General features: G+C 46.0%; 1 protein-coding gene across 1 annotated transcript; it reads left to right on the top strand.

The window, feature by feature from the left end:
- Positions 1–39504: 39504 nt before the first annotated feature.
- On the top strand, positions 39505–67617 carry SLF2 (SMC5-SMC6 complex localization factor 2; the record flags this gene model as incomplete). The annotated part of the gene is made up of 20 exons (XM_082002157.1): positions 39505–39921; positions 44182–44225; positions 44675–45387; positions 46431–46497; positions 47756–48915; positions 51136–51218; positions 52119–52235; positions 52470–52637; positions 54458–54560; positions 56033–56108; positions 57923–58064; positions 58524–58632; positions 59782–59958; positions 60747–60844; positions 61529–61616; positions 62127–62249; positions 63078–63155; positions 64896–64982; positions 66376–66444; positions 67582–67617. The coding sequence occupies exons 1-20, from the start codon at positions 39818–39820 to the stop codon at positions 67615–67617; spliced, it is 3642 nt and encodes a 1213-aa protein (XP_081858283.1). The 5' UTR covers positions 39505–39817.
- Between the last annotated feature and the right edge of the window lie 3659 nt (positions 67618–71276).

The raw sequence follows: 71276 nt of genomic DNA, 5'->3' as shown, positions 1-71276 counted from the left end.
TAGTACCCAGCATTGCTTGTGGCAGGCAGGTTTTTATGGGACTGCCAAATTTCCTGTTAGGCTGGAGGAAAGCACTGAACTGAGGGACGAGTTTCATCTTACCTACTAGGTCAGCACCTGTGTGAGGCAACTCTGTAGTTAAGGCTGAAGCAAAAAGAGCCTACAGGATCTGAACTCCATGGGGAGGGAAAAAAAACCCAAACACAAAAACCTTGCTGCCTTTAGTTCTGTGCATGGTCTTTTCCTGTCTCTGGTACCAAACCTTTTAAAAACCCTGTGCTATGTACAGCTTCCCTCCCTGCCCTTGTGGAGAGGATCATGAGTCATGGGAGGACATTGCTTAATGCCCTGGAGGGTACTTGGATGGTCTGGTGAGGGCAGGCTAGGAACAAATTCAGCTGTGGGTCATTGTTGCTTGAGGTAAATGCATACTTAAATGTGAATGATAACTAGTGAGACCAAAACAAGATGCCTTTATGTGAGAACTTGTCAGAGGAAATGTAGATGCACCTGGATTTTTGCTCTAGAAACAAATGGTAGGCATAGCTCTTGTTTGGTTATCAGAATAGAAGCAGGGCTTTGGGAGAGTGGGGAGAGAGTCAAGGAAAGTTGAAGACTTTTAAGATTTTAAGACCTCCTTGTCTGGGCAGGATGGCAGCTGAAACAATTGCAGCAGGGCTGGGCTGTGTCCTCGTTCTTCTCTCTACCTGCTTTTCCTTAATTTTGGATTTCTTTAATTTGTGCTTGCCTTCCCCATCTTTTTATGCCTGCTCAAGGGTCCCTAGCTTCTTGCAGTCTGTCTTGCTGCCTCCCAGCAGTGCAGAGCCATTTTGTGAGGATGTGAGGCCACCTTTTCTGCCTTCAGTGGTTTGTATGCCAGCTTGTTCCCATCCTTGTGACTCCGAGATCTGGGTGGGTTTAATGAGTCTTGCTGAGCAGCTAACAGGTAGTTGCTGGCATATGTGGTTCTGCTTGTTCTTTGGCATGTTACTGCCTCTGCAAGCTGCAAATGTGGGGGGCTTCTTTGATTAATTAGTTGGTATCTTACAGTGCTAGGTGTATCTCCTTTTTCAGCCTGGCTCTGGAACATATATAACAGATGTAAGTTGTTTCTATTCCCCTCTGGTCCTTACAGCTTTTGAGACTCTGCAACTGCTCTGGAGAAATGTCCTCTGTGTAAGACTCCAGTTCCTGTACCATGTACCAGTCTGGCTTTGTGCCGCAGGAGTATTATCCAACCATGATCCCACCTTCTGCCTATGCTTACCCACTGCTGCGGACTGGGAGAGCAGAAGATACAACCAGCTCTGTGATGTTCCCTCCCATCCACATGCACAACTTCTACAGCCGACCTATCGCCTTTGTGGTGGACCGGAACAGCTACCCTGACTATGCAGGAGGTCAAGTGGAGTATCATCATCTCTATAGTGCCCCCAATCCCTACTTCTGTCCATGCTACACTTGGCACTTCCCTCCCATGGTCCCCATCCCTGTCTACAATCCCTATGCCAACTACAATCCCTATGCTGCCTACCAGAGGTCAGATCGGTATCGAGACACGTGGCCAGAAGGCTTCACGATGAGAGGGGAGCTTCAATGGGGGAAGCTTGGAAAGGTGTTTGGACCAAGGAAAGACCTCCCAGAATTTGTGAAGGATGATCTCCGGAGGGTTTATGGCACCTACCCACGGACCAGTGTCTCCATAACCTACCGGAAAGGGGAGTTCTTGGTCAAGGGAGACCCCAAGGTAGGAGAGCAGGAATATGCAGTGGAAAGAAAAGTCATCCAGCAGACTGTGACCCCCAGTGCCAGTGAGGCAGACGACAGCAGTGAGGACCGAAACCGTAAGAAGAAAAAGAAACTGAGATGTTGATGTAGTTGGTCACCTGATGGATGGAGGCTGCAGAGCCCTTGTGGAAGCCAGCTGGCAGCTGTTCTTAGTGCAGCTGGCAAGTAGCACGAGCAATGGATGCCACCATTCCCCTTAGCTTTTAACTGTTCCCCATCCTCCACAAGCTCAAGGCAACTTTACCCTGCTTGATGCATGATGCCCATCCTGTGAAGAAACCACGTGGCATTTGACTGTCTGTCGGATCAGCTCTCTGGTCCTGGTTTTGAAATGAACATTTGCTTTACGCTGGTTTGCTTGAGTGGTCACAGTCTGGTGGGGGGGGTTCCAGACAGCAGCCCTTGATTAGAAGACAGGCTTCTTCCTACCTTGTCCAAGGCAAGGTCCTGGAAGCTGGCTCCCTTCCTGGCACTCAAGACCAAAGTGGTATTTCCTCCAGGCTGGGGGCAGTGGGGGTCCCAAAGGAGGGAGGGGCTCTTGAACACTGTAAAAAGCAATTGTCTGCATATCTTGTCACTGCTGTTTATGACCATACCATTGTGCTTAATCACTGTGTGATGCCTGTACACAGCACTTCCCTACATGCTGGTGGAAGATCCTGGTGTCCCCATCCTCCCATGCTTTGTAACCTGGCGCTCTGTTCTCCTGGCCATGTGCCCTTGTTGAAATCACTGCCCTGTTCTGGGTCTGGCTTGTCTCTGGCTGGAGGTGCTGGCTCTCCAGTGAGGTTACTGGGGTTGTCTGAACCACAGCACTTCCACAGCTTGGTCTCTTGGGAGGGTGCACTTCAGAGTTGTGTTGGAAACCTGGAGGGCTGTGAGGGGCTGGGTCTGACTTGCTTGCAAACTTCTGTACCTTTTTAAATGGTTATAAATAATAAAAACCAAATGTAAATGCTTATATTTCTGGGTTTTAGCTATCTGACAGCACTCCTGTGAACTACTTACAACCTGATCTGACATCTTTTTACAAAGCTGGAAATGACTTCTGACTCCTTGCTCTTGCCCAGCTGTGGTGGGTGGTTCAGTTCTCTGCTTGGCAGCACCCTGCCTTGCCCCAGTTTGTTGCCTGACAGCTTTCTCCTTGAGGACCAGCAGGGACTTCCTGAGCATGCAGGAGAAATAGGGGACCTGTGCTGTCCCCCTGTAGCCTCCCCCTTGACATGGCATGTGGGAGATAAGAGCTCCTTAATGCAGGAGGGAACGGGGTGTTCCCCATCTGTGTAGTGAAGGAGAGAGCCTCTGAGGGTGAACTTGGAGACCCTTGGTGGCTCTGAATTTCTATGAAGTCAGAGCAAGTGCTTTTTTTTTTAAATTAATGCAACAATTTCTGTTTGCTTAAGCAATTGCCAGAATGTCTTGGCAACAATCTGGATTTCCCCTTCCCCACTCAGCTTCTTGGAAATGGGTTAACCCTGCTGCCAGATAAAGCTGCAACAAGGCTGAACCAGAAAAACTGCTGCAGAAACCCCTGACCAAGCTGATACTCCTTGGCTGTGTTGCAAGTGGTTGCAGCAGGACTTGCTGAATGGGCCAGAAAAGGCCCCCACTAGTGACTAGTGGCTCTTGGTTAATCCAGTATAGGAAAAAAGCTGCAATTTCTGTCTGGTTTTTTTTCTACTCTTCCTTGGCTAAGCAGGGTATCCTGCCCAGGTAGAGGTGTGTAGCTAATGTCCACTGTCCCAGTCTGCAGCAGCCTTGCTGCAGTGTGGACATTGTGCTCCCTGTCCTTCTGCTGCAGCTTAAGCAGTGAACCCAAAGTTTGTGTGTTGGATCCTTATGCGTGCAGTGCTCTGATGGGGTGCTGGAAGGAGTTTCTTCCCCATCCCCTGTAGCTGGGGCTGTCAGACCTGGATGCTGCCTGCCATGAGAAGGAGCTGGTTTAGGTGACATCCTGGAGCGAGTGCAAACCAGCTCTTCTAGGCAAGGTGAGGGAGAGTGTGAGGTTTTCCTTATGGTGATGATTGGATGCTACATAAATTACCAGGACTTTCATAACTTATCCTAAATGCCACTCCTCCAGCCAATAAATTCCTGGTGGCATCTTTGCACAGTGTTGCAGCAGAAAATGTCACCAAAACTCAAGGCGGGGGACCAAGGTCTCCCAGAGGTATATGATGGATGAGTAGAAAGAGGCTGTTGCCTCCACAAAAAACTTTCTCTGAATACCTGTCCCTGCTGGGGACATCTCCAGGACTGGCAAGGAGGGAGTGGGCACAGCCTTTAACTTTACCTGGCCTGTCATGTTTATTGTCTCCAAAGTTTTGTTTGGTTTTTGCTGCCTGGACTCTGAACAGGAGATTGTTGGGCACACCCAGGCTGTTGTTCTGACTGTGTATTTTTAGCAGAGGTTTACAATTGCATGCAGTACATCAGGAGACAGCAATGTATTTATTTTCCCAAGTGCCATTTCACTCTCAAACAGATTAAAACATTTTGTAGTTGGGCTTGTTTTCCCTTGAGGGAAAGCCTGTGATAAATTGTCACTGCCTTGAGCAGCGCTCTCAACACAGGGTTTCTCCTGGTGGCCGTAACTCACCTCCATCCCTACTCTGGTCTTTGTGTGGGAGCAGGTTTGTATGTTCCTTGGAGAAACAGCTCTCAGTTGCTCTCTTTTCTTGAAGGTTTGAGGCTTATTTGCTGCCCAGCTGCAGAACTGAATCCATAGGGCATTTTTGGAGGTTTTAACGCCTATGGAATTCAGTTCTCAGAGCCAAGCAGCCAGTATGAGTCGGCTTCCCCTGGCTCCAGCTGGCTGGGTGTCCCATCTGCAAGGGGGGAAAAATAGCGAAGAGCTCATCATGTCACTGACACAGTGCAGGCACTGAGCTAACACAGATTTTTTTTTTTTCAACTGGAAGCTGCTCCGAGGAGAGGACCCTGGCACCTCTTGCTCTGGCCCCAGAAGAGGCACGCGCAACCACGGCTTTTTTGGAAAATTTGGTGCTATTTTTTTCCACTGCTTCTACATGTCGTCCTGTTGTTTGGAGCTGCTGCAAAGCTTCAGGTCAGCCCTGAGCTCTCTAAACCTGCTGGAGCTGTAAGAGAAATACCATTTCTTCCAGATGGGGCTGGTATTCGCAGGTGTGTTGGGAAGCCTCAGTCTCAACTGTTCTTCTGCGTATGCGTTTGAGAAAGGGGCGCAGGCACGGCGGGGGGATGCTCAGCGCTGCTGGAGCAGCCTGGCGTTCCCGGGCACCAGCCCTCTGCTCCGCTCGTACCAAAACCGGAATTTGCAGGAACCCCTGGTCCTGGGACGTGCCAGCTGATGGATGGAAATGGTTTGTGCAGCAGGTGGTACCGTGCGTGGACCATGAGGAGCAGGGGAGCCTGCCTGTTTGGGATGGGGAAGGGATGGAGGGTAATTGGGTAATTCTGCAGCTTAAAATGAAGTAGTGAAAGGCCTTTTCCAGGCACCTCAGAGCAGATCCGGGGAGGGATCGGTCTTGGTCTGGGGCAAGCTGGGATGTGCTGGTGCATCCCACAACATTCACATGCCCTTTGCTGCTTGCTACCCCCACCCTCCAGTTTGGGCTGCGAAGCTCAGGCACATGGAGGAGACTCGGGGGACACGTGGGGACCCCTGCAAGCAGCTGGCAGAGGTGCTGATGCTGCTGGCGGATTTGGGCAGCCTCAGTCCTCAGAAGGAGATGTTCATTTTGAAACCTAGGGACTGAGCTGGTAGCTGAAAGGCAAGGAGAGGCTTTTTTTTTTTTGGCTCGGCAGTAGTTTAGCACAGTTGAGACGACAGTGGCTCAGGGTGGCTTGGGCAGGAGTAACCGCTGGGCGGGGGTTTCAGCCCTTCGCCTGTACACCGGCAGCGCAGGAGGGGAGCCCTCGGGTCTGATGGATCAGCGGGAGGGATGGGAAATGACACACATGCTTTGGAGCATGGGCACAGATTTCAATTGGGGAAGCACCAGGCAACTGTAGGCGCAAGGAGCTAACTCCGCAATTGCTCAACGGCTGGCCTGGGGCTCTATTTTAATCCATCTGTGGGGAATGAGAGTTCAGCTGGGGCAGCGTGAACCGGATGTCCTGCTTGCCAGGTGCCTCTGTGCGGTGACGCTCCTGCTCCCAGGAGGTTTTGTCATGTGCCTGCCATGGGACAAGGGGACAGCATGGGGAGCCCAAAGGAGCTCAGCCAGTTCCTGCTGCCCAGAGGATAAATGTCCCGAAGGAGCCAAGCCCCACTGCAAAAGCCATGGGCTGGGTCTGGAGGGGCGGGAGTGGAAGGAGATGGGGTAAAGCAGAGCCTTACAGCAGGGTCCCCCCCCGCTGCCGGGGGTGGTCGGGGTCAAAGAGGCGGCTCAGGGACCCGGCTGTTTTTCAGACTGCTGTGGCGTGGCAGAGAGGTTTCAGCAGCCCTGAGCCCCACAAGCTCAGAAAAGTGGGGTGATCTCCCCCCTCCTCCTTCCCCCCTGCAGGCAGGCACCTGCGTGAGGAAGCGGGGCAGGAAGGCAGCCTGCCGGAGACGCTATGGCCGGGCGAGAGGACCTGCCAGCCTGCGGTGGCTGGTAGAGATGGGGGGCTTTGGAGCTGCTCCTTGGCCAGCCCGGGCCATGGGGTGGATGCCCTGTGGTCCCTGGCTACTTAAAAACATGGAAAGCCTTTGTGCTGACTTTTTTAGTCTGTAAAACTCCTCTTCAAGGCATTTCCCCAAAACAGGTTGAAGGATCGCTGCTGTTCAAAGTCTGACCACCTTCAGCCCTCGGCCGCTCTGAGCAACCACCGCTTTCAGGAACCAAAAGGTGGAGGGGAGGGAGAAGCCTTCCTCCTCATCTTCCTCCATGTGGTGGGTTTTCAAAGAAAAGGGAAGGGGAGCAGGAGTAGGGTAACCCCGACAAGCCCTCCCTGATGGTGCTGTGGGAGTTGTCACCTTCCCTCACTCTGTGGCCCCAGGGGAGGTGACATGGGTGCCAGGGCCATGTGGGACAGCTCAGCAGCTGCCTGGCGTGTGTCCCGCCATGCCCTGTGCCCCTGCGCTCCCCGGGGTGGGGATGGGACAGCTCCAGCAAGCTACTTTCAGTGCCCTGCCCAGGGGTGCTGGGGCTGGGGTGCCTCACCTCCAAAAGGCACCAGAGGCAGTTTGATCTGGTGCGATGGGAAGCCCACAGGGGCCGAGCTGGGAAAGGAGGGGTCAAAATGCAAACTCAGACAAGCTCCAACTCTTTTCATTCCCTCCTGGCTGTTCCTGTGAGCAATGTCACCACGACACAGCATCCACAGCACCCCTGGGACCAAGGGGCCCTGGCAGCGGGGAGCCATGTGGGTTGTCCCTGGGGCATGGCAGCTGCGGGGCGCAGGAGGCTGTGACCCCCCTCCAGCCGTGCTCCTGCACTGCGGGCAAAGGGAGGGCACTGCCCAACCTCCTGCTTCCAGACCCATCCCTTCTCGCGAGAGCTTCCGTGGCGTTTTTGGGATGCTCATGCAGGTTCCCAGGTGCTGCGTGTGCCAGGTGCATCTCCTCCTCCGGGCTCCGCCTTTGCTCCTTGGTGTTCCCGTCTCCCATCTTTGCCCTGCGTTCCTGCACCCTGCAGGGGCAGGGCTGGGTTTGGCCCTGTGTCTCGGGGGGTCCCCCTGGCCCCTGGTCTGCACTGGAGCGGGGTGCTGGGGAACACGAGGGAGGGCAGGGATGAACAGAGATGCAGGAGCCATCTGGGTGCTGGGTATTTTGTGGGTGTGGAGGTGCCCTGCCCTGGCTCGACCTTGTGTTTTCTTGAGGACGTGTCAGGATGCGGCACTGAGGTTCAGGGTGACCAGCACGTGCCGAGCCCGTTGCCCCAGCTCAGCCCTGGGCAGGATTGCGTCAGCCCAGCTGCCTGCCGTGCAGGTGCGGGTTTCACGGCCGCGCTGCGATCTGCCTCCCCTGACTCCGGGGCAGGGGCCCTTGGCACCCTGCACTGCTCAAATCCTCCTCTCCGCCTGGCTTGTGCGGGTTCCCCACGCCGGCTCTGGTACACGTCCCCTTCTCGTGCTGGCTGCCCCGGGCTTGTCCTGCCTCTGGGAGAGGTCTGAGTTTGAGACCCTGACATTGATCCCAGCAGCCGGGTGACAGCTCGTTGGAGCCGACAGACATGCCTGGGAAAAGATGGGCTCCAGTGCTGGAGCCAAAAAGTCAAATGCTCCTCCTCAAGGCTCCTGACCTCAGCCTGAAAATGCTGGTGAGTCGAGAAACACCCCAGGCAAGCGAGTGCCCAGCAGGACGCTGCTGCTGCAGCTGCTGCTGCTGCGAGGTTTTCGGTGTTGCACTGAGTTAACCTGCAGCCCCTCACAGCCCCTGCTCCTGGGGCAGGAGGTTCCAAGGCCCCACGGCAGCGGCGATTGGGAACGGCCAGCCGGGAGCCGGCGCAGCCCGGCCCGCGGAGCACAGCAGAGATGGCCGCTGGAGCACGCTTCCCCACGGCAAGCTGTGTCGGAGGCGACGGGAGGATGCGGGAAGCAGGCGCTCACGCACGGCCAGCCCTGCTGCCCGGAGATCAGTGCCGCCCCAGTTCAGCCCCGGGCTGCCGGTCGCATTTCGCCCTTTCTGGCTGTCGGCCGCCCTCCCTCCCGTGGGGGACACGGGGCAGGCTGGGGGGTCCCCTCCCCCTTGCTCCTGGGGAAGATGAAGCACAAGCAGCTGTGCCGGGAGGGGACGTGGCTGCCTTGCTGGGACACCCCAGGTACCGCCACCGCTCGGCAGTTAACGATTTATTGCTTTACGTGTTAAAAAAACCAGCAGCCCTCCTTTTGGTGTTGCCCGCTAATTAGCCCAGGAGTTACTCATTAGCCAGGACATGCCCAGGGCCAAGCGGCAGAGTCGTTTGGGTGCTGCGCAGCCACCGGCTCCACGCTGACATGGTGGCTGGGGCATTAATCCAGGGAGTTTCACTTTGTCTTCCCGGGAAGTTTGCAGGAACAGTTACGTGCCTCCCGCCCCCGCCCTTTAACATATTAGCAGAACGGGTCCGGTTTTGCAGATTATCAAAAAAGCTAGGGATAGAAGTCAAGATGCTTGTGCCCCACGCGTGGGGTCTGGCACCTCCTCTCCCGCTTCCCGCAGCCGGGAGTGAACGCGTCGTCATCGGCTGCAAAACATCACCGCGTCCCCACTGCTCGGCGCGGGGAGAGCTGCCTTCCGCAGCGCCTGGGCTGTGGCTCCTCGGGGAGAGCAGCAGCAAAGAAATCACCCCACACGCCGGCGCACCGGACCCCCTGCTCCAATACAGACCCTCCCACGGCAGCAGCGTGACCCCGGCACTCACCCGCCAGCTCTGGCTCCCGTCGAGGCAGGTCTGCGAGTGGTGGGGCTGGAGGCACTATTAAATATTGCAGCCGACTTACTCACTTCTCTTCCTGGACGGCAGCGTGCAGAGTTTCCACCCACTTCTTTCACCTTTGGTTTCCAGGCTTTCTGAGAAAAGGGGAAGCCGTGGGAGGGAGCGACCGGCATCCCCGTGCCAGGGCCGCGGCCCCCAGCAGCCTCTGCTTCCCGGGAAGGGGCGGATGCTGGAGAGGGGGCTGCTTTCCCGGGAAACTGCAGCATGGCCAGGGAGCTCCCTCTGCTCATGCCAGGCTACGCAGCACCCCACGACCTTCCTGGATTGGGGGGATTTTCCTCCTTGGCTGAGTGGAGGGGATGCCTGGGCACTGCCATCCTGGCACGGGCTTGAGGGCAGCTGCCCAAGCAGCCCAGCCTCCCCCTTTGGGAGTCAAAATGCCCCCCAGGGACTCAGACACATCCTGGCCTCAGCCAACCAAAGCCCATCCACCTCCTCCTTTAATGTAGCACCTCTGCAAGCGGTGCCAGCACCGGGGTTGAGGTCACCAACACATCGCCGACACCTGTGGTGAGCAGTGTCTGTTCTCAGCCCGCAGAGCCCTGCCAGCAGCAGGCGCTGCCACGGGCCTGGCAACGCACGGGCCAGCGTTCAATCCAGCAGTATGTCCGTCAGCACTGCGGGGGGCTGGTTGCCCTCCCCTGGGACAATATGGTCAGGCAGGTAGCCCCCGACGGTTACCTGCGGCTCTGGCAGGGCGAGATGTGCCCTGTGGGATTCCTTTTCCATAAGGTCCCGTTGGCCAGGTTCCTCTTCCCATCCATTCTCCACCGGTGCTGCCGAATGCCCGACCATTGTTTTTGCTCAGAAATGACGTCAGGTCCCCGGGGGTTCCTCTCTGCTGGCAATTTCAAAACGAGAGTCTGGGGCCCTGGCGCACGCTGCGGCACGGAGCTGCTGGCAGGGCGAGCACCGCTGCTCCTCCTGCGCTGCGGCAAGCAAATGGATAAATAAATTGGCAAATAAATTGATAAGGGGATGGCAAGATGCCTCAGCACGCCTGTCTGCCTGCGCTGCCTCTGCCCGGGCTCGAGAGCTTCCATGTGGGCTTAGATATAACATGTGCAGAGTGGTTTTGTCTTTTAGGGGCTGCTGTGCGTTTCTGGGGCGGGAAGCACCTGGAAGGCTGTGCCTTAGAGATGACCAAGCCGGAGCCACAGATTTATCCATGCAAGTCCCTAAAAACAGCTGGCATCATCAACCCAGGGGCCTCGAGGTGTATTTTTGGGTGGCCAGACATGGGCTTGGCTACGTGCCCCAGCTTTGTGTGGCCGCTGCTCCCTGCTACACATCTCCATCACGGCGTGGCCTGACGGGAACTTTGGCACGTGAATCAAGCCTGAAATTTCTCCTATTTCTCAAGGTTGGGCTGCCCTCCGCCCGCAGCAAGTCCCACCCCGGTGTGACACAGCTCACAAGCTCCCACCGCTGCCTCCCCACAGCCGCTGCCCAGCAGCTCCCGGCCGCGAGCCGGCGGGCTGGGTGTCTCCCCGCTCCTTCCTCGCCAGCCGCTGCCCTGGCTGCCCGCTCAGCCCTTCCCACCAGCATCGCTGCAGCATTGGGGCCGTGTCTGGCCGCATCCCTGCCCTCTCCAGCGCTGGCTGCGTTACTCCTCCTTGCTGGGACTGGATGCACATTACGGTAACGGCCTCAGACATCGCCCCTGACCACTGCTCCTGACACCTTCCCCAGGACACGGCTTGCCCCCAGAAGGGTTTTCCCCCTTCCCAGTACCATGGCTGGCCCCAGCTGCTGCTTTGCACCATCCCCCTTGGCACACGGGTCCCCCACCCAGCCGCACGCCGGGGCCAGCACAGCTCCACTGGGAAGGGTCCGGTGCACTCCTGAGTCAGAAAGCTGCCGGGGAATGGGGGGAGAAGCAGGCAGGAGAGAGGCACAAGTGGGGCAAAGAGGGAAGCCACTGCAGGTCTGACGCCAGGGGGATGGGCTGTGAGCAAGGCAGCAGGGCAGCTCTGACCCTGCATGGGTGGGAGGAAGGGCATGCACAGCCTCACTGGCTCCCCAGCTTGAGGAAGAGGAGAAGGAGGAAGAGGAGGATGAATGTGCTTAGAGTTGGGGTGACCACCTGGATCCCAGTTTTTGTGGTTCTTCTGAGCAGAGGTGGGCAAGCAGGAGCAGACCCTGCGACTCACCCAGCAGCACACGGCAGAGAGCAGCCGAGACTCGATGCTGTCCCCCGACCGTATTTCTCCAGGTTCCCCCTGGTTTCCCCCTCGGCTGAGGGCAGTGGGCGCGAGCGAGGAGCAGCCTGGCCCTGCGCCCTGCGGAAGCGTGGCGGCTCAGCGTTTATCGCGGGGAAGCGGGAGCTTCCTGCAGCCTCCCTGGGACGGGAACAGGGGTGGATGCGGGGGGTTCACCCTCGGGGGGTCCCATGGCAGGGAAGACGGGGGCACAGCCTAACACAGGGCTGGGGCTTCACCCTGGGGGAAGAAAATCCACCTCCCTGCTCTGGGGAAGGGGCAAGGGAAGAGATGGCAGATGGATTTTCCTGCCCATCCAAAGCAAGCCAGTTAAAAAAACGCGCATTTGAGCTCCTGCGACTGCAGAGAAAGCTAGCCGGCAGGACCAAGGTGCATTTTAGGGCTCAGAAGTCAGCTGGCAGTTAAAACACCTCACAGTGATACTGCTCAAAGCAGCAAGTGGCCTTAAGGGAAGTGCTGACGCATAGTTTCCGAGTGCCGGAGCCCTGCAGTACTGCGGGGTTTGGGATGAAAGCTGATGCAGCACCCCAGTGCCCCGGGGAGGATGCCTGGAAAGGGGACCAGTGAAATGGCTGCGGCATGCGAGACCGTCCCAGTGGCCAGCCACAGCCCCCGGGGCTGGAGGGGGACGAGGGCTTCCCCAGCCCCACTGCCGGCTGACATGTGGTTCCTCCCCGGGGAGATGCAGTCCCTTCCCGGGAGGCTGCTCAGGGATGCAGCCCCAGGGTGTGCACAGCGGGGAGGCTGCGGCTGGAAGCACTGCAGGGCAATAGTTGCTGCTCAGCCCTTTAGTAGACATCAGAGAAGCCCAAAGGAGAGCCCAGATTCAGGCTCATGACTAGCCAGCACCAGCCACCCCTCCCCAAGGAAAGTTTCTCTTCAGCGCAGACTCGCAGGTGTCTAATAGAGCACTAATCCCATCTTTAGCCTTAGATGAGGCTCAGCCTATCTCCGGACCTAAACCTATGGACATTGGGCTTTGTGTGATTCAGTGTCTGGCTCTTGTGCTTCTTGCCTTTTCTCTCTCCTCTAAGCCAGCAAACCGCCTGCATGCCTCCGTTCGTCTGCTGAAAAAATGTAGTATGCAGGGGAAACCACATCTTTCAGCCTTGGGATAAAAGCTGTGGTAAGTGTTCGGGGCAGTTTGGGCTCAGCATGTGCTTTTCCCACTGCGAAATGGTGACAGCACGAGGCCAGAGACACCCTCACTGAAAGAGCTGAGCAGCCCTGGCTCGTCTGCGGAGCCTGATCCCTCAAAACCGGGTTCGAGAGGCCGCACCAGTGGCCTCAGAGCCGGGGTGGCAGGCGAGGTGGCAGCTCCGGGGATGCTGGTGCGAAGGACTCCTGCCCATCGCGCCCTGTGCCGAGTGTTTGCACAGCTGCAGAGGAGCTCGGCCGTGGTTACAACCGTCAGTGATGTCTCACAAGAAACCTCCCCGCGCAAAGACACGGCCAGCAGTGGGTATGCTCCTGCCGTGGGTATGCTCCTGCCGTGGGTATGCTCCTGCCGTGGGTATGCTCCTGCCGCAGGGACTCGCTCTGCCCCGCAGCCCTGCGGAGCTTTCTGTTTCGCTCAGGCTGCGTCTCTCAGAGCTCGGGCTCCCCCTCCACCTGCCTGGCTATTTTTAACCCATGTCAGATTTTCGCATCCTTTGAGACCTTCTGCCCTCTGGCCAGATGGATAGAAATTGGGTGAGATTTCCTCGATTACCAGGAAGGGGGAGAAAAGGAAATGAATGGGGGACATGCACAGGAGTTCAGCTGGTGCGACCACCAGAGACGGCATGTACCCCTCTGGAGCGACTCCTCCTGCCCCCAAAGAGATGCTGAAGGCAGCAGGTACCCCACAACGTGCTCCGGCAGGACAAACCGGTCCCCTTTGCACTGGCAGCCCCAGAGGAAGCGTGGCCGGCAGGGAAGGGAGTTTCTCGGGCTGTTTTTCCCCTCAAGGTTCCTGTTTCCCCTCCAGCCCTGGTCCACGGATGCCAGCAGCCCTCCCCATCCCCACGTAGCTTTGCAGAGGGAGGAAAATGGACGGCTGGGGCTGAAGGAGCCCAGGAGATGGAGGAGGGCTGGGGAGGGGGGGCACGGGGAGGCAGGGGTGCCCCCTCGCCCCGCTGCCAGCACAGCCCCGCCTGCCAGCAGCCCTGAAACTCTTTGGGAGCCAAATCTGCTGGTGTGGAGGAGAGGGAAACCGCAGGGCTGAGTCACTCCGAAAGCATTTGCATCTGGGCAAGTTCCAGTCGAGCCCCCCTCCTGCTACCTCTGCGCGGGGCGTCACGGGCGGCTTACAGGAATGGCCGCATCCTTTCCCCCGCAGGACGGAGCCTCCCCGGCCGGTCACGCTCGGGCAGCGGCCGGGCAGCATCCGCCACCGGCTCCGGCGGGTTTCCATCGGAAGGCAGGAAGGCTTCCCAGCAGGGAAAGCTGCGCTGGTGAAGCAGAAGCGAGAGCGAAGGCCAGCAGGGCTGCGGGGAAGCCAATCCTCTTACCAGAAGCAGCAAAGCGGGGTGCTGGCCAGGCAGCGCTGCCTTTCAGCACCTCCCAAAAGCGGGCAGGCTGGGGGTGGTCCCCCTCCGAGCTTTGCATTAGCAAAGAGGGCAAGATTTGGGGTGATGATGTGCAGGTGGTGGCCGCAGCCCAGCGGATGCTGCTCCAAGGATTTAGGGTAGCAGAAGAGCGACTTCCGAGGAGGGCGGGGGTCTGGGAGCACCCCAAATGCCACCCCAGCACCAGCAGAAGCCCATGTTTTTGGCAGGAGCGGCAGAGGGGTTGGAGGAAAGGTGGCAGGGCTGGAGCTTCCCACCGGTGGTGGGGCTGGCAACGGCGGAGGAGCCGCCCCAAAGTCACAGAGTGGAAACAACTTCTCTGGGAATGAAAGCACTTCAGAAGGGCGTCTAAGGGCTTGGCTTTATTCCCCCTCAGAAACGTCTTGGCGGGGGTTCTCCCTACACTCTGCACCCAGGGCTGACATTTCCCCAACATTTAAATCCCTCTGATGGGCAAAACCAACTCCCTGCTTGAAAAGAGCCTGGCCAGGGTCAGCGATGTGCGTGGCTGGAGCAGGATGGGTCCCGGGATGGGTCCAAGCCTGGGGTTAGGCTCAGGCATCATCCCACCGGCATGAGAGATCAGTGCCCGTGTCTGAATCTGGGAGCTCTGTGCACCATCTCAGCAGCGTCTGACCTCCCGCTCCTCCCTCTAGCAGCTAAAATCCCGGCATCGCCCGGGGCTGGGGCACAGGGGTGTAGAGGGACCCTTCCCCCCGACTGCCCCATGCTGGGATGCTCGGTGGGTGACCCCAGCCCTCCTGGCAGGGATGCTCCTGCCTGCTCCAGGTCTCATCTGAGAGTCGATGGAGCTTTGCAGAGTGATTTTGGATTAGGGACTGTGTTTACACATGATGGAAAGCTTTTGCCTGATGCAAGGCAGGCATCATGCTGGTTCCCACACTGCTCCATGTCCACAAATTCCCAATGAGGAACGGCAGGGAAATGTCAGCTCATGTCTAAGTAATTCCTTGCAGCTAGCCTTGCAATTAGTCCCTTGGAAAAAAAATCAAGATTTCGGGCTTAGCCAGCTTCTCTTTGCCAACGGTGCCCTCCCTCATCTTGTACCCAGGGCACAGCGGGAGGTGAGGGCCGGTTAGCTGTCAGCTAGCATCAAGCTTTTCGCAGAGAGTGCGAGGCGGGTGCGAGGAGGCTGCTGAGCCCGTGGTGCCGGGCTGCTCTCCCACCGGGTGGGGAAAGGACCCTGCAGAGGCTGGGTGAGTGGTGCAGGGTACATAGCAGCGCGGGGTGCACGGCAGCTCGCCTGCATCCCACAACCTGGCTTGGGGTGTGCTGGGGGCTTTTTTCCCCCCTATAAGCATTGTGCAGGTGTGCATGGACCACGGGTTCCCTCCTGCACTTGTGCTTTGCTACAGGACAGGTCGGGAGGATGAGGAGAAGGAGATGCAGAGCCGCAGCTCCCCAAGCTGGGAATTGGTGCTGTGCTGCTCCCGGAAATCCAGCTGGGATCCACCCACTGTTTACAGAGGAAAGCGCAGTGAATCATCTGCGTGGGGAAGAAAAACACATAACTTGGGCCTTTTTAAGCTTTCCGGGCAACTGAAAGCTGCCCAGAGAACACCTGACAGGCATCAGACCTGGCTCAGCAGCCTGGGCGCCCTGGGAATGGGTGCGAGGGCTGGCATGGCTTGGAGGGGTCTGTGGCTTGGGACAGGGCACATGTTTGTACCCCAGCCCAATAAGCATGGGTGGCTAAACCCATCGCAACCGGCAGCAGCGGTGCTCTGCTCCCCGTAGGCCAGCCTCAGGGAGCACCCAAAGTGCTGTTTGCCAGGCAGATGTCCTGGCTGGTGGGGAAGGGGTGACACTTGGAAATAAATGCTTTTCTTTAGACATTGGAGAAGGAGAAGATCAGGCTGGATATGGGTTTGCTATAGTAGGAACTGGGCTGCTATAGCTGCCCGAGCACAGGGGCACAGAGCCCTTGGAGGTGGCCTGGGGTGTTCCACCTGGCCTCCAGAGGGACACGGGTCTGCTGGGGTCCTCTTGGTGCCTCTGCCAGCCCCATGAGCTGTCTCAGATGCCCTCTGGTGCTAGGCAGAGATCAGGCAGCTAAACTCAGCCCTCAGCATCTCAGCACAATGCATGAGAAAAGGTTACTTCCATCTGCAGTAAAAGACAGATGAGAAAAGGTTTTGTGTCCATAAAGAGCTGTGTTACCTTCCAGCTGCGGAGGCCAGAGCAACCACTCTCCCCATGGATGTGGCCTTAAACCAAGCTGCCCAGCGCTGGGACCTGCGTGCTGTGCCCTCAGGGCTGCAGCAGCAGAGAAGGGTGACACTGGCTTCATTTAGCACCTGGGGAGCATTTGGGGTGGGCTCTGGGCCTCATTAGGATCCACCAGTGGAACACAGGAATGGGGAGACTGCAGGCTCCTGTGGCTGGCAAATAAAGGTCATGGCAGGCAAGCCCAGCAGCTTGCTGCTGGATCCCTGACATGGATCCAGAAAAGCTGGGTCCCTCCCAGAGCTGTGCTCTGGGGTCTCTACAAAGTCACCAGATAGCAGAAACCAGTGGTAAGTAGAGATACAAGGGGAGAAGACCACCCCCACCCTCCCAAGAGCTAGCTGGGACCCTAGGCAGGGATGGTGACAGCCGCTGTATGTTCTGAGTGGGTGGTAAAGGGCTGACCTTGCCCAGGGGCTGCAGCGCTGATGCCACCCTGGCTGCTGGCCCAGCTTTGGGCCCCTTTGGTGTTAGTGGGGTTACACCCCCTGAGAGCGCAGCAGCTGGACCGCCGGCAGGGTGTTGAAGTGCGGCAGCTGTGAAGCTGGAGCAGGGACCCTGAGGAAGCCTGGGCTGCTTTGCATCCCAAGCCAGAGCTGATGCCCTAGGCAAAGGGGAAATGTTCAGCACGCGTGGATAAATTAGAGGAATCAGAAGAAATTGTGGGCAGTTGGGGATGTTACCCTTCGATACTAGTGCAGGTGTATCGGCCCTGCACGCTGGGGGAAGGTTTGTGGCTGGATGGAGCTGGAACAGCAGAAGGTGCAGAAGAAGAGAGCTCCTGGGCAGACCCTGCATGTGAAGGGTGCAACCGAAACCCGCAAAGTTAAAATGAAAGAAAAAAAAAAAAGGTGCTGTGGGCCTCGGGGTGCAAAGCCAGTGACCTGCTGCCCGTCAGGAGTGGTTTCAGGAGTGACACGTCTTCCTCGTGGCAGAGCGGCAGAAAGCCGCGGCAGCTCTGTTGGGACACGGCCGCTGGTGTCGGCAACGTGGCCATGCGGGAGCGTGTCTGGGAGTGGGCACTAGAGGGCTGCACACCCACGTTACTGCTGGCAGCGGTGCCGCGAACGGCGCAGCCTGGCCGGGAAATGCCGATGAACTCCTGCGGGCCTCCGTGACCCTACAGAGGGAAGAGAACAACGTGGCCAAGATGGTGATTTTTTTTTTTTTTTTCCCTTCATTATAATTGCACTTCTCCCAAGCTCTGCTGCTGCCTAAGCAAACTTGTAAGGTGAAAAGAAGCAAGTTGTGTGTGGGCTTGATGCTGAGGTGTGTGTGCTGAGCTTGCCCAGTTCCCCGAGCCTTCGGAAGCTGCTCCAGCATAGCACTCGCCCCCAGGAAAGCTGCCCCTCAGTGGGCTTCTTGGGTTGACTATCATAGGTAAGCAGTGGCTGGGGATGGTGCAGGCATGGCTGACCCTGCCTCAGGTCTGGGTGATCCACTGGGTTCCCTCATAACCTGGAGTTTTAGGAAACCTGGTAGCACTGAAAAGGGGGAAAATTAAGGTGTGCTTACTCGGAGTTATCTATCTCAAGGAATTTTGGAGCAATGTTCACATGACAATTTATGTCCAGTGCTTTATTTTTTTTTTACCTGTTTCTGGCCTTTCTGTTCCCCTGTGGGAAGCCCCCACTGCTTTGAGGCCAGCTGTGCCCCCCTCCAACCCATTTGCAAGCTCCCATGTGGTTATTTCCTATACTGAGACCTTCTGGGAGCTCCCACCTTGGTGCAGTTCTCCTGCATTTTACTTCCAATAACCTTTCAGTGTGCCCACACTCTTGTAGGACCCGCCCTGGCATCCAGGGTGTCTTCTACGCAAGCCAAAAGCTTGGCTGCAGTTTGAGCAGCCTGTGAGAAGTTATCTCCAGATCCTGCATGAAATATCCTCGCCCACATTAGCAAACTTGAGGCCATGCAGCCTCCCCCCATCTTTAGGGGAACCCTGTGCCCCCATCAAGTGCTGTCGCTGGCCAGGAGCAGATTGTGGAAAACCTGATGTTTTCATTAACGCACCTCAAGGTATGCGAGATGCTTGCATACCATCCGTCTCTGGATCATTTTCCTGCTCTGCACTGCCGAGAGCAGAGGATGAAAACGCCTGCCTTGGTGCCTGCTCTTGCCCTCAGCTGCGTGATAAGTACTGAAAGCATCTCATAGTCTTCCCTCCTCTAAGCAGGGCCGTTCAAGGTCTTGCTTCTTGTCTCTGGGCCAGGGTACCGTATCGTACGGCAAGAACAGCAGCAGATTTACCCTGGTTTCCTTTCCTCCCGTTGCCTTGCTGTAATGAACCGGCTCATTTTGAAGCTGAGGTCTGTGCTGTAAAACACTTCTGAGACCTCCTGGAGGCACCAAACCCAGGGAGAACAGCACTGCCTTTCTGACCAGATCCCCCTCGGCGGACGCTGTTTTGGGAGTATGGCTGGCTTCCTTCACATAGCACGTAGATAAATCTTCAGGTCCCTCGTGAGGGACGTGGGCTATCCTCAAGTATACAGCAGTGACAGTGTGAAGTGATGCGCTCTGCGCATGTTTGTACCCTGGAGGGAGAGGATGAAGTAAAACCTCTGTCCGCAAAGGTGTCAGCGGCGTGGGAGGAAGGCATTTGTCAGAGATGGTCTCCATATCAGCTCATCAGGCTTTGAGTCCTGCCTCGTCCTACCTTGTAATAACCTGGTTGGCCAGGGGGAAAAAAGGAAAATCAAGGGTTTTGTCCCCAGAAGCCTGATATAAATGGAGTGTGGGGAAAGAACCACAGGAATAGCTGGGATGAGGGAATGTCTGCAGATACTGCTCAGGGCACTGATAGAGCGTAAAGGTAAGGGAAGAAAAAGCCAGCGCTTGCTTGGGAGATTAGGTAAAAATCAACCTGCCCATGCTAGGCTCACGATGGCTTTGGGAGGATTCATTAATACTTTGGTGAGTTAAATCCTGATGTTTTCATAGCACTAGCAAGTGTTTGTGTTCCTCCAATAAAAGAGTATTTTCAATTTCATTGTACTGTCAGCACAGGCTCATTGATGAGTGCACAAGGAATCCCAAATCTGATTTGCTTAATATCATATCAGACTGGATAGTCATATTTATTGCCTCTTTGAAAACTGAAGCTTTCTGCTTCAGTCCAGATTAAGGACTTGTCATCTCTGATCTACACTTCAGTAAACAGTACCTGGGAAAAGCAGGCCAGTCACTTTAGAAACCACTTGTTGTGCATTGAATCCTTAGGATTAGCATCATTTTCCTCTCACATTAAAATAAAACTTGAGTGTTGCTATGTTTGCAAAGACTCTTCTGAGCTTAATTGCTTTCTCTTAGCAGGGTTTTACTCGTATCAATCTTCTGATGAGAATAAACTCATTCTTTTTGGTTGTTACTGAGCTTTCATGAAAGTGGAGTGATGAGGGAAGTATCCTGAGATACTTCTTAGATATCACTTCTTAGATATAAGAGGAAGTACCCTGAACCCCATGCAATCACGTGCTGGTGGGTCACTGCAGGTGGGACCACTTGAGTTGCTCATGCTGGGAGAGTCTAGCTGTGTCAGGTGGGAGCAGATGTTTAAGACTGGGTTTTTGTTTGTTTGTTTGTTTGTTTACTGCTTGGTAGATGAATTGTGATGTGGCTTTATAGAAGGTATTTCACCTCTGTTTTCCTGTGACATGGTGACCATATTTACTTGGCAATGCTGGTGTTGGTAGGCAGAAGGGAATCTGTGCACGCTCCCCAGGGCTAAACTGCCTGGGAGGTGGGCTTAGCTGATATAATAATAGTAATGGGAGTAGTACCGATGATTATCCTTTCATACAGAGGGCATTCTATTTTGCTAGGTAAAAACTCGGATTTGTTACCTAAATTTGTGCACAATATTTGAAGCAGATGGTGTTCTAACAATGTTTGTGACAAGAGTATTTTGCTAAGACATCTTGAAAGATCACTGTGATCCGGAAGAGGCTGTTAACAGTAATAATCAGCAGTGTATAACCGAGGCTTAACCGTTGGAATAGAGTACCCCAAGGTACTGCTGGAACGATTGCTGTGGAGCTGTAAGGGAAGATGTATGTTAGGCGTGCTGGAATTCAGAAAAAACACAATTGTGGAGAGGCTGTTGAGACCTTTCCCAAGCTGCCTGTACCTGCTGCCTGTACCTGTTGCCTGTTGGTTACCGTGTCCCACCAGCTGAGCAATCGGAGAACAGAGGTAACTAAGACCTTCTTACTGATATTAGTAAGAAATAAGAGGCAAAGTTAATATTTTTCTGCCGAAGGAAACATTCTTGGTTTTGTGTGGTGGGACCCCAGAAAGTGACAAGTGCTTGGGGGGTCCTTGTCTAATCTGACTGTCGGACTCCATCAGAAACTCCAGGAAACTTGTGTTGCAGTAAAAGGGATAGTGGGGTATGTAGGACACCCAGGATCTGTTTTGTCTGGGATGATTCCTTGTGTGGAGCAGGAGGGAGAAGAACCTGACTTTGTTTCACGTCCTGGAATGAGAAAAGCAGAAGGGCTGGGAACTGATGTGAAACGGGCCGGCATGTGCCTTCGATCGTGCGGCAGCGTGCTGTTGCGTGTGGGTGCAGCGGTCAGCAGGGGAATGCCCCACGTGGGACCAAACACCAGCTGCCTGCGGATGCAAAAGAAACCCTTTATTTCTTCTCCTGGAGTTCAGCTCTGCAGAACAGGCAGAGAGCATTAGACCCCATAGACTGACCTCCCATCTTTCACAGGCCATGCAATTTCTTCATGTTTCTCTTGACATTAGCCCACTGATTTATGCTAAACTAAAGTACATAATTTTTCCAAAAAGACAGATCTGAAAGACATCAGGAAATGAGAAAACCAACATTTCCCCTGATGATTTGTTCTACCATTTAACCACTGGCACTCTCTATTCCTTATGTCTAGTTTCAGTCTGTCTGGTTTCTGATCCTAAACATTAGTTCCTGTTAGAGATATCGGGAGAAAATTAAAATGCCCTCTAGAATAGTACCTGCTTTCTTTTCAGAATGTGGTGTATGGTAACTAAATCTCTTCTTTTTGCAGAAGGCTGGGGTTTAGTGCTATTGCTGGCTGGCAAAAAGCAAATCCCATCCCTTCTGTAGCAGCTGGTTTGTGCCCCCCCTCACACCCACACGTATGTGGTCCCCGTAACGCAGCGGGCCAGAGTACTCGTTCTGTTGAAATGTATAAACTTTCTTGTTGCTGCCTCCGGGTTATTTTCGGTTTGCAGTCTGCTCCCCACAGGGCTGTATGGATGTCTGGTGGCTCGGCGCGGTGAGGAGGCTGGAGCTGCTGCTGGTGGGATGGTGTTCCGGCAGGGATCAAACTGCCACCGAAGCCTTTTCCTGAGGGATGCTTTTCCAGTCCTCAAATTAAAAGAAAAGCAAAAGGCTGCTGTGTTTGCCCAACACAACCAGCCTTGTCTACAGTGCTACATAAGAAACAATAACAAAACAGTTATCGCTAATAATGAAGCAATCGAGCATTCTCCAGCATATGAGTGAAAAATGCTTTCCTTGCCTGGCAAGAAAATGGTTTTGCTTCCTTGCCTTTGAAGGGCCACAGCTGCTCGCTGTGAGGGCAGAAACACGGGAGAGGAGCGAGCACACGCTGCAAATGTACGTCCTGTTCCTCCAAAGGGCTTGGCCGACAGGGAGAGGAAACACGCACAAACCGCCTGAGACAAATATTGCCTCCAGGATCGACCTGGCTGAGGCAAAGGTGAATTAACTTACGGAAACTTGGTTAAATTAAAGCACACATGAGCTGGAGCTCTCAGTGGGGAAAATGCAGAAAGATCTTTGTTTCTACATTCCAGTCAAGACAATCTGGGTTCACAAAAAGTCTATTAAATAAGCCAGGAAAAGCTACTTTGGAAATGGGTGAAGATGCAATTACAGCACTAGGACAGGAGAGCGGAGGCAGCGGCAGCCTCTCGTGGAGGGCACGGAGCAATGAAAGGTCTCGCACAGGTTGGTGGCTGGTAGGGAACAGGGCTGAAACCAACTGATTGCAGTCTTATCGTTACAGGTTAAACTCTTCCCTAAGAAGGAGTTAAAGGGAACTCCTTTGGCCCAGCTGAGTGAAGTGTAAGAATACCTAATAAGTTATAACCATTTCTTACTTTTTTTTTTCTGTGGCCCATTTTAATGAAGCTGTAAATGTTTCATGCTTTGTATGACTCAACTCTACAAGCTCGTAGTTTTAACGTAGGAAATGCCTTCCAGGTGAGTTCATGCTGTATCATGTTTTGTATGTTTAAAAAAATCCTCAATTTCTTCAAGGCTATTACCTGAAAACAAAGTTTTTAGAGTAAAGAGCCTCTGTGACTTAACTTTTCTATAAACAAGATACTATAATGTTAATTATTACAAGTTAATTATAAACTTGGGCTGGCACACAATACAAAAGGCACAGCTGAGCTCCAAACCATTTCATTATCAGAGATGATATCCAGGTAATCAAACTCAGCTAGCCTGTTGAAAATACTAACGTTGCACCTAGAAATGGACTTCCTAAGGATTAAAATGTCAATGTGGGTTTTAGAAGGTCACTGATATTTCCCAAGGTTTATTTTGAAACTGTACAAGCTTGTCTTAGTCCAGGGTTTGACCTATGAATCAGCACAGACTGTTCATGTAGATACCGGAGTCAACAGTTGATCATTAAATGGCAGATAAGCTACTGAGGAAAACGTCTTTGGGTGTAGCAGGGTGGCTCTCCAGTGTAGCTCTGAAATTAGAAAGAACCAGGTTTGGTTGGAAGCAGGATGCTGTAATGGAGGGAGCCTGTTTTAGTAATGCTGAGAGTGATGAAAACATGAAGTAGAGCATGGTGGGGGAGCAATTATATCTCCTCTTTAGGCAAGCTGGGGATGCTGAATGTAGGAATCAAAGAGTAAAGAGAAGCAGGTGAGGAATAATCCAAGAAGAATTGATTGTTTTTTTCATTTCCTGAGAAAATATACCTAAAGGTCCTTGTGGAAAAATGACTTCTTGCAAGACCATTGACAGTTCTTCCAAATCTAGGTCCCAGAGGGCTGGGAGGCAGAACTGCAGCCGGCTACCCAACTGCTGCTGCAGCCGAAGTGGGTGCCTGCTGCACCCATAAGAGAAGTATACTAAAACTTCAACAGTAGTTTATTTTCAACCCAGACAGAAGATGGTGCAGGGCTCTGGTCCTGGCTTGTTAGGCTAGTTATCAGCTCATCATGAGAACTGCCTGTGTGAAGTGGAGCTTGGGACCACGTGCTATTTATGATTCCCAGTTCAAGTGTGAGATAGCAGCAAAGGCTTTGAAAATAGTCATGGGTTGCAAGCAGAAAGAGGAAAAACTGCAACTACTTACTCATGAGTGATTATTGAAAAAGTGTCGCCTTGAGAGCTGGGGAAAGAGTGCTTTTGCCTTAAGGAAGGAAGAAGCTGCATAGCCAAGGGGAGAAGGGAACACACCCAGGCAGGGATAGGATAAAAGCATATGCCAGAGCCTGGGAAAGTAACTTCCCTTCCCTGGGAGCCTTGCAGCACACTGTCCAGAGGCAGAGAGCTGGGCAGGAGCTAGAAATTCAACAGGCTTAGAGGAATAAGATCTCCAATTTGGGCTGGGGAAGAAAGAAGGTGCCTTCAGGTTTTGACTGTCCTTGTTGAAGAGCTCTGGGACCTGGAAACATCTATGAGTTAGACCATCACAGGTCATAGTTGCCAGTACTGACTGTACAGCGTCAGCTCCATGGTACTGAATGCTCACAGCTCATTTAGGATAAAGGATGGGCTGATTTGAATATATGATCATGTGGATCATTACTGGGGCTTGGACTAGATGATCTTCAAAGGTCCCTTCCAACCCATTCTATGATTCTATGTTTAAGAACTATGTTGTAGTGATAATGTTTAATAGTGTGAGAATTATTGGCATGAAGAGTGTTGTCAATGAATACCAACGTAGTAAAGTTGTTTTAAAGCTTAAAATTGGCATGGTTTATCAGTCTAAGCGCTCCCGTCACAGGGATCTCTCCTTCCCTAGTGGATAGCTGTGCGTTCACTTGCAGCCGCAAGTCTGCGCTCACTCATCAGCACGCGCTTGGCTGCGGCGCATGCTGCGTCCTGCCCAAAGGGAGGGTGAAACGTAAGAGATAACGGAGTTACGAAGGTAGCAGTCTGCCCGCCATGGCGGCGAAGCCACCGAGGCGAAGGGCTCCGGGGCGGAGGGTCGCGCCGGGGGACCCTTCCCGAAGCGGCCAAACCGCGGAGGCGGCAGCGCGGGCAGAACGAGGGTGCCCCCGCCCCCCGCAGCCGGCAGCGCGCGCTCCCGGCGAGCGGCAGCTCTGGCTCCGCGCGGGCGGGGACGGGCGCGGCGGCGGCCAAAGCCCCGCACGTGCCAGAGCAGCCCCGGGGAGCGCGAGCGACCCGCCGCGCGGCGAACGGGGCGTGGCGCGTCAGTTCGTGCGTCAGTTCGTGGAGGGAAGACGTGCGGGCGGGGCGCAGTCCCCCCCCGGCACTAGAGGTTCTCTGGCAAGTGGCCATCGTCCTCCCAGAGGAGGCTCAGCCATGGTCGCCACTCGGCTGAAAACCGGAGCCAGAAAGAATGTGGTGACACAGGCAGAGCTCCCGCTCAGGCACGTGGCTGTCCAAGTATCCGGCTGCAAATAGTGCCTGAGCCTGTCGGTTGTTCCAGAGACCGACGGGGACACCACCTGTGTGCGGTGCGACCAGGTGAGCGACCTGCTCAGCCTGGTGGCAGAGCTGAGAGAGGCCGTGAGGAGGCTGAGGAGCATTAGGGAGTGTGAGAGGGAGAAGGGTCGGTGGAGCCACTCCCTGCCATCCCTGAAGCAGGGGCAGCTGGTGAAGGCTCCACAAGCAACGGGGGATCCCCTGTCCTCTTGCCACCGAGCAGAAGAAGGGGACCTAAGAGATGAGGGGAAATGGAAGCAGGTCCCTGCTCGGAGAGGCAGGCGAATCCCCTCCCGGCCTCCCTCACCATCCCAGCTGCCCTTACACAACAGGTATGGGGCTCTGGAACGTGAAGGACAGGAACATGAGGACCCTGATGAAGGTCCATCCAAGGGGTGCCTAGGGTGACTCAGCCAGCCCCACGCATCAAGACATCCTCTGTTAAGGAAAAAAGGCTAATTGTCGTAGGCAACTCCCTTCTGAGGGGAACAGAAGGCCCAATATGTCGACCAGACCCAACTCCCAGGGAAGTCTGCTGCCTCCCTGGGACCCGTGTGAGAGATGTCACCAGGAAACTCCCTGGTCTGGTTTGGCCCACTGATTACTACCCACTGTTGGTCATGCAGGTTGGCAACAATGAGGTTGCACTAAGAAGCCCAAAGGCAGTCAAAAAGGACTTGAGAGCAGTGGGGCGACTGGTCGATGGAGTGGGAACACAGGTAGTGTTTTCATCAATCCCTTCAGTGACAGGGAAGAACGCTGAAAGGAATAGGAAAGCACATCTGATCAACACATGGCTCAGGGGCTGGTGCCGTCGTCAGAATTTAGGGGGTTTTGACCACGGGGCGGTTTACACGGCGCCGGGCCTCCTCACAGCAGATGGAGTGCAACTGTTTCCAGGGCAAAAGGATTCCTGCTTATGAGCTGGCAGGCCTCATCGAGAGGGCTTTAAACTAGATTTGAAGGGGGAAGGGGATAAAACCAGGCTCACTAGAGATGAGCCTAGGGGTGGTGTGCCAGAGTTGAAATCGATAGCCCAGCTCAAGTGCATCTACACCAATGCGCATAGCATGGACACCAAACAGGAGGAGCTGGAAGCCATTGTGCAGCGGGACAGCTATGATGTAGTTGCCATCACAGAAACATGGTGGGATGCTTCTCATGACTGGAGTGCTGCAATGGATGGCTATAAGCTCTTCCGAAAGGATAGGCGAAGGAAGGAGAGGTGGTGGGGTGGCTCTGTATGTTAGGGAGTGTTTTGATTGTATAGAAATCAACGATTGTGATGACCAAGTCGAGTGCTTATGGGTAAGGATAAGGGGGAAGGCCAATGAGGCAGATACCCTGCTGGGAGTTTGTTACAGACCACCCAACCAGGACGAAGAGACAGATGAGACATTCTATAAGTGACTGGCAGAAGTCTCGCATTCGCTGGCCCTTGTTCTTGCGGGGGACTTCAATCTACGGGACATCTGCTGGAAGTGTAACACGGCAGAGAGGAAACAATCTGGGAGGTTCCTGGAGTGTGTGGAAGATAACTTCCTGACACAGCTGGTGAGTGAGCCCACCAGGGGAGGTGCCTTGCTTGACCTGCTGTTTACAAACAGAGAAGGACTGGTGAGACATGTGGTGGCCGGAGGCCACATGGTCTTGGGCTTAGCGACCATGACATGATAGAATTCTCAATTGTGAGCAAAGTAAGAAGGGGGGTCAGCAAAACTGCTGCCATGGACTTCCAGAGGGCAGACTTTGGCCTATTCAGGTCACTGGTTGAGAGAGTCCCTTGGGAGACAGTTCTGAAGGACAAAGGCATCCAGGAAGGCTGGACAGCCGTCAAGAAGGAAATCTTAAAGGCGCAGGAGCAGGCAGTCCCCATGTGCTGTAAGAAGAGCTGGTGGGGAAGGCGACCGGCCTGGCTGAACAAGGAGATTTTGCTGGGACTCGGGCAAAAGAGGAGAGTTTATCACCTCTGGAAGAAGGGGCAGGCAACTCACGAAGAGTACAAGGATCTCGTTAGGTCAAGCAGGGACAAAATTAGAAAGGCAAAAGCCCAGCTAGAGCTCAGTCTGGCCACAGTTGTAAAGGATAATAAAAAAATGCTTCTACAAATATATTAACAACAAAAAGAGAGGCAAGGAGAATCTCCATCCCTTACTGGATATGGCGAGGAACATCGTCTCCAAGGACGAGGACAAGGTTGAGGTACTTAATGCCTTCTTTGCCTCAGTCTTTAATAGCCAGTCCAGGTATCCGCAGGGTATTCAACCCCCTGAGCTGGAAGATGGGGATGGAGAGCACAATAACCCACGCATAATCCAGGAGGAAGCAGTTAAGGACCTGTTAAGCCACCTGGACACCTACAAGTCTATGGGACCTGATGGAATCCACCCAAGAGTACTGAGAGAGCTGATGGAGGAGCTTGCCAAACCACTCTCCATCATTTTTCAGCAGTCCTGGTTAACAGGGGAGGTCCCAGAAGACTGGAGGCTTGCCACTGTGACACCCATCTACAAGAAAGGCTGGAAGGAGGATCCTGGGAACTACAGGCCTGTCAGCCTGACCTCCGTGCCGGGGAAGATCATGGAGCACTTCGTCTTGGGAGTGCTCACAGGGCACGTGCAGGACAACCAAGGGATCAGGCCCAGCCAGCATGGGTTCATGAAAGGCAGGTCCTGCTTGACCAACCTGATTTCCTTCTATGACCAGGTGACCCACCTAGTGGATGAGGGAAAGGCTGTGGACATTGTCTACCTGGACTTTAGTAAAGCCTTTGACAGCGTCTCCCACAGCATTCTCCTGGAGAAACTGGCAGCTCGTGGCTTAGACAGGTGTACTCTTCGCTGAGTAAAGAACTGGCTGGGTGGCCAAGTCCAGAGAGTTGTGGTGAATTGCGTTAAATCCAGCTGGTGGCCGATCACAAGTGGTGTTCCCCAGGGCTCAGTTCTGAGGCCCGTCTTATTCAATATCTTTATTGATGATCTGGATGAGGGGATCAAGTGCTCCCTCAGTAAGTTTGCAGATGACACCAAGTTGGGCGGGAGTGTTGATCTGCTGGAGGGTAGGAGGGCTCTGCAGAGGGACCTGGACAGGCTGGATCGATGGGCAGAGGACAACTGTATGAGGTTTAATAAGGCCAAGTGCTGGGTCCTGCACTTCGGCCACAACAACCCCATGCAATGCTACAGGCTTGGGGAGGAGTGGCTGGAGAGCTGCCCGGCAGAAAGGGACCTGGGGGTGCTGGTTGGCAGCCAGCTGAACATGAGCCGGCAGTGTGCCCAGGTGGCCAAGGCGGCCAACAGCATCCTGGCCTGTATGAGAAATAGCGTGGCCAGCAGGAGCAGGGAAGTGATCGTGCCCCTGTACTCGGCACTGGTGAGGCCGCACTGAACTGTGTTCAGTTTTGGGCCCCTCACTACAAGAAGGATGCTGAGGTGCTGGAGCGTGTCCAGAGAAGGGCAACGAAGGTGGTGAGGGGTCTGGAGCACAAGTCTTATGAGGAGCGGCTGAGGGAACTGGGGTTGTTTAGTCTGGAGAAGAGGAGGCTGAGGGTGAGACCTTATCGCTCTCTACAACTACCTGAAAGGGGGTTCTGGCGATGAGGGTGTTGGTCTCTTCTCCCAAGTAACCAGCGATAGGACAAGAATAAACGGCCTCAAGTTGCGCCAGGGGAGGTTTAGATTGGATATTAGGAAAAATTTCTTCACCGAGAGGGTGGTCAAGCATTGGAACAGGCTGCCCAGGGAGGTGGTGGAGTCGCCATCTCTGGAAGTGTTCAAAAAATGTGTGGATGTGGTGCTTCAGGACGTGGTTTAGGGGACATGGTGGCACTGGATTAATGGTTGGACCTGATGATCTTGAACGTCCTTTCCAACCTTAGTGATTCTGTGATTCTGTGAATTACGAACAATAATTACAACGATAAAGGAAGCGAGGCTTCATTACTTCAGCTACTCAAGGCATACTTGGTTTGTATCAGAGGTTTGGAGCATTTTTTTAGTTTTTATTTTATCACCTACAGAATACCAAATTTCTAGGAGAAAGTGCTAAAAGCAGTTCTGGGCCTATATTCTGTTTCCTAGGTGTCTGTATGGAGGCAGCTGCCTTCATGTTTCTTCCAAATCCTGCCTCTGATAGGTGTCACCTGAGATTTAAGTGTGCATATATTCTTCCACTGTTTGGCTTCTCAATTTAACTTAGTTTTCACCATGCCTGCAGATACTTAATATTTGCAAAAGCAGACTGATTTCCTTGAATGCTGTGTTGCATTTAGCTGCCTGATTACCCTGTGACTTGTTCACTAGGAGTATATTTACACATAATTGCAATGAAGTGTGACTCCAACTAGCATAAGTATACCTGAAACCACCTTCAAACTACCAAGCTCAGAAATCCCTGGCAATGTAGCCCTGCAGAACACAATTTGGCAAGGTATACTTGCCTATTTGAGCATGTACCATGTTTTTTCCCAAATTGCACCAGTTCCTGGCCAGCTGTATCTATACTGTGCTCACTTGTACTTAGGTGAGTTACTAAGGGCTTGTTGCCAGAAAAGAAGGATTTATTAGCTAAAGTTTTACAGGAGCCTGTCCAGTGTCCCGGGGGCATTCAGTGTTTTCATTCAGAGTCCATATAATGGCATTACTACGTTTGCAGAGTATGTTTGTTAAACTGTTGTGAATTTGGGAGGGGCTGGTGAGCACTGGAGTTAACAGTTATCTTGAGAAATAACGTCAGGAATGCAATAAGGAATGGTACAAAGGATTTCGGTGAGCTGAAGGAATGAGCTGCAAGATTTTCAGAGGGAGAGCAACTGTTCAGCAACAGCTCTGCCAGAAAATGATCTGCAGGTTATAGCAAATCACAACTGTATGTGTGTGGGTGAAATCCTAGGTGTACAAGCAGGTATGGGGATAGACAATCTGCTGGTAGATCAGCACTGCTCTGCACGGTGCTGATGGGGCTGCTGTGGGAGTACTGGGTGCAGGTTTGCACTTTGTTCTTCAGGAAAGCTGTGAATCACTCGAGGGAATTCAGAGGAGAACAATTAGTGGTGTGCTGTAGCAATACCTGAACTTTCTTAGGTGGAAATTGTTCTAGCCAACCCTGTATGCGTCCCAGTTTTGTGCGTTTCTAGCAGTGATTTGGCTTTAGATCCATGAAATGCTTATGACTCAGCTGTCTGTGATATGGGCCAGTGTGGGGGAGCTTGCTGGAGTGCTAGACTGGGAGGGTGTGGAAAAACATACAAGACTCTAGGAAGATGAGATGTATGCTGCACTTGCTGTCCTGTTCCTGTAAAAAAAAAAAAAACCCTAATGCAACCAGATTTAATGTGAATCTTTATGAAAGGGGAAGTTTAGTTTAAAGCAAACTGACTTCACTTACTCATTGTCACACATTTCACTCACATTTCCACAGCCACATACTCATGGGCTCCAAGACATGTGTCAAAGCTCATAAGGATCACTCGTGTAACTCAAAGAATGAGACGTTGGCTGTCAAATCCGTGTTCCATCTTTTCGGTTCCCCTTGATCATGCTAGATCTAGTTTTTGAGCTGGTTTGAACCAAGTTTTGGAAGGTCTTTTACTCCTTTAAGAAGTCAAAGTTTTTGCAGTGAATGTTTTTCCCCTTAAGAATTTTGCTTCTTCCTCCATAAGTCTTAGACAAGGTGGCTGCCCATTGTCTTTGTCTTGTTTTGAGTATCCTTATGGCCAGTTTGCCTTCCCATTAGGATAGCAGAAAGCAGTGGCACATGCAAGGTGACGCAACCTCACCGCCATCCTCTTGTTATCGGAGCACAGGTCTCCTGATAAGTTTTTTCTGCTGTGGCCTTATCAGAGCACAGGCTTCATGATGTAAACATCTCATCTGCCAATGTTTCAGTTTGCTGTTGATCGTGTTCTTGGTTGTTGGTACAAGCCACTCTTCTAGCCCTTGCTTGATTAATAGTTTTTGCTGGTGTTTTCCTTCATGGCAACATTAGTATTGCTGCTACAAATCTCTGCATTTCTTTCATGAATGCCAGCCTTCCTGGAACAGGTGGATGGAGGTGGTGTAATCGGATTCGTAGCATTTTGTAGGTGAGAGATGACTCCTAAAACTGGTGTAGGAGGAAGCAGCCCCTTCACAGGCTATTCCACAAAGCTTGCTGCCACCCCGGAATTGGTCATAAAACTGAGAGACTCCATATTAACACAAATGCAAGCAGTAAGTGCTAAGCAGATGTTGGCTTTGTCAATTTGCTAAGTGTCCTTAACTAACCATTCTGCTAGAGTAGTTATGTCTTTTTTTTTTGAAAGTTAGCTAGTATCCCAGGCATATTTGCAATATCAGCAACAGAAATAAATAAATTAAAAAAACGAACAGTTCCTTGTTACCAGCACAGATCTCAACAGCTCAGCTGGTTAACTTGCTGGGCTAACCTCTTTTTCTATTAACTTCTAACTCTTTTCTGCTTTTTTCAAAGTGTTGTGGTTTAACCCCAGATAGCAACTAAGCACCACGCAGCTGCTTGCTCACTCCTACTCCCCCACCCTCCCAGTGGGATGGGGAGGAGAATTGGAAAAAAAAGATAAAACTCATGGGTTGAGATAAAGATAGTTTAATAGGAGAGCAAGGGAAGAGAAAATAATAATAATTATACAACATACAACATGAGTGATGCACAGTGCAATTGCTGACTGAGCCCCATCCCTGAGCAGCAATCCCCCCAGTTTATAAACTGAGCATGTTGTTATACGGTAGGGAATATCCCTTTGGCCAGTTTGGGTCAGCTGTCCTGGCTGTGCCCCCTCCCAGCGTCTTGCGCACCCCCTCGCTGGCAGAGCACAGGAAGCGGAAAAGTCCTTGACTTAGTGTAAGTACTGCTTAGCAACAACTAAAGCATCAGTGTGTTATCAACATTATTCTCATACTAAATCCAAAACACAGCACTATACCAGCTACTAGGAAGAAAATTAACTCTACCACAGCTGAAATCAGGACACAAAGCCTGTTCCTCTCTCACCAAGCCGTGACGATGCCACCCACTAGGCTTTTTCCCCACTTAAGTGACAGTGGTGAAGCCCCCGGCTTCTAGTGAAATGGCTGGTCCTGCAGACTTACCTGGTTACTAAAGAAAAAGTCCTTTAAAAACGATTTGCTAGTACTTGCCACTTTTGATATATGGCCTTCCATTTGTTCACTCAGACGTGGAACTTCATATAAAAATAGTAGTAAGGCAGTGTAGGGGGTTTTCCAGACTGACTGGACATCTTGTTTTTGAAATAAAACAAAGTGGTCACTCACTTTGGGCATCAAATATCCTGTCTCTGCTTACTTCTGATGGAAGCTGTGATTATTCTCCTGTCTCAGCAGGCATTTCCCAATTAATTATTTTTCAGGCTGAGTAGCCCCGACTTCATTAGATCTCTGACTGCAAAAGAAAGATAACATTTAAGGCTGATGCAGGGATTCCCTCAATATTTCCAAAAGAGATTTTAAGAGTTTGGTCACAGCATAACATATGTAAGTGGAAGAAGAGGAGAGAGGTCTGGCAACTTTGATTAGCTGACTGAACTTACCAACCAAAATATCTGTTTCATGTTCTGCTAAAAGCCCTGTGTTCATGTTGTGGCATAAAGACCAGAGGAACGTTGATAAGCTGCCGAAGGAAAACCCTTTTCATTGACTACTAGCAGTGGATCGCCCCTCATCGCTGTATTTTTGTTTGACCTTCGTGTCAAGAGTGATTAATCTTTGCAGAAACAATCAGCGATGAACAGGATGTTTATAAAGAATTTAGCACCACTCTTCTCTAAGAGACAGCCTCCCTAGAAAGGGATCTGCAAGGATGGGAACTAGCTTTGGTGAATGTTAACATGATAGATGATGCCTGCTGAAGAAACCACAGGTAAAGGCCATTTCCATTTTTACTTTAATTTGCTTAAGCTGTAAACCGAGCTATTTCTAGTGCTTGTGACGAGGGAATTCTGTGTATGTGGTTATATGGCTCTTGCCTCTGAAGTTTAAATATTGAGAGTCCTGGTACTGACAACTTTGAAAGGCTTAAATAATTGAAAGATAGTGTATGGGAGAAGTAGAATAGGTGGAACTTAACTGACCTAGATTGATTTGAAGTTTTCCATGAAAATAATTGTGGGGATGGACATGCTTGTCTGGAGAATTGGTGTATGTTAAAGGTGTGAGAAAACTATGTAATGATTAGTAAATGTGTATTAATGTAGTAGAATTGTTACGGTACACAAAGCCAGGAAGGTGGTGTTTTCTGCACAATGTGTCCCCTTGACACATCAGTGCAATGCTGCCAGCTTTTTGTCCAGTCAAAAAAGGGAACTAGTGTGCTAGCTGAGTTCCTGGCTAGAGATGCAAATTCCCTGGATGAAGTAGGCTCTGAAAGAAGAGCAAATACTTCGCAGTCTTGAGATAAGAAAACTCCCCACTGATGAAACTATTACTGCAGTTGAAACTGGTACAATAAATGTTCTCTCCAGATGTTCACCTAAGTGCAGTCTTCTGCTCGGTGAGCTGCGTGTCAGGATATCAGTGTGTGCTTGGTAAAGGAGGTGTAAATTCATTCCTGGAATGCTCGGTAGGGATTTCACTGAGCACCTGACCTGAAAACATCTGAGAATTAGTGGGAAGGGGAGAGGATGTCCAGAAAGATGAGAGAAAGGGAAACTGAGAATGCCAGGAAATGTCTGTATCGGAACTGTACTGTAATTTGTGGCTGTGCTGAAACCACACAGCAAATTGGTGGTGAACGGAACAAAGAGCAGCTGAGGCAGGCACTGCCAGGAGTCTGCAGGTGCCTGGAAAAGAAGTACATCATCTCGACGAGTTGAGAGAGGCTCAGCTCAGACACGTTTGTGTGAGCTGGAGCTGTGCTTCTAGCTATACGCTCAGGTATAGGTTTCAGAGGAAGCCAGCCTAAGCCGAAAGAAAACATCCTTATTCTATTTTGAAGAATGAGTTTTTCTACTTTAAAAAAAACAACCCTGTGTAGCACTCAGCAGTCCCCTTTACATTTGCAGTGCAAGGAGTAATGGCTGCCTATATATGAAAACTTCCATGTGAGCGTGGGTTTTATCCCTTCTACCACCTCCAGCGTTTTTCAGTATCTGTGTTCTCCCAGGAAAAACAAGGAAAAATCTTCCAAACATTTCCTGTCTCTATCCATTCCTTGCTATATACACATGCAAATCCATCACCTGTTTTCTGTTATTTCCTATCTTTCCTCGTATGTGCCATGTGAAATGATATATAAATGGATGCTGAGACAGAGTTGGTCTTTGCTTCCTGTCCCTCCTCCTCTCTGTTATTGTGTGGGTAAACCAAAGCAATGCTGTGAAGAATAGGAACACTCGTTATTATAGCTATTTAGCTTGAAGTAAGGGGAAGTTTGAAGGGAGACTAACAACCAGCTAGGTAACAGAGGTATCTGCAGTCATCAAACATAACCGTGTTGGAGAACACCTGTAGTAATATAGGATAGTGTCATATATGATAGTGTCTGAATACAGCCTGGGATACACATCATGAGCTGCTAGTAGCTAAGCATTAGATATAGCTTGAAAGCATAATTAATGCATGTGTAATGAAAATAATTGATGTTGTGATTTAACCTAGCTAAAACAACCACACAGCCATTTGCTCGCACACCCCCACCCCCTGCAGTGGGATGGGGGTGAGAATTGAGGGGGAAGAAAGGTAGAACTCATGGGATGAGATAAAGACAGTTTAATAGGACAGAAAAGGAAGAGAATAATAATAATAATGACATAAAAATATACAACACAAGTGGGGCACAGTTGCTCACCACCCACTGGCCAATGCCCAGTTTGTTCCTGAGCCACAGCACCTCCCCAGCCAACTCTCCCAGTTTATATACTGAGCATGATGCCATACGGTATGGAATATCCCCCTGGGCAGCCAGGGTCAGCTGTCCTGGCTGTGCCCCCTCCCAGCTTCCCGGGCACCCCCCGCCTGCTCGCTGGCAGGGCAGCATGAGAAGCTGAACAGTCCTTGACTGCTCAGCAACAAGTGAAAGCATCAGTACATTATCAACAGTATTTTTACCCCAAATCCAGAACACAGCACTATACCAGCCATCAGGAAGAAAATTAACTCTATCCCAGCTGAAACCAAAACAGATGGAAAAATGCATGGTAAAAGATAATCGCAAGCAGGAAAATGCATCATGCAATGTACAAGAAATTATTTAAATTTCTGTAAAGAAGAATGATGGATGCAACTCCTCGGGTTTGGGGTGCTGGGGTGTTGAGCTCCCCCCAAAGCACATCGTTATACAGCCAACACACAATGTAGTGGTTTCTGCTACTGAAATAAAGGGAACGCGTGACTGGAGTGGTGGCACACTGAGCTTTGTGGCTGGGCAGTGCTGGGTGAGCAATGTTCTGGAAGGTTCATGTTTGGAGACAGATTTGGGAGCCTGTGCTGCACATTGTGACCAACAGTCTTCATAGTGGCTGAGGGGAAAGAGCTGCCTGTACTCCTATGGTCGTCTTGGATATCGTCATAAGTCTTCTCCCCTGTCTTTGCCCTTACCTGTCACTCCCTGTGGTTCCTTAGAGAAATGTTCCGTTTGCAGCCTCACTGCTTGCGTCTGCTTCTGTTCTTGCATTTAACGCTCTAGGAGACTTTCACAGTCCTCTGCCACTTCAGAGAACTATCTTCCCTCTTCACTCTGATTCCCTTGAGGTAGCACAAGACCACTGATTTTTGAATGACTTACCCTTTGCTGTGCCTTTGGTGAGGTCAAGCATATTAAAACAAGGTGGAAATGAACAGACATGTTAATGAGCGAGGAGGGCCCTTGAATTTCAAAGAATGCAGTTAGGGTAAGTATTTCAAAGCTTGAAACAGTCAAAACAAGTGGATGCAGGTACATAGTTTAAGATGGCCATCCATGTGCAATGCCCTGCATGTCATATGCTACGTGACTTCGCAACCTGCAGCACCTCCTCCTTCATTTAGATCAGGGCTGCAAATCACGCCCTGGAGCCCTGTATGCTTCTCACAAATTGTTTGAAGAGGAAGTTTGAGTTAATGGTTGAACACAGGTTGCAGCCTCTTCTGACTGGTGAGGGTGGCCCTGTGGCTGTGAATGTCTGATGGCCCATATACCTACACATACTTCTCCGTGAGGGATCTGCTGGCTCTCTGCGCATCAGCCATGCATGGCCACTCTGGTTGCTCCTTTGCAACAATGCAGAAGAGCCTAACACAGGTGGTGGTTGCGGTTGTTGGGAGGGATGGAAGCTGGAGCGTGTCTAAAAAGGTCTCTCTTCTGCCAGAGGAGCAGGTGTCTCCACAGAACCCCTTGGGTGAGGGATCTGCAGATGGAAGGAACAGCCTTCTTCCTTTTCTACAAATAAATTGGAGGTATTAACTATCTCTGTGGCTTCTGAAATTGAAAGCAAACAAAAACTGTTCAGGACTGATGTGTTGGTTTTGTTTGGTTCTGGTTTTTTTACAGTATGATTTCAGCTACCACTCGAAGACTTCAGAAATACTTTGTTTCTAGTGTTAAAGCACAGTAATTCTGTGGTGACGGGTGGCTGTCTAGAAGAAAGGCTGAAAGTGCTGATGTATTTAAATGAAAATTGGACAACCCTGAAGTCCAACTATGCTTTCAAAAGCCTAAAGGCAATTTCTTCACAGTCTAGAAACGGTGCTTTGATTTCGCCTCCTTTGTTTCTTTGACAAAAGCATATGTGCCTTTTCAGATTCGGGGCTTTTAACTCTATTTAGAACATTTACATTAAAATATTATAATAAAGATCACGTGGTTGTGACTAATAAGTTTCAGACGTTAATGGACTGTGGCTACATCATAGATCTTCATCATGATGTAGCTGCGCTGTGGGCAACCCATTTCCCTGTGGATGCTGCTTAAAACCTCTGCACTCTGGGATACTTCCTGCTTTTGCTTGAAAATAAAAGTATGAGTCATTCTGGACGGCGGTTAAGGAACACATGAAATAAATAGCAAAGAATGACTTGCATAATACCCCCAGTATAATTCCAGATCTACTTGTAAAACCTTATCAAGCTTCCCAGACTTGTACTTTTTCGAAGTTTCTTGTTATCTGTGGGTATTCAGACCGCGTGATGGAAAGGACTAATAGAAACGAAAATCAATAGCACGGGATTGGGCAGGAGGCAAATGATTTTTCCATCTTCTTCAAAACAAGGCATGAGGTAAGTGTCTCCTAACTTTTGCTTAATTTGGAGGAAGGGAATTGTTAGCACTGAAATGCTCCCAAATTGTCAGGGAAAGTAAGATTTCCCTCTTTACTGGGAATAATTAGTATCTATAGTGATAAGAGTTATTCTAACTAAAGTTTAAAAAGTAGTTTGGGTATTATGATTACATACTGATAGCTATACTTGTGTGCCAAATGAGTGTTGTTGCTATTTATTTATTTGAGATTAAGGCATGCTGTAGGGCATGTATTAGTTTAAACAGCATGTGTATATGTACAACTCTCCTGTTTGGTGGGGAAAAAAAACCCCAAACAAATAAGCCAATACCATTACAGATGTTGCACCTTCTTCTTACTTCCTGCACTGTCCTCAGTGCCACAATATCCTACCTTCTGTAGTGACTATTTCAGACACTTGCTGTAAGCAGGTTATTATAAGCCAAGGTATTACTTGGGTAATTACTGGTTTTTGTGCCCTTGCTGTCTGCTCCTTATGAGAAACAGCTTCACCTTGCCATCACCAGTGCTGGAACTGGACTTTGTGCTGAAGCTCTTCGGTGTCTCCACAATTCCTGCAAACTTACCAAGGCATTCTGTATCTGACTTTCTTGTGGCCTTTTGTAACTGTTTACATCTCCAGGTCATGTAACTGTAAAAATGCCTCTAGGTCTATTGCAATTTTGCAGGGTTAAAGTATGAAACTGAAAGGTGAAGCAAAATGTTTATATATTGTACCTCAATTTTGTCTGCTCCTTCAATGTGACATAAGAATATTTCTGGCATTGCCTGCTAACACTGGGCGTGAAACTTCGCTTTAACACTTTATCAGACAGTAATTCAAATACACAGTGTTGTCTTTTGAAGCAAATCTGTATGACAACAAGCCCAACAACTGCTGTTCAAGGAAGTTAGGCCAAACATAAACATGGATTGATTGTACTGTTGTGTGTGGTGGGTCTTGAAGTGTGTTGTCAAACAGTGGCATCCCCTCCTGGTAGGTTTCTTACAAACCTAATAGAGATGGTCCCTGGGGCAGAGAGCTTGTAGCTGCAGGCAACATGTGTTGGATGGGTTAAAGCAAGGCACGAGCAAGGTACACAATGTGATGGCAGCCGGTGTTTTACTGTTCTGAGGATGGGTTTAAGACACCACAAATTTCATGGATGAAAGCCTTTGAAAAACAGACTGTGAGGGATGGGGCAGGATGGGAGGGAGAGGGTCGAAGTGTGTAGTACATGGCAGACTGAGACACTTCAGATGCTCAAAACCCAGTTTCCTCTTTTGATTGTGCTTTCAGTTTTTGCATTACTGTTACTTCTGCTTTGCAGAATTTCCTCCCTAGGCCAACCCACCTCAGGTAGGGTGCGGAAAGGAGCGATCCATCTGATGTCTCTTTCCATTTGAGTGAATTGTCTCCTGGTGTTTCCTGATCCAAGAAAAACTTTAGGAAGAGAGTGGCCTTGGACTTCTACACTCTTAGACAAAGTGCTAAAATAAACAAAACCAAAACAGATTTCACCATAGACTGCCCCAGATAACCTTCAGGGCACTGTTTGATTGAGGAAGCTTTGTTCATGTTATCTTTTCATTTCTGCAGACCAAGGGCAGAGATTAGCTTCTATCTGTGCAGTGCCTGCTTTTAACTCTTAGAGCTACTACTGTGGAGATGTTTCGATACCGTTAATTTTTATAGACTAATTAGGTAAACTTGTGCCAAGCACTACACATGGCAGTACTAGGTCTGTCCAAGCTTGAAAATCTGGTTCTTCAGGTTATCTAGTCTGGGTTTATTGACCCCGGGCCAAATCGCTTGAAGCGTGGTAGTGCAGCACATAGGGCCATCACACAAACGGTGAATTTTAAGGGGAGGGGGTAAAGTAAGGCATGGAGTGCAGCTCGGCTGGCAGGCTGTGACTGGGAAGGCACAGGTCTGCATGCTGTTTTGGTGGTCATGCGTGCGATTTCAGGCCAGTTACTCCCTTCCCAACTTTTTAGCCTCGTAACACCTGTAACTTTGTCAGGCAGCTATGGAAGTGGATGTGCAGCCTGGATTTTCTCACCGATGCAGCACACGCCCCGGGGCCTGCAGCTCCCTGGCTGTCCCTGGCCACTTTCCTCACGGGACACTTCTGCTTGTAGAGGAACACCCCACACACCCCCCGCCCCGGAAGCGTGCCCCAGGCCGAAGGCGCCCTCCGGGAGGGGAGAGGGGCCTCCGGCGGGCAGGAGGGTGCCAGTGGCAAAGGGGTCCGGAACGGAGCCGCGGTGGGGCCGCCGAGACGTGCCCCTGACGGGGGAGGAAGACGGAGCCTGGCGGTGCCTGGCGCTCGCGCCGGGGTGCGGGCCCCCCCCGCCTCCCTGACCAATCAAGAGAGCGGGAAAGCTCGGGGGGGTGGGGGGGGAGTGAGTGGCACGAGACCAAGGCGCCAAACAGCCTTTCCTCCCTCGGCCGCGGAAGGACGCTCCCATCTCCCGCTCTCTTCGCAGCCAATCACAACTGCGATCCGACTCCCCATCCCGCCCCTGGCGGCAACGAACCAACGGGAAAAACTACTCCTTCAGCCGCCCAGCCAATCAGCGACTGAGCCTAAAAAAAAAAAAAAAAACCCACTATCCGCGTCGACTCCCGCCCGCAGGCCGCGGAGGTGAGGGTCGCTCCGTCCGGCGGCCTTTGCTATGGTGCCGGGAGCCGCCGGTCTCCCCGTTCCCTTCGAGGGGTCAGCCGGGCAACTCGCACCATGACCCGACCGCTCGGCGTGGGCGTGCCGTCGTCGGGCCCGCCCGTCACTCGACGCCATTTTACGCCGGCGGCCGCGGCCAGAGAAACGGCCCAAGACTTCAGGTACCGGCGGGGAGCGGCTGAGGTGCGGACGGGGGTGTTGGAGGTGGCCGCGGCCGCCGCCAAGCATCGTGTCCGCCCCGCAGGGCGCTTCTCGGCTCCCGGCTTGCACCGCGCCTCCCGGCCGGCGGGGCGCTCCCAGCGTGCACTGCGCCTCCGGCAGGGGGCGCCTACGGCGGGCGGCTCCCGGCGTGCACTGCGCCGGGCGCGGGTAGAGGGGATGGCGCCACGGCTGGAGGACGAGGTCGCTCAGAGGGTGGTCGGCGGCTGCCGGAGCCTCGCGATGCTGATCCTAACGCTAGCCTTTCGGTCTCGGCCAAGCTTGGCACATGGGGGGTGCTAGACCGTCAGGGATCACGGCGGTGTGCCAGCCGTGAGGGGCAGCTGGTGCCCTCCTTGTCCGTACTCGCACCACTGGGAGTTCCAGCACTGAGGCGCCGGCCCTTGTTTTCATGTGGTGCTGATTGTTGCTCAAGGTGTAAAGGGGTCCGATTTCCAGGCAGCCTGACAGAATACTAAGAAACTGGGGGGGGAAAAAAAAAAGTCTGGCTAAGCACTGACTAGCATTTCCAGTCCGTCATTCAAAGTACGTGAGTTTTCCCACATGTACCCATGTCATATGTATCCCATATATCATCCCATCTGATGTCTCGGTGTTAGCAGGTCTACCTGTAGAGCTAGGTAGGCTTAAGCAGTTCGGCTCTAAAGAGAGAACATGAGTTGTCATTCATTCAGCTTTCAAGCCTGTTCCAGCTGTGAACTGTACTGCTAAGGGTGCTGGAGGACAGGGTCTCCAATGAAGGTAGTTGCTATCAGTGGCAATTTTTAGACACGATGAACCTGTCTACCAACTAGAAGTCCAAATTCTGCCAAAGACTTGATGAGTTTTTGCAGAGGCTGCTGAGTTAAGTTTTGTTTCTTGCAGTCTGAGGCAATTCATAGTTTTCTTATGCTATTAGCAGCACCTTATTTTGTTAATTTCTGCTGATCCTCTTTTTTTGATAGCTCTGATGTCTGGAGGAAAGGGAGATGGTAAAAGTTCAGTTTCTCTTCCATCCTGCTTCTTGCACAAGAAAGTGAAACTACTCTGTGTTTTGCTTTTGCTGCGGTCATCTAAAAGACTGTTTTGAGGTTTTCTGTGCAAGTTTCTTTTCTGTTTTTATTTCTACAGTGCTTTTCAAGATGCCCCATTTTATTGAAGATGTAGTTACATTTTGTAGTTTATTCCTATGTTGAGTGGCTTTGTTTTCTCTGAGCTATTGCTAGTATTTCCAGATTTTAAAACTACAGTTTTTGTCCAGTCAGAGATAACCACTGCTATGGCTGTAAACACTAATTACATTTAAAGAATACTCAGGGGGTTGTCTTTTTAAACAAATGAAAGAATTTCCTGCCTTCCTCTTTCACGCAGGTTGTGCCTTTAATTTTGAAAGACCTGAAAGGTCTGTTAGGTGCATCTCCTGGATATGTAGCTTTTTTCTTTGCCAAGTGAGATCATGTATTTATGAGTTTTGGCTTTTCTACTCTGGCTTTTTTAGTGGTCTCCCTAGTGTCTCAGTTCAGATGAGAATTCACAGAAAATGGTGGAATAACTTTTAGTGGGGATAAATATGTTTTGCTGAATTCATACATTTTGCTGAAAAGCATTAACCAGAGTGATATAGTTGTTGGTAAAGATACATTACACAACTGTGACTTTCATGTCAGGCAATAAAGAGTGAAAAACAGTAATTATCATTGTTTTATCAGTTCTTCATTCAGTATTAAAAGGATATTTGACCTCTTATTGAAACAATAGCGGAAATCCTCCTGTGAATAGTCTGTGAACAGTTATGGTCCTGTTCACATAGAAAATCACATGTTCTTTTTGTGTTTCCATGTATATGAAAAGCAGGTTGGAAAGCCCGTTACTTGCTCATGTTCTTCCTTATACTACATCACGTACTTTCTCTTTTTTTCACCCTTTGCTTTTGTTTGAAGATTCTAGTACACTTCGTTGTCTGAGATACAGTACAGCACTTGAGAAATTATTATTCTGTTTTAGCTGGACAGTTCCTATCCCTTGTTCTTCCAAAAAGTAGAAGATATCAGTGGATGAGCACTTTAAAACAAATAGGCTAAGACAAATCACTCTCCACTCAAGTTAAACTTTTATCCCAGGGAAAAAAAGGCCTTTTTTTTCTTTTAGTGGTAGTGCCTCCAGTCTCTCAGTTATGTTGTACAAGGCTTTGTATAATTATGGCACAAACATTAATTTTGTTACAAAGCTATTGCACTTAGAATAAAAGACAGCAAAAGGATACAGCAATAAGGTGGTGGATGTGGGAGGGAGATAAGCAGTCATTTGAAATCAGTGACTGCAGAAAGAAGGAAGATAGCAGAAGGCTTTGGTTGGGATGACTTTGCAGCTGCAAAGAGCAGTCACAAATAAACATTGGGAGTGTCCTGAGGAATGCAAGGTGGAGAGAGCCTTGCTGTGAGAAGGTGAGGTCAGAGTGGGAGGTGGCCTAAGGCACAAAGACAAATCACTCAGCAACACCAGTAACAGCGAGTGTTAAAACCTGCAGTTTAGCCTTTTGATTCTTCTGCTGAACTGAAATTTGGGGATCCTGTTGCTTCAGCACGTGGGAAGAATGGGTGTGTTTTGGCCTACGTCAAATTAAGCTGGGACAGATTGGAGGCAAGTAGTCTTTGACAAGTAGTTTTTCTGCTCTCTTTCGTAAGCCAAAAAGACAGTTTTATGCACTCACATATTCTGATTATAGGTGACTTTTCATTGAGTTACAGTAGTCTCAAACACACTGCTTGCCAATAGTCTGATTAAAGAAGTATCAATGCATTATAAACAGGTTTTTTTATTTGTGTAGGTGCTAAAAATGCAGATGCTGTCTTAGAAAATGCAAAAGTGAAAGTAACAAGCTTACAGAAAGATTAAAAATGAAATCCAAGATTAGTTTGAACAAGTGAGTAGTGGGTTTTTCTTGCCTGAGCTTCAGAAATGGTTATTGAGTCTATGAAAGCAGAGTCATGTATGGATTCTTGATTATGTTAGCTTAGTATCTGGAATAAATAAGTTTTGCCTTTGTAATCACTGTTAGACAGTAACTATATAGCTTTGTTTTGGAAGGCACAGAAAGATTGTGAAAGATGGAAGAAGGTCTTAAACAAATCTGTATTATTCTTGCTTTCTCACACCAATATATTGTTGGAACTTGAAGAGAAACTTCTGAAACAGCCATAAGTATAGTTGTTATTAAATTTCCTCGATATGTGGGAGAAGATGAAGATAGCAAGTTCATAGCTCTTAATGTATTTTAATGTTCAAATTGTACGTTACTTGGACAATCTGCCCATTTTTAGAAGTGACATCATCTCACAGAGAATGCCTTGGTGTTCTCTTGTGCCACTTATTCTTGCCAGAGAAAATACCTCTGATTAAAAGCTATTATCTTGTTGTGTATATGTAAAAAATAAGATGGTTGTTGACTGCTGTTGCTGTTGGAGGCCAGAAGATGCCCGTAATGTATGCTGGGAGGGAGGCCCCTGACACATGTATTTTGGTAAGGGGCAGTGCTGGTTCAAGTTCCTGCTGAGAAGTCTGGTAGTAGTGCAGATAGGAGTTTGCATCCCAGGCTGGCACTAGATGTGTGGAAAAAATCAACAAACTGTGGTGCACAAAGGGTTTTGGACAACAAGAAGAAAATTACAGGATTAGTTGAATTTTACAACTTGCTGATAGAACTTTGTGGTTAGGCTTGATTGCAACTAATAATGCATTGAAGAGAGCTTGGTCACTGATAGTATTAATAAGGCCAGCTGCTTACCACGATAACACCTTTAAAAAAATTTTAAAATTACAGTAGGAGTGACCAGCTCAAAGTGTTGACAGTGGAGATAGGGAGGTTGTTAACACCATCACATAAGATACCAATGAGGTCTCATCTAGAATACTGGATACAGGTGAGGTCAGTCCCATTTAAGAAAGCTTAGTTTAAGCTGGAAGGGTGGTTAAGACTTGCTAGGATGATAAGGGAAATGGTTTGAGGGAGGCAACTGGCAGGTTGGTTTCATTACCCAAGCAGAGTGACAGCTAGAAGGCAATGAGGATGGTGCTGCTTTCTCTGATCTATCAGAAATAAGAGCTGCTGGCATTAAAAAAAAATTCTGTAGAAATAAATGTCAGCATTTTAATTTTATCAATATTCACTGTATGGGCATTTAGGTATTGTTCTTTTAAAAACAAAAGTTGTGTTTTCTCTTCAGAAACCAGACCATTACAGAGTTCTTCAAACCAGTTTTAAACCAAGGTAAATATGTGGGTTTTAAATGGGGGATAATTATATGACTTTTAATTACGTAAGTGTGCAGAAGTGTAGTCCAATCCTGTTCCAGATTGGAGCAACAGTATAAGTGTAGCTTACCAAATATGTCCAAATGTGCACATTTAAAGTTTTTTCTAATAGTGTAACTGAAAACGTTAATTTGCTATTAAAATTAATTTATTTAAATAGTGATGTAATTATTATTTCATGTTATTGTCTCACACTTCAGCTAGATTGTTTATAACAACTGAAGCTGTGACACACATCATGCAGTTCTTTGATACGAAATAAATCGCATGGCACTAGCAAAACTAAACGAATAAGTAAATTAATTTTGGATTGCGTGTAAGAGATAAAATATAATGTAATACAGTCCAATAGGATTTTTTTTTCCAATGTTATGAATAATTTGTCTTTTTTCTTTTCTCACTTAGACCCTGGCCGTAAAGACAGAACTGTGTTGTGTTCACCAGACAGAGGAAATGTAAAAGATGCAGGAATTGGACTGTCAGTTTTATGTACTGAACATTTTGAAAAGAAAGTATCTTCTCCAAAGGAGGTCAGAAGAAAAAAGATGCCAGACCAAACACCAAATACAAGTCCTTTGGTAGATGCCTTTCGGAGAGGAGTTAAAGAGAAAAAAGATAGTATAAACATTTTAGAGAATGGCAGAGCATGCAAGGCACTGGGTTCATTGTACCCAAAAGTTGTAATTCAAAAACTCCTTATTACCGCAGGGTCTCGCAGCTGTTTCTCTGCCAAAAAGGATAAAACTGTCAAGTCAGAACAGGGAAGAAATGAGAAGTGTCTGGGTGTAACAAGAGCACCATTGTCTTGTGGAAATAGTTGGGAACAGAAAACTGACTGTATGGATCTAGAAGACACTAGTTCAGACTCTGACAAATGGGTTTCATCACCAGACACCGATAGTCAAAAAGTCTGTGTTAGAAACAATGGCACTTCAAACAACACATCTCTGTGCCAAAACCCAGGTCTTCCCATGAAATTGCCCTGTGCTTCATCTGACCCTGAATTTAGATTGTCACTGGAAGCTCTCTGCAGAGAAAGGAAGCGGAAGAAACATAGAATGAAAGAATCTAAGCCACATCCTGTAAAGCCATTCTCAGGAACAAGTGTATCACATCAGGTGTGTTTAAAAGGGTCATTAAATGTGGAAATCAGTGACCCATTGTGCATGTGATTTTTTTTTAACATTATTGTTGTTGTTGTTGTTATTATTATTATTATTTTATTTTTCAGTGTAGAGTGAGATATTATTTGTGCTGCCTTCTTCAGATGAAACAAAAGTTTATGTTCTTTTGCTATTCCTTTGTAAATTTTAGGTCATGCTTGGGTAAGCGGGTTTGTAACTATTTAACACGAAATGAGAAATCCTGGTTTAAAAGCTGGGGAGATAGATACAAGCATGGAAATGCAATGGAAATTGTAACTTTAAATTGTATTTTGTAGAAAAAAATGTCTTTTATCTTAAATGTCTTATAACAGTGTGTTTTCTTAGCGTAGGGAACAGCCTGACAAATTTCTGCTAGTTAGAAGTTGCAGTTAATAGCAGTTCAGATTTATGCACTTAAACCACAGTATTTAGATAAGAGGTGGGAGTGGTCCTGTTAAGTATGTAGTACTTCATAACAGGTTGAATTATATTCACTTTTTACCAAGAAAACCCTTTAAAAGGTTGCTGGTTACTTGCAAGGAAGATCATTATGTGTGCCTCCATAATGTGCTACGAATGGAACAAAGAATGTTTCCTTTTCTCCTTAGCACCCCTCCCTCTGTATTTGCTTGTCTGTGCTTTCTGACATTTTGTTATTTAAGTTCCTAATGACTTGTTTGAGGTAAGCCAGCTGGGCTATGTTGCCATATAGCCCAGGGACGCAAGTGGCTAATGGCCTTAAAAGCAGAGAGATTTGGAACTGGAGGCCACTCTGAAGAAAAGATACAAAATTTCAGTTGTGGAGAGTCCTTTTGTTGAGATCTTTGCAGCTGTTTGTCTGTTTTAAAGTTTGTCTTTTAAACTGTTTTAAATTTGTCTTGAAATGAAGTATATTATCATATTTGGAGGGGGGAGAACTAAGTCTGTGCTGGATTCATCGCTTGGCTCAAGACGTCGACATCCTGGTTTTAAAAGTATGCAATTAACTTTTTTATTTTCTCTGTCTTTATTTTTAGGGAAATGGATGTCCTTTAAGAAAAATACCACATTCTGGTTCAAGGGAGACTGCCTTAGGCAGAAGCAGTGCTAATAACATGGAATTAAGCAAGCAAACAGGTTCATCACTTAAGTGTCTCTTTTTAATGGCTTTTTTTTCTTGAAGTTATGTTTTCCTGTTTTCTCCCCCCAAAAAAATACGGCTGTATAGTCAAGGTTATTTCTAATATATGGAAAGCTTGAAGAGGTTTAAAAGTAATTTGGGATTTTAGTGAAAAACAGATTGTTTATAACTTAATTAGAAGTCATGATATTTCTTTGTCTTAAGACCTTAATCCCTGATTATTTTTATGGTTTCTCTTGCATTTTGGAAAATCCACATTCACAGTGGTGGTCAACAAATTTTGCCTTTCAGCTTAATCCAAAAGGAACGCTAAAGTTTAGTTGGTATTCTTGTTGCTTTTTGTCCTTTTTAATCACATAATTTTGTTCTACAGTAGGTAGAACTGAATATAAAAAGATCATGAGAATAGAAGCTTGAGCTAGGTGAGCAGGGTGATTTTTTTAAAAAAAAAAAAAAGAGGAGGTGGGGGAAACGGAAAACAAGGTCAGTATTCCCATGTTGTGGGTCCATGGCTCTGTAAACCTATCAGACTCTCTGCTGCCATGCTTCCCTTTCCGCCTATACTCGCACTGGGACTTGGCCAGCGGTGCGAGGAGCTTATCTGGCTGAAAACTGGGGTGGGATGTGAGGGAAATTCCCAGCCCACATCAGCTCCATGAAGTAGCTTACCATGAAGTGTCCAGCTTAAGGCAGGAAGCAGAAAAGCATGGCGAGGAAGGTGGGCTATGGTGCCATAGAACCATAGCCTGAAAACAGATTTCTTCATATTCTGAATGCTTTTTTTATGAGCATTGTTAAAATTATTGCAGTGTTTCCAGAATATTTTTCATACTGTTCATTATTTATAATCATATATGTAATTACAAAAACTTTCTTCCAGTCCCATACCTCAGCTGGGCTATTGTCTGTTTCCAAAGACGGATTGATTTTAGTGTAGAGGAAAAGTGTTCTACAGTGGCTGCTGAGCTTCTTTAGAATAAAAGGATTTAATTTCATTTCCAATTTAGTTTACAATAATAATGTAACAGTATCGTATCAAATTTTCATTGTGGTCCACTGTGTTCAAGCAGAATGGAAATATTGTAGTTTCTGATAAAAATTTCAGTCATAGTTGACTTAAAAACAGAAGTTTGGGTTTTTTTAAAGGTAAGCTGTTATGGTTTTGATTTTAATTTTTAAACATGACAACAGTGGTTTACTTTTTTCTTAAACACTTCATAGATGACCCATCTCAACCAAAGCCAAAGCAGGTTTCAAAACATGAGGCATCTTCTCCAAATGTACTGCGGACATCATCTGAGATGGCCACTGGTAGGCGGAAGAGCCATTCTGTTCCTTCACGCTGCCTTACATCTAAGATGTCTTCTGGGCAATCCAAAGAAATAGACTTTCCTGGGAAAAGAAAACGTGCTGCCATGAGTGTGGATGAAGACAGTTCAAATCAATCTGAAGTATCAAGTTTGAATGACCCTGCTTTTAGTAGATCATCTGCAAAATGCAAAAATAGAAGGTCTGACTTTGTAAAAAATATCCTCTTAAAGTCTACTTGTGGTGATGTTCTGCAACTAATGGAGGCTGCTGCTCTACCTAGGCATGACCTTACTCTTTCAGAGGAATACCTCAACTCAAGCGATGAAAATGAGGAAAGTAAATGCTCCTCTGTAGGTTTGTCATCTTCATATTCTGCACACAGTCCTGGTAAAAATCACATTTCTGTTGTGGATACCAAAGAGAATCAGTTGCAGGTGGCTAACTCATGCTATTTCGTGGACAAGTCCCTTCCTTTTTCTCAGGAAAAAAGTACTGTGTTGCCTTCTCTCCACCACTTAACACAAACGAGAAGTGTGGAATCTCATCTCCAGAACACTGGCTTATCTCAGGTATTGGATGCTAAGAAGGAACAAAATGGGAAAAGACCAGAAAGATGTGCACGCAATAAATCTTACAGTATTCAGTCCAGCAAAAGTTTTTCAAAAACAAAAGACAAGACTTCAGAAAATGCTTCTGATTCTGGTTCAGTAGCAGGTTCTGGGAAACTTGCACTCTCAGAAGAGACTGGTAAAAGTGTTCCCTGTTCATTGTCTTTTGAAGAAGGGTGCATGAACAGCAGCCATATGTCTTCACAACTCTCAGGAGAGTTAAAAGTTGAAAGCGCCTGTACAGACAAGTCCAAGTTGGATGGAAAATCAAAAAGCAGCTTCGATAGTGGAGATGAGAGTTTGGAATGCAGTCTAGATGATGATGATGATGAAGAGGAAGTAGTATTCATGCCACTGCAAGAAATTCTCTCTTCGAGTCCCAAGCCACAGGCAGGAGCCCTGGAAGACTCTTGTCTTGACAGTTTTTCTCAGGACACTGTGACTCCATTACTGAATCTTCATGTAAGTGGCTAAAAACAAACCAAAAGAAGCATTGCATCAGCTTTGTTATGTTGTATTTATTAATACCATTTTTTATGTTATTCATAATGCTTGAAAACTCAAGTGTTTGTCTGCAAAACTGGTTACTCAGCTTAAGGGTCCTGTGCTGTACAGTGCAATGTAGTCAGAGGAAGGGTGTGCTTGTTACTGTGCTTGTCCTTGGAATGGCTGAAAGATGGTTTGTGCAGCCAGATTGCATTAGCGATAGCCTTTTGGTGTTTTTTTAGGAGTTCTGTTTTTGCTTTTTCCCCCTAAAGAAAAAGGCAGGAGGTTACATTTAGAAGATGTTTGGGGTCTAATGTTTTCATTTTCCTCATCAGGTAAGATTTTTATGAGTTGAAGTTAACTAGAGGAAATTGATCTAGATGTTCAGAGATCTGTGTGCTAGATTTCAGTCATATATTCTTGTCACAGTCTGTGATTGTCAGAAATCTGTGTACGAGTTCTTGATCTATAAGTGTAATGTTTTCTTTGAGGTTGAATTTCATAGAAATTGGAAGTACTTTAGAAAGGATTTCAAAAAGCTGAATGACAACTTCTGCTCACAAGGGATAGATTAAGTGTTTGAATCCCAGTTTACAGGATATTATGCTGATGAATTGATCTATGTTTTTAAAAGCCCATTTGTTCAATAACAGCTTATCAAATAAGTAGTTATTTTGAAGTTTTATTGCAAAATAATGTTTTAATTAGGAAGGTCCTGCATTCCTGACAAAGTTGGTACAGATTGGAAATGGCTGCATTTAAATAACAAGATTTTAGTACTGCGTCTGGCTGGGTTGGAGTTAATTTTCTTCACAGCAGCTGTATGGTGCTGTGTGTTTTGGACAAAACCGGTGTCGATAAGAGCCCAGTCTTCTGGCTGTTGCGGAGCAGTACTTGCACAGCATCAAGGCTTTCTCTTCTTCCCATTCTGCCCCTGCAGTGAGTAGGCCAAAGTGGACAAAATGTTGTGAGGGGATGGAGCCTAGAGAGCTGACTCTAGGTGACCAAAGGGATATATGCCATGCCACATAGGGTCATGCCCAGCAATCAAAACCAAGCAGTGGGAGTTAGTCAGGTATCTAGTCATTAATCGGAGTCTAGCTGGGCATCCTTCTGCTTGTGGCAGGTGCTGAGTGCTTGCATCTCTTTCTCTTTTCCCCCTTATCCCCTCTTGTTTCACTTATTAAACTGTCTTTCTCTCAACCCATGAGTTTTCTTGCTCTTGCTTACTGCCCTGCACCACCGGGTGGGGAAATGAACAAGCTGTGTGGTGCTTAGCTGCTGGCTGGAGTCAGCCCGCCGCTATTTTCTACAGTAGAAAACAAACAGCCAAATACCTGTATAAATACTCTTGTCCTCCTCTCCTCCCGTTTTTAAATCTCTGAAACTGTTTATTTGTTGACTGAGTTACTATCTCTGTAGGCAAATTGTGAACAGCGGTAATTATTTTATCTGTCCTTACGATTCGTTATGCAAGCACATTATAGATCAGACTTCTGTGGTTACATACGTATTCCACAATCTTAACCAACATGTCTATGTAATTAATGGTTAAGACTGATAAACAAGTGCGGCCTAGATCAAATGTTTGTGGAACAACGTGACCACAACATTTGGCTTATCCTGTTTCTACATAATTAATGGCCAAGTAAGACAAAACAGTTAAGAACTGTCCCAAAATTTCCATGAGCATGGTTTTTGCATATACTAGCATTCTTCTCTTGTGTTGCAAGATGGGTCATATGTGCACATTGGAATAAAGTCTTGATTCCTTAGTGTTTCAACAGTCGTTCTAGACCTACTAACCAGATAGGAAATAAGGTAAGAGGTCTTCAGCTTTCCCATAAGATTTCCCACACAAAGACATGCTGCTTGTTACATTTAAAAGGTATCTCTGAATACCGAATCTTAATGATGTATTAACTGGCTTTTTTATTAGCAGGTGGACACTAACTACTTAAACTAACTTCTGTTACCTTTGGGTAATAGATTTGACCATTATATAAAACTGTCAAGGGACTGAAAAACCTAGACTGTTAATCGTCCTGTTTTTCAGAGTCTCCTCTGAGTTTTTATCTCCAGATAAAATATCATGAAAATTGGAAGAGGTTTCTATTTTGATTATGTTTATTGTCAAATACTGAATGAATTGATAGCTTGTGGTATTTTTTTAATTTCGTACTATTTCATTTACAGCTTTCTAAGCCTCCCGTTGTTAGCCAGGTGTCATATGTGAACAGCTTAGAACATCTTTTGAAGGAGAAAGAAGAATCTAAAAGGTTTGTGTCTTAAAGCTGCTTTGAAAAAATTGAGATGGAGTTGTAGAAGCTTAGATTTACCTCATCTCCCCGAAACTGATGGAGTTTGGGTAGCAGCAAGACAAGTTTTGCCTGCTGATGCCACCAACATACATCTCATGGGGTCTAGAAGTGCGACTTAGCTGTAAAAGCTGAATGAGAGTCTCCTTCCAAGCAATAATGAGTGATTTGTGATACATCTGTCTACCCCTCAAGAGCCAGACTAAATTTACTGATGCCGTTGTTTTAGGTCACTGAGCCAGCTAGCAGCTGCTGGTCAGGCATGAAACAGAAGTATTTACATCGACTGACTGTACTAGTTTCTTGAAAGGCATTTGTAGCTCAATTTTGGTTTCCAAAGTTGTGTGGACTATTGGTATCTGAGTAGTTACACAGTTCAGTGAACAGAACTAATGAGTGTTCTTGAAAGAGATCTTTTGGGTAGAAAGTGTAATGTGGTTTATGTACTAATGGCAAGTGGTGGTGGTGGGTATATATGTGTGATTAACTGTTTTGGTTAAAGAATCTGACCCTAGTAACTATGGGCTGACTGACTATGGAGTAGTGAATACTCCTATAACTAATACTATTTAACAAAGAAAATACCAATATGACATTTAAAAAAAAAATTCAAGCAGAAAATTTAAAGTTTTGTGCAATCACAAAAAAAAAAATCTATCAGAATTTAGTTGAGTGTATTTGTCTCTGACAAACTAGTGATTGATTGCGCTGTGGGAAATTCATTAGGTTTTGAGAAACATCCACTTTGTATCTTGGAATAGCAAGATGCTTGTTTTTTATACAGATGCAATGTCTCACATGCATGATCGGCTACTGACTCCTGGGTTCACAGTTATTATATAACAGCAACTGTTATTTCAGGGTGGATGAACTAGAAAAGCAGTTACAGGAAGACATACAAGGAAGGGAAACTGATTCTTCAGATGGAGAAGATGAGGATAATGCCAGTGGAGATGAAGATCTCTCAGAGGAACACAGGTCCTTCCAACTCCTAATCTCTCTTTCCATCAGTTGTTGTTAACATGTTTAATGTTAAAAATGGTTTCATTTTTACCGTGTTTTGGGGTTGGGTGGATTTTCTTGGACATTACTGTATTTTAACAATTCAGTTTTCACATAAGGCTGATATGTTCATCATCTGAAAATAAATGTCTCAACCAGCAAATAGCCTCTCAATGTTAAAATTCCTAAGAGCAATTTTGAATTTTACAGGGCGTTTATAAAGAGATTTTCAGTAATAGCTCATGCCATACCTGACTACCACCCTGGAGAAGATATATTTGATTTATCAGCCTCTGGGAAAATCTTCAATCAACATAACCTTGACTTGAGGAATTTTCACTTGGTACCTCAAAATCCTATAGAAAAGCTCCTTCTTAGGTAAGAACATCCTTTTAACTTTGTTGTGTTTACTTGTACAATTTTCTTCAGTGTTAGCAGTTTTTTAAGATAAAATAGTGTCTTTGCATGCAAATGAGCTCTGTCTTACTAAATAGCCAAGACCGACTCCCTTTCCCTGGAATTCTCCTTTTCAGGTTAGCTTTACAGAACAGTGAATTGTTCCTTGAAGCTTCCTTCTTTCCTCCTGTGGAATTCTTGAAAAACATCTTAAGTGAGATGTAAGGCAAAAAATAGGTCTTCTGACTTCTTCCATATTTCTACTGTGTTGGGCTATCATTGATAATCTGACCAGTTTGTGGAAGATAAATGCAGAAGTGAAATGTTATAATCAACAAAAGCTTAACTACCCCAAGACAGAAAGAGGACCTTTGTGGTGAACTGATTTGTGACCTACTAATGTTGCAGTATGTCTGCTGAAAGACTTTTATGTGTTTCCATCCTGAATGGGTCTGGGACTTAGGGCTCCACCTAATGAGGACTGCAGAAAGTCACAATTTGTGACATCTGTTAGATCAGACATTGAGCTAGCGGTGTGTCTGTGTGTATATAAATCACTGTTCTATAACTCATAGGGATTTGTATTTTGTATTTATGATGCTGTCAGTCTACAAATAGCTGGACAAACTCTTGCCTAATACCACAAGTGCAAATCCTGAAAAATTCTGGTTATTTCAGTTGGCATTTTATTCCAAACTTCCATTGGTGAAGCTGAGAGAATGCATTTAATCTTAAAGGATTTTGTACACGTGCATATGTACTATTGTGGGTGTGAAGAGGAGGAGAGTGGCTTCTCATCCCTTGAGGGAGTGATGTTTATGATATACTCATTTGGCTTCAGGCCTCTCATTAGTATGTTTTGAAGATCACAAGGATATAAGCTTCAAAAGTATCTTGTAAATCAGTGACTGGAGGAATGAGAGTTAAACGAATCATCCCTTGCAGAAGGCAATTATGATTTAATTTCTTATGCATTCTGCCCAGTTGGCACAGCCAGCATGTACTGGCTGTCCAGTTGGCACATGGATGTCTTCCTAGCTACTTGCTCAGTCAGACAGGTAGAGGGTGTATGGGTAGGTTAGGACACAGATCCCTCAAGAGAGCTACTTATTTTAGTAGATACTGGGAATAGAGAAGGCTAAAGAAAGGTATGTGGAAAACTGGATATCATTCATTCATCTGCTTATGACACACCTCACTTTCAAATGAAGACTAAATCTAAAATAATTCAGTAATAAAAATGACATATTTTCTCTTTTTCCAACAGCTACTTTTTGCACCTCACAAATTTGCACAGTGAGATTAGACTGTTTGATTTAAATCGCTTTAGTTTGCCTCCAGACTCTTTTTTAAAGGATTAGCTAAAAAATTTAAAACAAAGTTTTTTCTCTTCTCTTCTAAAAGTGTTGGTAAAGGTCATTGGACAGTAAAAAGTCTTATTCGCTGGTCTCATTGAGCGTAGCAGCCCGTCTTTGTAGACAGGCATAATGGTTTGTAGTAAAATGGTGTAAATCAATGTTTGTTTGAAGTTGTTATTGTCTGATAATACAAATGTTTCCAAATTATAGTATGGCATTCTGGAGAAAAAGATAGTTGTTCTAAATAATAAATAAGGTTTAATTACTATAGTATTTCATAGAGGTAAGAGCATAAGAATAACTTCTGTTTTGGATGTTCAGATCGATCTCTGCTGTTGATGATGATCTGAGGGCTGGGGAAGTTCTTTTGCTTTTGTGAAAGTGCCGATTCAACCACTAATTGATTTTTCTCCTCCTTCACCCATCCCCATCTTTGTCTTACAGTTCTGGTGTAACACAGCAGCTTTCTTTGGCTATTAATGGTTTTCTAAGTTCTGCTTACAGTTGTATCTTGTGTCCAGTACCAATTCTAAAGTGGCTTTTCCAGGTAAGAGTATCCTATTCATGCAGTTATATTCTGTCCAGGTATAATATTCTTCCTGGAAGCCATTTGTAGCAGTAGTAATCAGAACATGTTTGTGAATCTGTTGCATGAGGTTAACAACTTTTAAATTAAAAAAAAAAAAAAATCTTTCTTTCTGGGTTCTGATTTGTTCTCCAGTCTGAAATACTTTGATCGTCACTAAGGGTAAAACACTAGGGATGCTTTTTCTCTGCACTTTTTCAGTGAGTGTAAAGTAGCACATCCCTGTCCATCTTCATACGTGTTACCGCATTTGAAAAGGGCACAGTACATGCTAGGTGAGAAGAGACTTCAGGATATAATAGTGTGGGCCAAATCATAAGCAAATGTTAATCTTCTTTCCTTTCACCCTTCAGAAAAAAAAAAGTACATGCTGCAGTATGCAAAAGTGCAAAAGTACTATTTCTACATATATCACCTCCTAAATCATCAGAGCTACCTGCATTATCAGATAATTTTCATTGGAAAAGGTCCATGTGCATTATGGCTCAGGAAAAAGTGTGGAGCCATCCTCAAAGGAAATGTAGCTTTCTGCTTTCTAGACGTCAGTGTCTAAATCCCCAGCAATTTACATTGTTCTTTTACTCACAAAAATGCCCCTCTCCAGTCTCTATTTTATTATTATTTACCACATTCTAATTGTGCCTGAAACAAAAAGGAAAGCTGGACTGCCTGTGAAATTGCAGCCTGGGTCTGTTGACTGGCTTTCTGCTTCTGCTGAAAGGGAAGAGTTTTGCTCTTCCATGTCCTTCCCTCCAGCCAGTAAAGAATTGCCTTCCTCCCCTTCTGTGAGCCCTGGTGTTCCTCTAATAAGGAGGAAGTGTGAGCCAATTCAGCTCGCTTACAGAGCAGGAAACCGTCCAGCACTTGGGGGACAAAAAGAAGAGTTTTTTGCTGGGCTACTGATTTGCTTCAGGAAACCTGAACTCTACTTCATAGTCATGTTTTTGTAGTTAAGAATTGTATGAAAAACTAAGAATTCATTGTTTCAGTTTAGTATTGCTTATGATCAACTTGCCCATGACTAGAAAAGGTTATAGTTAACTCTGTTGCCCCCGCTCCTGATCGAGTAGTTCAATTTGATCACAGATCCAAATGGGTTCTGAAGGGATACATGACACTTTCCAGTCTCTTAACCCTCAGTACCTTCTTATGAGCTAACAGATTCAACCTGGGGTTACAGCATTCTGATATTGCAAATAGTTTAAAGTATTCATAGCATCAATGCACTGCTTGAAATAATATTAACAATATTCTGTTCTCCTTGGTGTATCTTGCTCTAGAGGCTTTGGGGTTGGTTGCTTTGGGGTTGGTTTTTTTTCTGTTATTGTTTCTTTTATTTTACTAAAGAGGAGGAGTTGTTCTTTTTAATTAAAAGAAAACTGATGTCATCATGCAACTTGGTGTTTGACATGTAGCTTCTTTTCTCTCTACAGATGATGTCTGTTCATCCTGACTATTGTGTTTCCACCCAGATTTTAGACAGATTGATGGAGATAACACTAAAAAATGGTGAGTATTTGAAGGATGGAAAACTGACCATCTGAGTGAAGGCATTTCCCTTCTGTTAACTATAGAAAGGTAGTGGGGAGGAAGTAAAAGACACTGGCTCTCTTCTGTGATTCTGGCATGAATTTAGGCTCTTCTGCTACTTACGTAATGCACAGATGCTAGAATTTGGTCTTCACTGAGTATGTGCAAGCTGTACCACAGGATGTGGTCCTGGCATGTATTTGCAAAGCAGTGCATCTGAAACAGAGCCTTTTAAACTCACTTCTGTTACTTCACAAATAGAATTGACCTGAAGAGGAGCCCAGTCTCCTCAAAAGTTTACTCTCCTTTCCATCTTTTACTTCGTAAGATGCATTACAGGGAGGTTGAACTAGATGATGACCTTTAAAGGTCCCTTCCAAGCCAAACTGTTCTGTGATTCCATGCAGACGTTTGTTTCGTAGCCTAAGGACTACAAGATGTTTTTCACATAGTCATATCCAGTATGTAGCATGGCATAGTTTACTTTCCAGATAAATGGCAAAAATGAAAAGAATCATACACCTGCACAAAAAAACACTTTCAAGGATCTGCTTCAGCCCACACTGCTGTTTTTTTCTTGTGTGTTTTGCCTTCCTTCATCTGTACTCTGTTCCTTTGTACGTTCTCCATGCCTTCACTTTATTCAGACCCATCAAAAGTCACTAATTCATTTAAGCCTGCCAGTTGACATCATTAAGAGTAATGTGATTCTCTTGAAGTGCTTGCTCAGATCTGTCCAAATTGTAACCCATATTTTGAATCTTGTTTGAAATCAGACTGTGAGCTGATGTGAGAGGGAATGTAGCCTCCTTATTTTGTGCTTTGCTGGCTTTAAGCTTGATGCTGAATGAGCAGTTCAAGCTGATGAATGAGCATTCAAAGAATTAAGGCTGGGAGAGATCCCAGCAGATCCCTGACATCGGAGCAGGATCAGCTAGGCTACAGTTGCTTCTGGAAGGTTGTCTAACCACTTTAAAATGCCAACTGTGGAGTCTTTAAACCATTCTGAGACATGCTGTTCCAGTGCTTAACTAAGGATGCGTCTTTGTTGTTTTGTTACTGAATTGAATATTGAGATCTGAACCTGCAGTGTCTTGAGTGTTATGTTTCATTGTATTTGGTTTTTTTTCTTACAAACTTAGCTCTAAGACACAAAATTGACTCAATTCAGAATTCTAATGACTTCTGTCATTGTTTGGAAAAAAAAGTGCATCTAGTTTGATATTACCTTGCTAGTTTAGTGTCCTATAGAGAATCCTCTGTACAGTTTGCAGACCTTCAGATGCAAGTCATTGTACAAATCGGCCCTTTCTGCAATGAGCATTGTTCCTTATTTCTATCAAATAAGTGAATTCCATCTCTTTAGCACTTCTGTTCTAGAAACCTTGCCTGTTTTCAAATCTTACTTAGCTCCACTTCCAGTCCCACTATGATAACACCCTCTTGCTTGTACCTACACAGAACGGTAATTTATGAATTCTCTTAAAAGTAAGTATTGCCTCCTTGCTTATTCTGGTGTTTGTGACAAGAGAGAGCTGTGAGGGAAGATGGGTGGAACTTTAAAGTAATTTATCTGTTACATAGGCAAGATGTTTCTCTAGTGTAAAATACTGTATTAGACTACCTTTTTCCCCCCCTCATCTTTCTGAAAATAAGGATATTGTTCAATGTACCAACTCCTCTGAGATGAGAGCCGGTAGAATGGATGCAGACTGCAGAGCTTTTTTGTTTCCCTTAAAAGGAACTAATGCTAAGAACAAGAGTTGAAACTAATCCATGTCTTTTACTTGTAGCTTCCATCAGTGATGAACAGTCTAAACCATGGATTCCTTCACTAGCTGATGTGTCAGCTGTTTTTGTCAATATGGGTGTTGCGTTTAGATCTCTCTTTCCATTGCAGCATCTTCAGCCCAACTTTAACGAGTGTGATATTTTGTAAGTGTTTTCCTTTTGATATTTATTGCTTAGATCCTGTGAAAGCAAACCTTGTGCTTAGAACGTAGAATCAGAAGGTTCTCCTTTATTTCCCCTCCCTTCCATCAAGCCATACTCTTCTTCAAATTCTCAGCTCAGGTCTTAGTAAGAGTAAATAAGCCAGAACTTCAAATAATGCCGACCAGGTAAGAATTCAGCAAACCAGAGCATTTTTCTTTTCTTCTGCTCCTTCCTAATGGAGTTTTACAAGATCTGTTGCCTAAATAGCTGTGCAGAATTGTAAGTAGTTGGTTACAAGTTGAGATAGATGTGTGTGCTCTGTAACTGAGAATTGTTTTGATTTTAAGGCATTTTGAAACATGCAGCGTTTGTGCTTTTTCTTCAGTTTGATGCAAATATAAGCTTTTGTGGGCTTTTAAATTGTTGATTTATTGCTCAGATTAATGTGTCTCTTATTAGAAATCAGATGCAAGAAACAGTGGGTAAACAACAGCCAAGAGGAGACCTAACTTCTGCCACTCCAGCCTTCTCCAGTCTAGCAGAAAACAATTTAATTAATGTGATTAAGGTGAGAAAACTCCAGTTAGTGTGGGAGGGGGTTTTGTGTTGGGTTTTTTTTTGTGTGTGTGGGGGGTGTGCTTTGTTTTGTTGTTTGGTTTTTTGTTTTGTTTTGTTTTTTTTAGCAAAAACCCTGGTGTCTAAATCTGGTCCTAGGCATGTTTTGTGGGTAGTTGCTATCCTGGGGTTTCAGCTTCACATTCAGCAGACATTATTGCAGGCTTGTTGCAAAGTTTAGAGTTTCCTGACTTCCATTGGCTTCACTCACAGCTGCACAGTTCTGCTGCCTTCCTTTTCCACCTATGGCGCTTTTAGCAAATGTCTTTGCTCCTTGCGTAGAAGAAACTATCCATTTTTGTGTTCCAGTGGAAATGGGAAGGGGAGTTGATGTTGGGCAGTGTGTTTTGTGCTGCCTCGGTGTGTTAGTTAGTGCCGCTCTCGTAGGTATGCGATCAGTCCCTGTGCAGCACAAGCTGAGTGAGATGGGAGCTCATGGAGGGCAGATGGAACTGTGACTGACTGTTAGATCCATGCACTGTGTCCCATGAGACCATAGGCTGAATGAGTGCTGGTCACACTTCACAGGCTAGTTCTCTGTGATTAAAGGTTGTATGGTGAAAATACTGACTTTATAACTGATTTCAGAGTTTCTTGTGGAAGTATCTGAATTCTCTCTTTAGAGATTTTTAACTCTAAAATGACTTAGTTCAAGAGGAAGCATTCAGAACATCCCCACTAGAGATAGAATACACATGTCTTGATTAATTTGTGTTCTCATTTACACACACATCACATGTTGTAAGTACCATGTGATGATACTTGGGTGGGGAAAAATATCTTGATTTATCTTGTGTATTTTGAAAGTCTGTCCGTCTTTCAGTTAGATGAGGATTATCTGTGCAGTGGAGAAAAATCTTTCCTACTCCTGTAATGTCCAGGGAACATTGCCATTGTTCAAAAGATGAGCCTCCAGTAGGTATTAAAAAAAAAATAATAGAGTGCGGTTACTGGGAGATGGGGAGATGTTAGTACACAAGTCTTGCAAGAACAGTATCATTTCAGGTGCACTTTATGTAAGGGTGGAAAACTCAAGTTCTCATCATACTTCAAAATAAGCTAAAACAATTTTGGGTTTTAAAGCTTTTTATTTCTTTTAAAGTTTCTAGGTTTCTGTACAACAGTAATTCAAGGTGGATATACTGATCAAGAAATACTGCTGCTGCTTCTATTGCTATTTAAAATAAGCTTGGAGAAACAGTTAAAGCAAATTCCCTTGATAGATTTTCAGTGCCTTTTCATAAAGCTTCTGATAAGTATAAAAGACTGGGATACAAAGGTAACTTCATACGTAATTTTCTTGTATTAGATTTATGAAACTGCAACTTAATTTTCAAGGAGCTTCTGTTTTGAAGTTGTTGCTTTTTCTTGACATGCCAGAAAAATAATGCTTGAAGATGTGATATGAACAAATTGGGAGCTTTGGATTTGTGTGAGATTTAGGAGATGGGTGGGTATACTGAGAGGGTTTTTGTCACATATCATGCTTGCCTATCCCCTTCTGCAAGGGGACCATTGTATTGAACTTAATCTTACATTTACTAAAATATCTGTATGTTTAAAATGGCTGTCTGAAAGAATGAAGAAATTATTGCACTAGGCTGATAAAATGTCATTAAAAGCAATCTGATCTCAACTACCGTAAAATAGTATTGAGCACACTTAACTACAGGTGCAATGCAGAAATACTTTTATGCACATCATCTCTTAATAGATCAATTCCTTTTAAAGTTTATGCTGTATATATTTCTAGGGAGTGGAATCACAGAATCATTTAAGTTGGAAGAGATCTTTAAGATCATCAAGGCCAACTGTTAACCTAGCACTGCCAAGTCCACCATTAAACCACGTCCCTAAGCACCACATCTCCATCTTTTAAATACTTCCAGGGATGGTGACTCGGACACTTCCCTGGGCAGCCTGTTCTAATGCTTGACAACCCTTTTGGTGAACAAATGTTTCCTAATATCCAATCTAAGAAATAGATGTGTACTCCTTTGTAAATAAAACAAATGTCTACCATATCTGCTCGTCACTATCAGGATTTTTGTTGTTGTTCTTTTAAAGATGCCTGAGCTCTGCCTGGCAGTGAGTGAGCTCTCCAGTTATCACCATAACCTCCTGTGGCTAGTTCAGCTGGTGCCTAGCTGGATAATACGTGGACGGTAATGACACTGTAACATGAGAAATATATAGTATCATTAACAGCTAATTTATTTGTATAAGCTCAAGGTCTGATAAATGCAATAGGTATTATGTGGTGCTTTACAACAAAAAGTATTTGGGTTTTCTGTTACAGATGTATATGCAATTCTTACTGTCTATATATAGCTTCTTGATCACCTCTGCTGTGAAAAAGAGTTATTTTACATTTTATGTGTTGTTTTCTGGACTGCAGGCTTCCTGGTACCCTATAGTAAAGAAAGACTTAACAACTCCAGATTCTGACATCCACCATGTACTCTAATTCCTGTCTGAATGACCAAAAATTAAATTTTCTTTGGATGATTCATGTCTGCTAAGTGTCAATCTGTTATGAGTTCTGTATCTTTGAAATGAATAAATTATAATGTATCTGAGCGAGAAGAATGAATTAGGTCCTCAATTTCAGGCTTGGAGGCAAGCATCTAGCAGTGTTTACTTGTGCAGAGGAAAAGCTGCAATGAAATAAGGGTACTTACGTTTTACTAGCCTCTTTACTACTTTAATAGCGCCTATATTCAGGAAATCTAATGTCATGGTTGTAGGCAAGTTTATGTCTAAGGAAGCCATGCATAGCCTCATATACTTTGTAGAAACTGTGGATTTAAGAAATTCTCTGGGGAAAAAAATATTTAATTGTTTTTCAGGGAAGTGAGAAGACGTCTTAGCCTAGTGATAATTTCAAAGCTTCTTAATAAAAAGCATCTAGAAATACCTGATGACAGTGACAAGCAGGTACTGTGTATATGTGTTGTATGTGTATAATTTGAAAGTTTAGAAAACATGTATATTATTGTTTGTGGTTTATGTTTTAATAATGTAAGCCTATTTTCAAGAACCTTGCAAAATGACCAATTAGTAATTTTTAGTTTAGGTTAGTATTGGAAATATATTTGCGCATGTGTGTAACTTGCATGTTCTGCAGCCTGTAACTGCACTATTGTTTATGTGCCTAAACACTCATTTTGGACATGGGAAAGAGGTCTACGCTTCTTTCAGTCTTTCTTCTGTGTTGGTGTAGAGTTGCTCTTTGTTTTCGTAGGGTTGATCTTTTATTGAGGCAACATACAAACACTTCAGTTTGTGAATAGTCAAAAATTACCCAAAACATGAAATCTTCCATTTTAATTAAAAATCCCTTTTATGTTTGTGTCTTTAGTAGACAAATAATATTGTAGTGGCACTCAGTTTCCAATTTTCTGCTGCCAGTAAACCAGTCCAATTAGTTAATGTTTGTATCTGTAGATTGCTCTTCTGCATCAGTTTCTGGTGTGCATGAAACCTTCTAATCTACTAAAGAAGATGAGAGGAGGACTGGAGCAGCAGAATGCTGATGGAGACCACTTTCATACAAAACTGGAACAGGAGGTATATAGTTGATTGTGCTTTTTTGCATTCATCTTTTTATGCATCTTCTACAATTGTGAGAATGTTTCTTCTAATTTCTGGTAACTGAGGGCAGTTCTGTACATGGAACTGTACATACACTATTTCGTTGCTGTTCATGTGTATAATTAAAATATTACTCATGTTCAATTTTGATTATAGTCGTGTAAGGAGAGTAGCAGCATGTGATGGAGGAAGCTGTATTAGGCTGTTTTACAAAGAGGGAAATAGTCAGATTTTCTGAATGGCTAAAGTCATATGGATGTCTTGAGTCCTGTCTTCTGTAATCAGAGGACCATCCTCCCGCCCTTGTGATGTAATCAGTGGAAACTGTTTGATGCTGAGCCAGACTTTCACCTGCAGGCTTCAGAAAGATTTATGAATCTTTTATGAACCTTTTCTCATAAACAAGTGTTAGAAAGATTTAGTATTTCCATCCATCCAAAAATTGAATATTGGTTTGGTTATTTGAGTCTCTCATGGAATCTCTTAGCAAGTATTTTGATCTGGATGTAGGTGATGGGAAAATGAAGACAACTGTTGAATTTAATTTTGAGTAATTAAAACTACAGAATGTTTTGTAGGTTACTTAGTTAACTTAGAACACTGTAATACTGTTTTAAAATGTTTCTAATATATGAATGTACTGTTTTAAATATTTAATAGTTATTTAGGCAGATGTGTAGACATAGTTGTCCATTGATCTGGCTGTTGGAGGAATCATTCTAGAAAGCAAAGATGGTGCTGTATCTAGATGTGAAAAGTTATGACTGTGCTTTGACTGCTTAATCTCATTCGATTCCTCTCCAGGCATACTACCTAATCTACATCCTCCTTCATCTAGTCAGTGAAGCTACTTTCTTTGATGTTGTAAATTCTAACCAAAGGGTAAGTAATTTCAGTGGCTGGATCTTTAGATTTTAAAAGACTATTTATCATGCGCACTTGGTCTATTTTGGTAAGAGCCATCATGTGATAGAAGATCACCAGTGGGTAATAGCACTGGGAGAAACTTTTTTGTTCTGGGGCAAAGTAAATGCAGAAGAGCTTTCTCTGCACTTTCTCCAGAGGAAAAAAACCTCTTCTGCATTTCTTCAAATGTAACGTATCTCAAAACATAAGGCTGTGCATCAGCAGACATTCATTTTGTTAGTCTTTCTCAGAAAGTATCTGGAGATTAACTCAACACAGAGATTCTAAGTCATCCAATGATCCTATGAACTTTTGAAGTAGGGTTGAAATTTTTTCTTCTAGACTGAAACCACTTTGAAAATATCCAGTAAAATATGTTCAAACACATCATGGTTTTCTGCGCTGGAGTACAGCCATGCAGCAAGTGAAAGCTAGGACTCTCTGTTCTCTGTAGCGATAGTTCCATTGTGCCATGTGATGTGAACTGTCTGTTATGACAGTTGATGTCTGTTAAGTAATACCTTCTGCTTAGCCTTTCAGTAATCCTGTTCAGATTTCTGTGATCGTTTGCTGTGAGTTTCTTGCTGCGAGTTGTTTGTGTACGCCTTCTGCCCCGCACAATCACTCTTGGCTTTTAAGAAATCTGTCCTATGAACTGTTAGAGAGAGGTAAAGCAGTAATGTCTGGGTATATCTTGGGGCTTAAGTGTCTCAGTTTCCTACTCAATGCAAAAAGATAATCACAGAGTGTAATCTGAGACAAAATCATATTTGGTAAAGAAAATAATTACATTGTGATGATCTTTGGAGATATGTTTTTTACAACTGTCTTTCTGAAGATTTGTGGAGAATTTGATCTTCTTAATTTTTTTTAAATGTTTCTATTTCTTAATGAAGCAAGATTCTATTATTTACTGACCTGTAGCCATCAAGTGGCAAGAGGAATGTGGATGAATATTGTGCAGGCTAGACTTTGTATAAAATCAATATAACTATTTCATTTCTGGTCCTCTTCCAGTTAGATGGAGTAGATTGTCATGGTCTTGAGACACCAGCAAATGTATATAAGTAAAATTTCAGCATGTCTCACCTGTTCTGCAGAGCAGAGCCCCTTTGCGGCTGTTCAGTGATGGATTGAAAACAGAATTTTATGAAGAAATTTGCAGAATGCAAAAGATCTTGGGAGCCATTCTCAAGAAATTGTGAAGTTGCAAAACTGCTTTATTAAAGTAATCAGAAATTTAGAGAGAAAGAAAACATCAGTGCATAATCCCTGCATATGTTTTACTTGCTCAGCCAATTCATACAATAGAAAATGACCTGAGTCATCACTACTGAAAAGGTTATTTTTAGCTATTGTAACTTCAGAACATTTTTTTTGCTGATAAAAGATCTGAATGGCACTGCACTTTCTACTTTGGGGACAGAAAGGATTTACAAATTAGCTAGCAGGAACTTTAAAATTCATGATGTATAGCTCTACTGTACTTTGAAAACTATTTTTTAAAGCTCTTAGACCTGGTTTACCGGGTGCATACCAGCAACTGATAGAGGATGTTGTGATCTTGTTTTCTTTCTTTTCCCCCCTTCCTTACTGTATATTTCTGAGAAAAATTCAAACTGAAGCATATAATTTTTAAATTGAAATAATACTTGAAGAAAGTTTTAGTTTTGATGTGGAGGACTTAAATAGCTGTACACTTTTGTCTTTATTTAGCAACACTTACTGAAGCTTTGTGGTGCCTTAGATAAGCATGTAAAATGTGATATTAGGGAAGATGCAAGACTGTTTTATCGAACTAAGGTAAGACACGTTAAGTTAGTTTTGTTTGTTTGCTTTTGGGGTGGCTTTTAGTGTTCTTGATGTGTGGTGCTCCCTCATCCCAACCCTGGAAATTCTAAGAGTTCCTCATTCGTTTGTTTTGGTTTTTTTTTTCCCCCCCCTGGTTTCTCTGTCTGCCTCTTGTCTTTGCATGTACATAGATACATGCCCATTTTAATGCACTGAAAATACTCTTTTTGCTAACAGCAGCAGTCTTAACAACTGTAAAATGTGAGCTTGTCTTCTTTTTAGCCAGGCATCTCAACTTTTAGAACTACAGAGTTGCTCTGTTTCTTTTCCTGGCACTCACTGATGGTTGGCTCCACTTTTAAAAGCAGAGGTTACATGCAGGGCAGGATACAGAGGACTGGAAGACTAGCCTGTCTTGCATGTGTCTCTGTTTTATTTACAATTTAATGAGTTAGTTAAAAATGTTGTGGATTTAAGCCAACAGTGTATGTGATGTAGCATCAAGCTTGGATAATTGCCTTTCATTTGCTTTGTGGTGTGGGGCTTATTAATGATAGTCCTAATTTTGTGACTTTCAGGCTTTGCATGCTGTCGTAGTAAACCAAATCAGATCAGTGATAAAGTGACTGACCTCAGCTTTGAAAAGCCTTGGCTTCCTTGGCTATAAATCAAACGTTTGCAGTTGTGTGCATCCTTACCTCTCAAGAAGATTTTTGTTTTTTATTCAGCCAGATTAGTAGAGCATGGATCCTCTTAACAAGTTCATTACTCTTGCCTTGGATTTTTGTATCTCGAGTTGCCTTTTGTTTCTGTTGCTCTGGCACTGAGAGGGGAAAATCTTACTCTTGTTTTTCCCCTTCACTTCATTTATGTAATAGTACAGTAACTTCCAGAGGATGCCACTGTGCTGGGTTTTAACACAGATATGAAGCAAATCTCAGTTCTGAATGGCTTGGATTAAATACCTGCTTGTGATTGGTTATGAAAAAGCACAGTTTTATGTATAAGAAATTGATTTCAGAGTCAGACAGTGCTGCATGGCTGGCTTTTGTGATGGCAGTCGCAGGCACCTTTTCTAGGTACAATCAGGCTTGAGTAACAAACCTAATTTACCTGAATGATGAGGTGGGTGTTTGGAGGCCAGAGGCTTGTGTTGATTCCAGACACTTAACATGGGGAGTCATGTGCCTGTAATGTGTTTGTGTGGAGTACGTGACTTTGAATTCAGAGTCCTAAATTACAGGGATCTGGTTGGAGTTGAGGTGATGATACTTTGTGCCATATGTAAAATTGTTCCCTCCCGGTAAACCTTGGGCGCTGGGTTTGAGGCAGGGTAGTGGAGACAGGGGGTGTGATTTTGGCTTTTTTAACATGAATGGCTAACCTATTCAATCTGAATTTGCAGGTGAAAGACCTAATTGCTAGGATATATGGCAAATGGCAAGATATGATACAAACCACTCGGCCTACTCAGGTACTGTGATGAAACCTTTTTCTCTCTCTTCATATTGCAGGGTGCATTTAACTAATTTTTTAGCATTTGAAATAGCATATTCTTTCAAAGACTTTTTTTTTTCCCCCCCATAAATGGCATGGCTGTGAAATACACTTAGATGTATTAGAATACATTTTAATTAAAATTCTTATTTTGCTGGCTTCAATAAAACCAAGATTCCATTTTTATCCTTAAAAGTATGGCTTTTATAAATGGCTTGCGTGATGCACTAAAATGCTAGTACTGAGTCAAGTCACAGGGCCTGTCTCTGATTATAGTCATTAGCAGACGCTCGAAAAGGACGCTGGGGCAGGAATGCAGTGATGCACTTCCTGCTCTAGTCTGGCAGCGTGTGACTTCAAGACTACTCAAGTCCAAGGCTCTATTCACGTATTTTTAACGGCTCTTGATAACTCCTCCTCCTTTGAATGTGTTGAATCTCATGCAATGATTAGGAAAAGCCTTTCATGCTCTATAAAAATGTGCAGTAGCAAATAATGTCATGATTAGTCTCTCATTAATATTTGCCTTCATCATACCTAGCTGGCCTTGGTAGAATAGGTGGATGATTTCTGTTGATATCCAGAGTTCAGAGCTGTTTCTTCCGGTCTAGGGTTCTAAGGTTTCTTTTGTAATGTGATCAGACCAACTGTTTGAATCCTGTCTTGGAATATAAAGCTACCTGTCTTGGAAAAGCTTAGCTTTCCAGTAATGTAGTGTATCACCCACATAAAATTTCAATTATACATATATGCTTAGTATTGATTTCAGTTAAGAATTGTGTAATCAACCATTTGTCTCTAAAGACTATTAATCAATCCCAGCAATGTGCAAAGAAGACAAAATTTGTAGCTTGTGTGACATTTCGTGTTACAGAGGGGGAACGGAATTCAGTAACACATGGCTGCATAAGCTGCTTGGCTACTTAGCAATTGATGAAAGTTGATAATGTTGCCAAGCTGTTTTTTCAGAGATATTTGGGGTAACTGGCACGTGTTTCCGAATAAAATTCTAGGGACTTGAAACACATTGTGGTGATCTCAAACTAAGCACTTGCCTACTCTACTTCTATCATTGGTTTTCTGACCTGTTTACTACTGTGTTTTTACTCCTTAGGGAAAACTGCATGACTTCTGGGAGCCAGATTCATGAAATCTTGCCTAGTTCAGGGAAAATAACAGAAAAACTCTGAAACCAAGGAAGGTGTAGACTGAATGGAGCTTCACCTTGGTTGGAACAGAAGAAATCAGTCACCTGAGTTAGAACGTGAGCTTGATTCAGGCAAATACCAGAAACACAAGGATCTAATTTGATTAACATTGCTTTTGCTACAAATACACTACTTCTGAAAAATTGAAGTGGGTAAAGTGGAAAAAAAACCCCAGCTATTTCTATAGCCCTGTCTGAATTGGCTAGTAATACTTCATCATAGTGAAAGCTGAGGGAAGTTTTCTCATTTCCATTGTTAATCACAAGACATTTGACAACCATATGTATTAGTTTTGTTGCCAGCGCACACCTGCAAGCATTGTTTTAGGATGGCTGGGAAAGAACTGCCCTGTGACATGGAACGTGAGTTCAGAAACAGTGTTAGACCTCCCCTGTTGTGAGCAGGTGAGGAAGTGGTGCAGAACTGGGCTGAGTAACAGAATTGCCTGAACATGTTAATCTGCAAAGCAGAATTGGTATGACCATCCAGTGTCTCTAAAAAATACAAAATACAGCAGCTGCATGTGAACAGGTGGCTGCTCTCACGTTCACTTGAGGGTGGAACAGAACGTAAGAGGGCTTGTGCCCAAACAGGTTAAGAGGATGCTTCTTCGCACTGTGGTTGTGTTTTATCGAATAACAAAATGGAATTTTTTATTAGTGATGTACTCATTTTAACTTAACTTCCTCATCTTAAAGCATTAATTTATTTATGCAGTGAATGTGACTGCACATGTTTTCTATAAGACCAAGGTGTAAATCAAATCTTGTTACACCAGTAGTATTGTTGTACTGCTCTTTAAAAAACTGTTACCTGGCTTCAGCACTTTCTCTAAATGGAGGGAATACTATTCCTAAAATACCAGCTCAGTGGAGATTTGAGGAGATGAGCACTTGGCCACATACGTAAAAACTGTGAAGGCTGTGTGAGGTCTGAATTCCTGTGTGTGAAGTCTTGTCGCACACGCAGTATGTGCGCAAAGCTCCAAGAGCTGTTTGTGAAACAATCAAAGGAAGATGAGAACTCCTTCTGTGCTCTCTGTGCAAATGCCATCATTCAAATCTTGCGTTGCTGTATATGTGATGAGAAAGTTAAGGTTTTTGGTAGAAGCACCAACTGGGACTCCCTTAAGTGAGATTTTTAATAATATCAACATGTGCGTTTTACAATACCGTTTCCTTTAACTTTTGTAGGTTACCCTGTCTTGTCTTGTATGATAAATTCCCTACAACTTTCCAAGTAAGAATGTAAAATAAGACTCAAACCCTCCAAACCAATCTTCAAATTTAAGTATGTATATTACATATAGAGGAACTGCTATAGAGTGGACACATGTCTTATAGGGAAGGTATTTTACTTGCAAATTCATACTAAATGTTTTTGTCTTTCACTTCGAGTGTTAACGAGTTAGCCTAGGACCGCAGCATCTCTGTGCCCTTCATAGGATAATCAGCTAATCTTTGTTCAAACAAAAGTTACACTTGTGGCATTGTTTGAGGATTGGGGATGGGGGCGGGGGTGGTGTATTCCCTTTTTTTTTTAATCTCAACATGTTATTTAAGAATTGGAAGAATCTACCTCAAAGGGTATCTTTGGCAATAGAACTGCTTTAGGCTAAAAAAAAAAGTATGTGGTGTTACATAGGTGTGGCAACACCATCCTTTGCTCTGCCTGTCTTTGATAGTCTATCAGCCTTCCCTCTGGTAGCAGTTGCTTACTCTGTTGAAGATCTTGTATGTAATTTTATTAATGTTTGTATTTTTTCTCACTACTGTTGTATAAAGTTTAAAAAAAATTGCAGAATGTTTACTGTATGTAATGTGTATATATTTTTCTTACCATGTAAAGTTAAAGTTGCTGTCCTGTATATTTTGGAGAAGGAAAGGGGAGGGGTTTAGATGAACAGCTTTTGTACTGCAGTTCGGAGCACATTGAAACTGCTGGCTTTTTTTTCCAGATGAAATAACCACTTTGATACTCACTTTTATTTAATAGAACAATGAAAAAATAAAGCCAGTCATGCTTTTCTAATTAAATGTCCCTACACAAAATGGGCATGCCTCAGCTCTGTTTCGCACAAAAAAAAGATGTCTGCAGGTCCTCTTCTGCTCTTATGGCAGACATTGCAGTGCTTGGGTTCACAGCTGATTAGCTTACTATAAATGGAGAAGGTCATGAAATAAATCTTAGCTCAGCCAGTCCTGTGTTTTCATGCTTAATGCCTGTGTATACATTCTGGCATTTTCCCCCTCTCTCTCCCCCTCCCGCTTTGTCTGGACTCTTCTTCCATCTGTTTTGTAGCTGAGTAGTAATTCCCCAGTTGCTTAAGTCTAGACGTGGGTTGAATTGGAGCTCATCAGTGTCCTTACAGAGATGATACCAAAGCATCGCTGTAGAGTCTTTACAAGGGACTGCTGAGCACTGCTTCAGGACTCCTGGAAATGAAGTAGCAAACCTGCTGCTGCTGTTTCGCTGACTCATTTACTGGCCCCCAGCCGGAAGTTACATGCATTTGGAAAGGCTGTTTGCACAGTAAATGTCTTAACTGCTTTGGTTGTCTTCAGATAAGCATTTTGCACTGAGGTTTATCTTTTGATATTATGTTGGCTGTATTAAGAGCCAGGTTATCTCATTTCATGTGAAATTAGGTGCACTTTATTGCAGTAATCACAGACAAAAAATAATTAAAGGCTGACTAAAAAATACGTATTTGTGGCTCTTTGCCTTTTTTTTTTAACTGACAAACCTCTGTATGGCTTAAAAAAAAAAGCTTCTGTCTTGAAGTTGAAGAAACCTGCCAGCAAAACTACTTGCACATCTCATTGTCACTGCTCCTGTTGTGGAGCTTGGTAATGGATGGGGATTTCAGAAGTGGTTAATGACTTGCTTGCTGAAGGTCGGTAGGACATGTGTGCTTCATCGATGCGGTGGCTGCAGGAACTCTCTGAAGTCCCCAACGCCGATAGTTGAGCTGAGAGTATCTTTGGGGAAAAGCCAATGGAACAAACATGTGAAATGCGTTGCTATCAGCAGAGCAGCTGGTGAGATTGCTTCATGCTAGGGTTTTAGAGGTAGCATTTCAATGTGGAAAAAGGCCCTTTTTTAATGAGGGATGGATGCTGCAGTGTTAATTTTCTGAGCACAGACAAGCCAGGTTTGTCTGCATCAAAGGTGCTCGTGCTTAGCATGGTCCAGCAGCCCACTGTGGATCATCAGAGATGGCCTAGCCTGGGGTGGACGCTAGGCACGTGGGCTGGGAGGGAGACTACGCTGTCTCTTGGAGATTCGAGTGCTTCTAGGTAGGTAGGTTACAGGGAGGATTCTTCTGCTGACCCCATCACTAGCAGGAATACTTGAAGCCATGGTATTAACACTGGTCTTGTATGTTGATTTTCTTTCTTTCCCAGGAGAACTGTATTTCTAGGGTTGGTTGGTTGGGTTTTTTCCTTCCACTGGCTTTTAGTGTTTGTGTGACTTTCTTTTTTCCACTGGAAGAGGCAAATAGGAAAGGGTGCTGCTGGAGATGACCCTCCTAATTCTTCTGGGGTACTCGGTCCATGGGCTTACAAGCTCTTGAGAAACTACTGCTTGCCCAACGTTC

This window comes from Phaethon aethereus (genome assembly GCF_964289735.1).
Source record: "Phaethon aethereus genome assembly, chromosome: 7".
Taxonomy (NCBI): Eukaryota; Metazoa; Chordata; class Aves; order Phaethontiformes; family Phaethontidae; genus Phaethon; species Phaethon aethereus.
The sequence above is the reverse complement of the archived record's forward strand: the minus strand, read 5'-3'. Positions and strand labels throughout refer to the sequence as shown.